The 72,089-nt window shown below is 33.8% G+C and overlaps 4 protein-coding genes across 4 annotated transcripts; 1 reads left to right on the forward strand and 3 right to left on the reverse strand.

The window, feature by feature from the left end:
- Positions 1-26,476: 26,476 nt before the first annotated feature.
- LOC139859068 (mitotic spindle checkpoint protein BUBR1) lies at positions 26,477-29,808 on the reverse strand. Its single transcript, XM_071847887.1, has 11 exons — positions 29,630-29,808; positions 29,470-29,529; positions 29,211-29,355; positions 28,971-29,128; positions 28,012-28,102; positions 27,851-27,917; positions 27,599-27,656; positions 27,351-27,516; positions 27,174-27,256; positions 26,675-26,749; positions 26,477-26,582 (listed from the first exon to the last, which is right to left on the reverse strand). The coding sequence occupies exons 1-11, from the start codon at positions 29,806-29,808 to the stop codon at positions 26,522-26,524; spliced, it is 1,143 nt and encodes a 380-aa protein (XP_071703988.1). The 3' UTR covers positions 26,477-26,521.
- Positions 29,809-31,235: 1,427 nt separating this feature from the next.
- On the reverse strand, positions 31,236-34,508 carry LOC139859074 (protein VACUOLELESS GAMETOPHYTES). The gene is made up of 2 exons (XM_071847892.1): positions 34,121-34,508; positions 31,236-31,815 (listed from the first exon to the last, which is right to left on the reverse strand). Exons 1-2 carry the CDS (start codon positions 34,494-34,496, stop codon positions 31,334-31,336), a joined length of 858 nt encoding a protein of 285 aa, XP_071703993.1. The 5' UTR covers positions 34,497-34,508; the 3' UTR covers positions 31,236-31,333.
- Positions 34,509-34,939: 431 nt separating this feature from the next.
- Positions 34,940-35,863, reverse strand: LOC139860125 (uncharacterized). The gene has a single exon (XM_071848924.1). It carries the CDS (start codon positions 35,861-35,863, stop codon positions 34,940-34,942), a length of 924 nt encoding a protein of 307 aa, XP_071705025.1.
- A 6,014-nt stretch (positions 35,864-41,877) lies between these two features.
- On the forward strand, positions 41,878-46,560 carry LOC139860194 (uncharacterized). The gene is made up of 3 exons (XM_071848986.1): positions 41,878-41,882; positions 42,698-42,770; positions 46,072-46,560. The coding sequence occupies exons 1-3, from the start codon at positions 41,878-41,880 to the stop codon at positions 46,558-46,560; spliced, it is 567 nt and encodes a 188-aa protein (XP_071705087.1).
- Positions 46,561-72,089: the final 25,529 nt, after the last annotated feature.

Genomic DNA, 72,089 nt, shown 5'->3' on the forward strand with positions numbered 1-72,089 from the left:
TTAAAAGTATAACAAGTATATATATGTGACGTTTGTTTAAAAAGAAAAGGTATTGATATATTATATATGGATAGGTTCGTGATATCAACCGGAGACCAAGTCAAATTATATATATATCTTCAAGACGAAAGTGAGTATATAGTCCCACTTTTAAACTCTAAATATTTCGGGATGAGAATACATGTATTTTATGTTTTACGTTATGGACACAAGTAACTGAAAAATATATTCTACGTTGAGTTGTACCACTGGCATACTTCCCTGTAGCTTGGTAACTGTTATTTACAGCGGTATTGTAAACGCGAATCCTGTTGATAGATCTATCGGGCCTGACAACCCCAACCGGACTGGACGACCAGTATTCAACGGTTGCACAGTACTTCGTTTCGTGACTACACTTGGTACGGTGTAGTAAGATTTCATAATAAAGGGAATATGCGACGTGATTAAATGTTAAGTATGGTTACCAAGTGCTCAACCACTTAGAATATTTTTATTAAACTGTTTATATACGAAATCTTGTGGTCTATATATATATATTGCTGCCGGCATTAAACCTATATCTCACCAACTTTATGTTGACCTTTTAAAACATGTCTATTCTCAGGTGATTACTAAAGCTTCCGCTGCATTATGTTGAATTTGAGCAGGATCTTGCGTACGCATATTTGTGTCAAAAATAAAACTGCATACCCAAGGATTTGTGTTGTAAAATATGCTCGAAATCGTGTTGTTATCATTATATGTAAAGTTTGTAAGTCGAAGATTATCGCTAAACGATAATCATCTTTTTATTGTCTAAAGTTTGTAACAAAAATAATGGTTATGGTTTGTAATGTATAATATATGCAGTTTCTCTTTTAAAAATGTCGCATATAGAGGTCAATACCTCGCAATGAAATCATACGTTATCTAACACGTTCTTATGGTTAAGGACGGGTTATGACATGTGGTATCAGAGTGGTGGTCTTAGCGAACCAGGTTTGCATTAGTGTGTCTAACCGATAAGTCGTTAGGATACATTAATAAGTCTGGACTTTGACCGGGTCTGATTTAAAAACCATTGCTTATCATTGTTGGTTAAAATTTATATGTAAATATTATGTAGTACTAATGGGTTAGTTGTTGTATGATAGATGTCGGGCTCAAAACTTGTTATCACATTCAGCGACTCCGAACCAGAATCTTCAGATGGTGTTCCAGTCATTAACCTATCCGATGACGAAAATAATATCTTTGGGGAAGACTCACAAATTCCGGATGAACCGACTATAGAGAACCCGGAAAGTGAACCCGAGGAGGAAAGTGAACCCGAGGAGGAAAGTGAACCCGAGGAGGAAAGTGAACCCGAGGAGGAAAGTGAACCCGAGGAAGAAATACAGGAAATTACAAAAGACGAGTTCGAACTAGGAAAGAAACGAAAGGCTAATGAATTAGAAAATTCAAATCCCGAGTTTAGTAAGGATGATGTGGCACCAACTCCACTAGACACTACCACCCCTATTCCCGCTATTCCTATTCGTGCTGTCCCGGCATCCAGTTCTTCAGCCCCACAGCCAAAATATAGGCAGACAGCTAGGATAAGCGTTAGGCCATTCCTTGAACCTAAACGTCCTAGAAAATAGACCAAACGATGCGCTGCCGTATTAAACCATGGGATCATATAATGTTTTGTATAATATTATTAGTGTGGTTTGCTTAATGTTCGATATAAGATAAGCATATGTAAAATAGTGAAGTGTGAAATGCAATAATTTTCCATGGTTAAGTATTATTTAGATGGTAGTAATTGATTCTGTACTAAGCTATTAAGTATGGACATTAACGGGTAGGTACTACCCTAGATATAATTATAAAACGCTAATAAGAAGAAAAGGCTTTTATAATAATACCTGGTTCATATTATTAATAAGCTATAATGTACTGTAAATATACACTACATCTATAATATTCCATGTGAATAATTATTTTCTTTTCATTCTTATAGAAGAATATGGCGCGATTGAACCGAATGACGGAACAAGAAATCCAGGAACTCATCAATCAACGAGTGAACGACAGAATGTTATGGGTCGAGGCTGCAAGAGGTGCTGCAGTTAACCCAAATCCTCGTGTGGGGTGCACTTACAAAACTTTTCAAGCTTGCAAGCCCTCATCATTCAGTGGAACAGAAGGACCAATCGGTTTAACCCGGTGGATAGAAAAGATGGAGACTGTGTTTAAAATCAGTGGTTGTGTTGAAAAGGACATGACCAAGTATGCATCGTGCACTTTACAAGATAGTGCACTCACGTGGTGGAAAAATTATGTGAAGGCTGTAGGAGGAGATGTAGCTTATGATACTCCGTGGGAAGAATTCAAAACAATGTTAATCAACGAATATTGTCCAAGGAACGAGGTTAGGAAGTTGGAAGATGAGTTACGAAGTCTGAAGGTTATTGGTACTGAAATCACCAACTACAATCAGCGATTCATGGAATTAGTTTTGCTATGTCCTGAATTGGTTCCAACCGAAGAACGGAAGATTGAAATGTACAAAGATGGTTTGCCCAAAAAGGTCAAGGCAAACGTTACAGCATCGAAACCTAAGACAATTCATGAAGCTATAACCATGGCAAACGAGCTAATGGATCAGGTCATCATGGATAAGAAAGCATCCAATACTGATGTGAAGGTATCAGGTAACAAAAGAAAGTGGAATGGAAATTATGATCGAGGTAACCAACAACAATCTTTTAAGAAACAAGAAACCATACAAGGTGCAGGTGGTGGTTCAAGCTTTGGTTACAAAGGACAAAATCCTTTATGCAACCGATGCCACAAACATCACTCTGGCTACTGTAATGTGGTATGCAACAAATGTAATCGAAAGGGTCATCTTGCTGAAGATTGTAGGGCTCTCGTTACAAATACAAATGGTACCAAGACTCCTGCCACCAATGCAAATAGAACTGCTTTGGCTACCATTACTTGTTATGGGTGTGGAAAACAAGGTCACTATAAGAGCCAGTGTCCGAATCCAGAGAAGAATAATGGATCTGCACGTGGAAGAGCATTTGTTATTAATGCTAGAGAGGCGTGTGAAGACCCGGAGCTTGTTACGGGTACGTTTACCATTAATAACTTATCCGCATCTATTATATTTGATACTGGTTCCGATAGAAGCTACGTGAGTAGAGGCTTTTACGCTAAATTGAATTGTTCATCATTACCTCTAGATGCTAAGTACATGATTGAGTTAGCTAATGGTAAACTAATTAAAGCCGATAAAATTTGCCGTGATTGTAAAATAAATTTAGCCGGAGAAACATTTAAAATTGACTTAATACCCGTAGAATTAGGAAGTTTTGATGTAATAGTCGGCATGGACTGGATGTCCAAAGTAGGAGCTGAAGTTGTGTGTGCCAAGAAGGCAATTCGCATTCCTTGTAAGGATAAAATGCCGGTGATGATTTATGGAGAGAAGGGTAACTCAAAGTTAAAACTCATTAGCTATTTGAAAGCCAAGAAGTGTTTAGAAAAGGGATGTTATGCTATTCTAGCACATGTTAATAAAGTCGAAAAGAAAGAAAAAGAGAAGTGCATCAATGACGTGCCTGTGGCAAGAGATTATCCTGAAGTTTTTCCGGAAGAGTTGCCAGGATTACCTCCATTTAGATCTGTAGAATTTCAAATAGATTTAGTACCAGGAGCTGCACCAGTGGCTCGTGCGCCATATAGACTTGCACCGTCCGAATTAAAAGAACTTCAAAGTCAGTTAAAAGAATTACTAGACCGTGGATTCATACGACCAAGTACTTCACCGTGGGGAGCTCCAATTTTGTTCGTCAAGAAGAAAGACGGATCTTTCCGAATGTGTATAGATTATCATGAATTAAATAAGTTAACTATCAAGAATCGGTATCCACTACCGAGAATTGACGACTTATTTGATCAACTCCAAGGATCATGTGTGTACTCGAAAATTGACCTAAGATCGGGCTATCATCAATTACGTGTCAAAGAAGAAGATATACCGAAAACTGCTTTTCGGACACGCTATGGTCATTACGAATTTTTGGTCATGCCGTTTGGATTGACGAATGCGCCAGCTGTATTCATGGACCTCATGAATCGAGTTTGTAGTCCATATTTAGATAAGTTTGTTATCGTTTTCATTGATGATATTCTTATCTATTCCAAGAGTGAGCAAGAGCATGAGCAGCATTTAAGGTTGATATTAGAGTTGTTGAGAAAAGAACAGCTATATGCTAAATTTTCTAAATGTGCTTTCTGGTTGAAAGAAGTGCAATTTCTTGGCCACGTTGTTAGTAGCAAAGGAATTCAGGTTGATCCAGCAAAAATTGAAGCCATTGAAAAATGGGAGACTCCTAAGACACCAATGCAGATACGCCAATTTTTGGGTTTAGCCGGTTATTATAGAAGGTTTATTCAAGATTTTTCCCGAATAGCTAAGCCGTTGACAGCGTTAACGCAAAAATGGAAGAAATATGAATGGACTTCTGAGCAGGAGAGTGCATTTCAATTACTGAAAAAGAAGTTGACTACGGCGCCTATTTTATCGTTACCAGAAGGGAACGATGATTTTGAAATATATTGTGACGCTTCGCGACAAGGTTTTGGTTGCGTTCTTATGCAACGGAAGAAAGTTATTGCATACGCATCCCGACAATTAAAGATTCACGAGCGGAATTATACGACGCATGATCTAGAACTAGGAGCAGTCGTGTTTGCATTGAAGATATGGAGACACTACTTGTATGGGGTTAAATGCACTGTGTTTACTGATCATAAAAGCCTTCAACATATTTTCGATCAAAAACAGCTGAACATGAGGCAACGTAGGTGGGTCGAGTTAATAAACGACTATGATTGTGAAATTCGTTATCATCCCGGGAAAGCGAATGTGGTGGCTGACGCACTAAGCAGAAAGGAACGAGAACCAATTCGAGTACGAGCGATGAACATAAAAATTCGCATGAATCTCAACTCACAAATCAAAGAAGTTCAACGAGAAGCACTTACTAAAGAAAATATAGGAAATGAAATAATGAAGAAGTATGAGAAGCAACTCGTTATACGGGAAGATGGAATTCGATATTTTGCAAACCGTATTTGGGTACCGAAGTTGGGTGGATTAAGGAAGTTGATATTGAACGAGGCACATAAGACAAGATACTCGATACATCCTGGAGTTGGAAAGATGTATCAAGATCTTAAGACACATTATTGGTGGCCTAACTTAAAGACAGACGTTGCAACATATGTTGGGGAGTGTTTAACTTGTTCCAAGGTCAAGGCAGAACACCAGAAACCATCAGGGTTACTTCAACAACCAGAAATCCCAGAATGGAAATGGGATGGTATTACCATGGATTTCATCACGAAGTTACCAAAGACTGCCTGGGGATACGACACCATTTGGGTGATTGTTGATCGTCTTACCAAATCTGTCCATTTCTTGCCTATAAAGGAAACGGATAGAATGGAGAAACTATTACGATTGTATATAAAGGAAATTGTTTCAGGGCATGGAATACCTATTTCCATTATATCCGATCGTGATAGTAGATTTACCTCAAAGTTCTGGCAATCACTGCAGGAGGCACTAGGAACTCGTTTAGATATGAGTACCGCATATCATCCGCAAACCGACGGGCAGAGTGAAAGAACGATTCAGACTCTTGAAGACATGCTCAGGGCATGTGTGATCGATTTTGGAAACGGATGGGATAAGTATCTACCGTTAGCAGAATTTTCGTATAATAATAGTTATCATGCAAGCATTAAAGCTGCACCATTCGAAGCATTGTATGGAAGGAAGTGTAGATCTCCTATCTGTTGGAATGAAGTAGGAGATCGACAATTAACTGGTCCCGAGATCATACACGAAACGACTGAGAAGATAGTACAAATCAAGGAGAGATTGAAAACAGCCCGAAGTCGCCAAAAGAGCTACGCCGATGTCCGAAGGAAACCATTAGAGTTTCAGATTGGGGACATGGTTATGCTAAAGGTGTCACCTTGGAAAGGTGTAATACGTTTCGGTAAAAGAGGTAAACTGAACCCAAGATATGTAGGCCCGTTCAAGATCATCGAACGCATTGGAGCGGTAGCTTATCGACTCGAGTTACCGCAACAACTCGCCGGAGTACACAATACCTTTCACATCTCAAACCTTAAGAAGTGTCTTGCAAAGGAAGACCTCACCAATCCTCTTGAAGAAATCCATGTCGATGAGAAACTACAATTCATCGAAGAACCAATCGAAATCATGGATCGTGAAGTTAAACAGCTCAAGCAGAGCAACATACCAATCGTTAAGGTTCGTTGGAATGCTCGAAGAGGTCCTGAGTTTACTTGAGAACGAGAGGATCAGATGAAACAAAAGTATCCACACTTGTTTCTCGATGACGCAAAATAGGTACAATTTTAAAATTTCGGGACGAAATTTATTTAACGGGTAGGTACTGTAACGACCCGCACTTTTCCGATCGTTCTATACTTATGAGATTAATATTTACATAAATTAAACCTTACCAACATGATAAGCAATCCAAATTGTTGAGACTTATGTTTTTGAAAAGAGTTTTACACAACGTTTGACCGTCTAGTTTGACCGATGATATCACGAACTATACAATATATGATAATTATACATACATATTTAACATGATCTAAGGATGTTTTAATATCTCATTTTGTATTAATAACAAAAAGTCATAAGTATATTTTGAAACTACTAACTTAAGTTTTCAAAACAATAACCTACGTAACGTTATTTGACATAAATACTGATGATTTATAATGTTTATACATATATCGTATAAGTAATGTATTTAATCATTTTTAAAGGGCTTTTATACATAAAACAATATAAGTATATTTACAAAAGATAGTTATATTTGAATTCTCGTTCCGTTTCCTCAATAATCCTATACGTATATCTAGGGTACTATACACAGCTTCTAGAAGTATTTACTATTGGTATATACCAATAGAAATCTTCAATTATTGGAATAATATGTCATTCATGACATAATAAATTTTAACTTATCTTAGATATTTTCACTAAAAACCAAATTTTCAAGCCTATAAATAAGCACCATTTCTAACTCATTTTTACACATTCATTTTCCAAATTTTACTTCCAATTTTCACACACACTTGCAAGAACTCTCTCAACTTTTATTTTACTACTTCTTTCCAGCAACTTTACATTTTAAACTTGAGGTAAAAACTCTACTTCAACTCTTTTTCAATTCATATATTTAAAGCTATATATATAAGAGTTTATAAACTAGAACATAGTTTGAATGATTTCAAACTTGTTCGCAAACTAAATAGATCCTTCTAACTTAACTTTTAAAATACTTCAAGACCTGTAACATATCTTAATTATATGCTAACTTAACAAGGTATAACTTGGTTTTTCAAAGAACACCTTAAAAACTGAATTTACGACGTCAGAGTGCAACCGGGGGCTGTTTTGGGTTGGATAATTAAAAACCATCTTAAACTTTGAATTGGAGGTTTATTTTCTGGAAAAATGATTTTTACTATGAATATGATAACACATAAAAATTTCATGATTTAACTCAAAGTATAAGTATTTTTAGAAAAATAATCATTTGAGGTTGTTTACATGATGGAAAATGATTAACTTCATAAGTTTCACTAAAGTTTGACCTATGCCGTGTGATTTTGAATACAAACTAAGGTATTTACAGTTCATAGTCTTAAAGAGAGACTCGATCCAAGGAGATGGCAAGTTGAATCAACGAAAACGGAGTTGTAACGAAGAAACTATGACCGAAACAAAATCGGATATCCAAGACTAGTTTAGCCACGAAAATAATTGGGAAAAAATTAAATAAATCACATCTTTTTAAGTTAACATGATATTTTATATATATGTACTTATAATTCAATTTTATATGGTTCAGGATCACCCGTAAACAACACGAGAAGATTAATCATAAGATCCCATGATTGTACGCAACACGTCATTTGACAACACCGGTACTTTATGTACGCAACACGTCATTTGACAACACCGGTACCATGGGTCAAGATTAATCTCGACCAATACATATACGATGGGGTTTTATTTATTTCGTTGGGGGTTTTATTTATTTCATTGCGGGTATATTAAACATCTAAAAATGAACCATTAAAATTGAATTACTAACAACGAACTGCTAACTACGGACTAAGGAATTATTCAAAGTATTAAAAGTATAACAAGTATATATATGTGACGTTTGTTTAAAAAGAAAAGGTATTGATATATTATATATGGATAGGTTCGTGATATCAACCGGAGACCAAGTCAAATTATATATATATCTTCAAGACGAAAGTGAGTATATAGTCCCACTTTTAAACTCTAAATATTTCGGGATGAGAATACATGTATTTTATGTTTTACGTTATGGACACAAGTAACTGAAAAATATATTCTACGTTGAGTTGTACCACTGGCATACTTCCCTGTAGCTTGGTAACTGTTATTTACAGCGGTATTGTAAACGCGAATCCTGTTGATAGATCTATCGGGCCTGACAACCCCAACCGGACTGGACGACCAGTATTCAACGGTTGCACAGTACTTCGTTTCGTGACTACACTTGGTACGGTGTAGTAAGATTTCATAATAAAGGGAATATGCGACGTGATTAAATGTTAAGTATGGTTACCAAGTGCTCAACCACTTAGAATATTTTTATTAAACTGTTTATATACGAAATCTTGTGGTCTATATATATATATTGCTGCCGGCATTAAACCTATATCTCACCAACTTTATGTTGACCTTTTAAAACATGTCTATTCTCAGGTGATTACTAAAGCTTCCGCTGCATTATGTTGAATTTGAGCAGGATCTTGCGTACGCATATTTGTGTCAAAAATAAAACTGCATACCCAAGGATTTGTGTTGTAAAATATGCTCGAAATCGTGTTGTTATCATTATATGTAAAGTTTGTAAGTCGAAGATTATCGCTAAACGATAATCATCTTTTTATTGTCTAAAGTTTGTAACAAAAATAATGGTTATGGTTTGTAATGTATAATATATGCAGTTTCTCTTTTAAAAATGTCGCATATAGAGGTCAATACCTCGCAATGAAATCATACGTTATCTAACACGTTCTTATGGTTAAGGACGGGTTATGACAAACAACCAGAAATTCCGCAGTGGAAATGGGAAAGAATAACTATGGATTTCATTACGAAATTGCCAAGGACTGCAAGTAGTCATGATACTATTTGGGTGATAGTTGATCGTCTAACTAAATCAGCTCACTTTCTACCAATAAAGGAGACAGACAGTATGGAGAAATTAGCACGCCTATATTTGAAGGAAGTAGTTTCCAGGCATGGTGTACCCATCTCTATCATATCTGATCGCGACACCCGATTCACATCACGTTTCTGGCAGTCATTACAAAAAGCATTGGGAACTCGATTAGATATGAGCACCGCTTATCACCCACAGACAGATGGTCAAAGTGAAAGAACAATACAAACATTAGAAGACATGTTACGGGCATGCGTGATTGACTTTGGAACCAGTTGGGATCGACACTTACCGTTGGCAGAATTTTCATACAATAACAGCTATCATACGAGCATCAACGCAGCACCATTTGAAGCACTTTACGGTAGAAAGTGTAGATCTCCTATCTGTTGGAGTGAAGTAGGAGAAAGACAACTTACTGGACCAGAAATTATTCACGAAACCACTGAAAAGATCATTCAAATACAACAGCGATTGAAAACGGCCATGAGTCGCCAAAAGAGTTATGCTGATGTAAGAAGAAAACCGCTAGAATTTCAAGTGGATGACAAAGTCATGTTGAAAGTGTCACCCTGGAAAGGCGTTGTACGATTCGGTAAACGAGGAAAGCTAAGTCCTAGGTATGTAGGACCCTTTGAAATCACCGAAAGAATTGGAGCAGTTGCTTATCGATTAAAGCTACCGCAAGAACTTAGTAGTGTTCACAACACATTTCACGTGTCAAATTTGAAGAAATGTTTAGCTGAAGAGGATGTCATAATTCCTCTTGACGAAATACGAATTAATGATAAACTCCATTTTGTCGAAGAACCTGTTGAAATCATGGACCGTGAGGTCAAACAATTAAAACAAAGCATAATACCGATAGTTAGAGTTCGTTGGAACGCAAGACGAGGACCCGAGTTTACTTGGGAACGTGAAGATCAAATGAAGCAAAAGTATCCACATTTGTTCACTGATATCGCTCATGAAACAGGTACTACTCAAAATTTCGGGACGAAATTTTCTTTAACGGGGAGGTACTGTGATGACTCGAAAATTTTTGACTTATTTAAACCAATTCTCTATACGATTTATTATTTTAACACGTTAAACAAAGTCTGTTAGATTGAGTCTCAAAATTTTAGAACTGTTTCATATATACAATTACCTATGACTACTCTCGACGATTCATGAACAATTATATGTATGTATATATATATATACAAGTAAAAACGAATTTCCTACAGTAAAACCCTATTTGCTACAGTAAAACACAATTTGCTACAGTAAAACACTATTTTGCTACAGTGGAACCGTATTTTGCTACAGTGCTACAGTGAAAACGAGTTTGCTACAGTAATTTGCTACAGTAAAACACTATTTGCTACAGTAACACTATTCGCTACAGTAAACACTATTTGATGTCGACGAACTAGCAAACAGAAACAGAAAAGGCGGCCATGCGATCGCATGGCAAAAACACTGAAAACTCATGCGATCGCATGAGCTACAATAAATCGAAAAGTACTATAAAAGGTCAGTTTTGCTCGACGAAATTTTTCATAAATTATATCTGTACGTAAATTTTATAATTATAATTATAATTATAATTTTAATTTTAAGTTTAATAATAATAAAATATATTCGAGGGTATTTTTAATTCGGGTTTCAAACCGTTTTAAAATAAGAAAATATTGTGTATTGTTCGGGGTATTGTTCTTGAATCCAAGACCAACCATACAGTCGTCTACCATCATTACGTCTACGCAATTTGCCTACAATATTGAATCGCAATATTGAACTGTGAGTTATAGTCTCTCTTTTTAAATACTTTAAATATTTTTGGGCTGAGAATACATGCAATTTATTTTAAACGCGATAAGACACAAGTACATACTAAATTCTACACTGAGTTAAACCGAAAATCCCTTAGCTTTGGTAACTAGTAGCTGCCAGTACATAGGATATGGACTGGTGGGCGCGAATAATTGTATATGGATCCATAGGGCTTGACATCCCCGTCCGAGCTAGAGCGCTAGCCTTTTAACGGACGTATGTTATTTGAGTTTAAGACACGTTGGTTTGCGTGTATTAAAACGAATGGGGTAATTATCACTATAGCGTTAAGTTTAGTTACCAGGGTGCTCTGTTACGTAGAATCTATTGATAAACTTTTGATGAAATTTTGTGGTCTATCTTTATATATGTTTATGACTCGAGCAATTAAACCTATAACTCACCAACATTCGTGTTGACTTTTTAGCATGTTTTATTCTCAGGTCCTTAGAATGCTTCCGCTGTGATGTGCTTGTTACCTGCATGGAGTCTCTCATGCTTTGTACAAAGTTTATTGCATTCAAAATAAAACTGCGTTGTGTAATAAATAATTGGACTGTGATGTCAACCTGTAAATTAAAGACTTATGTATTTCGGGGTTTTGCTTATACCTAAGCACTTGCCCACATGTTTATAACTTTCTATGTTTAGAAAGTCACTTATTTTAATGAATGCAATATTTTATCAAAACGTATCATATAGAGGTCAAAACCTCACTGTGGAATCAATGATTAACGTGCCGCGTCAATAGCGATTTTGACGGGTCGTTGCATGCTATCTAGGAATTACTCAAGAAAAATGGTAAATTTCTACACCTAAACACTATTCAATCCGAAATTTGGTGTTCTTGAGTAATTTTTTCTCCAATTTGATTTTGATGTTTTTAGTGTAATTAGGCTTAAATTGTTTATGTATTATGCTTGTATAACCTAGATTGATGCTGTTTAACATGATTAGAAGCCTTAAACTTCAAATTTTGAGTAATCTAGGGTTTGTGTTCTTGAGCAAATTTGGGGCTTTTTGATATAAACAGGTTATGGCCGATTTTTGTCATGAATTGTTGCTAAATTAAGTAGTGTAACATGTCTAGGTAGTTAAATGATCCAAACTTTGAGCCTAAACATGATTTTGAGAATTAAAGTGGACTTTTTCAAGTCTAAAATTCATGAACTTGATTTTTGAAAGATAATACCATTTGAAACTTGTTTAATTGCTAGTAATGATTATTTTGACATGTTATTTGAGTTGAATGCTTATGAACTTGACGAACATTTTCGTATATGCTTATTTGAAAAAGTGTAGATTTGATGAAAATATGAAAATGAGCTTAAGTTTGATATAAATTGATCATGTCATTGTAATTATTTTGATTGATGATTTTGCTGACACTAATGCATATTTGGATGCACAAAAATTGTGTTTGATGTATTTTGCAGACTGAAAGGGGTGAATCTTCATCCCAAGCCCGCAATGCTCCTGCTGAGAATGCGAAACAACAGGAGGTGGATAACTACTACAAGCAGGATATACCTCATCCAGTCATGACCTTTTCTGATATGCACTTGGAAGAGTTGCACCCGAACCTGAGATTTGACAGACTTTGGATAGATTATCCAAAATATCAAAGGGGTTTGCATACTCTTCATTCTAAGGTTGTTGAGGTACCGAGGGTCATAGAATGGGGACCCTTAGAAGCTGTAGAATTGGCCGGGCCAATTAGGGAATTACTTGTACAGAGGTATGGTAATTCTACTTTTAATGACTGGGTACATTTATTCACCATGCGTAGACCTGTATATAAAGTATGGTGTGAAGAATTGTTGTGTAGTATAGAGTTGAATGATCGGGTAGCTAGTTTAACCGATCGTTCTTTTATTAGATTTTTGTTAGGCGGTTCGATGCGCCACATGTCTTTACTAGACATGGCTCAGGCTTTACGTATATATACGTCTGAGGAGTTAGCATCTGCTGATTGTAGAGGGTTGATATTAAACGGTAGAAAGATAGATGAAAATTTTGATACACACGGTGTGTGGAGTCAAATGACAAGCCATCACCGTTTCAAAGGGGGAAATTACTCTTATTTGGATATAGATAGAGCCGAATTAAGAGTGATTCATAGGTTTTTAGCTAATTCGATTACACAAAGGGGTAAGAACAAGGAAAAGCTAAATGAACAGGATTTGTTTTACCATATGTGTATTCGAGACCCACAAAGCACTGTAAGTATACCATATTGTGTGGGTTATTATTTATCAGCTATGGTTAGGGGGATGCGACCGCATAGCATAATAGGAGGTGGTATTTTTATTACTTTGATTGGTGAATATCTCGGTGTGGATATAAGTCGGGGGGATTATTAGTAGAAGAACCAGAACCCCGCGATACTATAGGTTTAAATGTATACCATGGTGCGAAAGTTTTGAAGAAGCGAAATAACGCCGCAGTACCATACCATGGTAGACATCCACAGGTTGAGAGAAACCAACAGCAAGGTAATGTAGGAGGGGGAAATGAGATGCAAGAAATGCAAAGGATTATAGCTTCACAGGAGTACGAAAATGCTAGACAGAGAGCATTTGAAGATTGGCAAGTTCATCAGAACCAAATCATAGCTCATTGCCAACATATAGGTAGAAACTATATTCCTACACCGAAACCCATCTTCCCTCCCTGGTCTATAGAGATGCAACCACCGTATCCTACGTATAACCCTGCCGAAGCATTCTATAGCACCTATGGTTATGCCTGGAACCCCTATTAGTACCAGTATCATCCCTAGTCTACTTAGTTTTATTTATTTTGTAATTTGTAATATTGATACGTTTAATACTTATGTTAATATTGTAATAGTTTTTATAATTTTCTAACTTTTATTCTTACATTTTAATAATTTTTGAATGTGGGGTAATATAGCAAACTTCAAAAATATGTATATATGTTTGCAGTTTATCTTATGTACACAACAGGGTAAAACAACACATTTTCAAAGACTGGCATTAAGTTCAGCAAAAGCAACTAATTTTGACGACAAGATGCAAAATATATGTGAAATAACAACAAGACGGAATGAACAAATGATGTGCACCATTTATCATTCAGCAAACAAACGCCAATATATTTGGAAACTTTGGTAAAAATTTAATCATTTTCACACAAATCACCCTCAATAATTTAAATTGTTACTGATTTCTTGCAAATGAGGGCATTGCAAGATCTTAAGTGTGGGAAGGGGTTAAATTCTTTCGGATTTTAAAATTTTTACTTTAAACACTGGGTTACCATTAAAAGTACTAGTAAAGCAGTAGTTGTATTAGAATCTAGTGCTCTCTGATAATAAAGAACAGCCCTAGTCTTATATACTGACTACCCAATTCTAGTAAAATTTTACTAGATTTTCAATTAAATGAACTCAAAATCATGTTTATACATATTTATGAACAATAAAACTAGGTTATAACACCGAAATTATTGTTACCTCGAAAAGGACATAAATTGAGAAACAAACCAAAATGTTAAAATTCATTTAAAATGGAATAGAGGACGATAAAAAAGGAAAATAAAAGCCAAGTGTGGGAAAAATTTACCAAGATATCTTAAATATATGCCACATATTTTTGTACAAATAACTGAAAATACTTTTGCTTTGGACTAAACTAAAAAGTTTTACCTGATTTACTGTAAGAAAGATGGATCTACACGATGAATCAATTCCATCATTAAAAGGAAGTAAAGTCTTCCGAAAAAGACACGCGCTTCTTGATTTAGGTCAGGAAGTTGTCGTCCAGACCAGCTGTAGGTTGACGAAAAAACTAGAAAAGTCATCACTAAAATCAGCAGGAAATCCACGGACCTCAGCATTAAACAGGGTCGCCAAGTGGTCAGATTTATCCTAACCATGAGAAGGATTTATCTCGTACAATGGGGGGCACCATGCAAATTAGCTGAATAAGACTAATGAATCAGATCTCCAGAAAGGATAATCTCCTTAAAAGATCAAAAATCAGCTTTTAAGACTGATATTACTCAATCCTAGAGATTGACCTTAAAGATTGAGAATTACAAACTCATGGAATTCAATGATATCTAAACTCGAGCTTGAACGAGAAAATATTTTGATCAAAATTATAAACCGATTTGTTTTCTGAAAACCCTATTTTCAATGCGTTCATTACCATTGAACGTAAAATCCTAGGAATTCACCTGGAATTCATTAGGTCACCTGAACTAAATCGGGTGTCAACCGTAAGAACGGTGGTTGCATAGCATGGTCAAAAACAGGACCTTGTGCCAGACCAAAAAATCATAAGGGTGAGCTTTACTATTGCTCCTACCAAGGATAGTAATTGCGTCCGACACGTTATAGACCATAATTAAAAGCATGTCAGGGGATATTGCCTTAACAGTTGCTTGTTCAACGCTTTCCTTTACAACCGGACAGTAGTTTACCGAAAAGTAATATACGAGACAAGTAAACTGGACGTGTTGCTTTCCAAATACAAGGTTAGCAAGTGGGTGACACAAAACCGCAAGTTTTGAGCTAAAATCTAGAAATCTGAAACCCACCAAACCCACAAAAATATTTTGCAAACACCGGTAAAGGGTTATTCCGGAAAACTTATCTAGGGTAAAAACTAGATTTAATTTTCAAAAGATCAAATGTTTTCATAAAGATCCAATTTCCTTAATGGATCTAAATTGTTATAGTCATGTGGGACTGTAAACCATATCGTTACTACCAATGTTTATACCGCTGTATAGAAATCACTGATGTACAAAGTGTGAAGAATAAAGAAGTGATTCTAGTATTTCAAGACGATATTGCTTGAGGATAAGCAACGCTCAAGTGTGGGAATATTTGATAATGCTAAAAACGAACATATATTTCATAGCATTATTCCTCAAGAAAGACAAGCTTTTAGTTGCAATTGTTCTATTTACAAGTGATATTCGTTTAAATAATAAAAGGTGAAGACAAAAGACAGATTCGACGAATTGAAGACGCAAACGACCAAAAAGCTTAAAAGTACAAAATACAATCAAAGAGGTTCCAATTATTGATAAGAAACGTCTCGAAATTACAAGAGTACAAGATTCAAAACGCAAAGTACAAGATATTAAATTGTACGCAAGGACGTTCGAAAATCCGGAACCGGGACCAGAGACAACTCTCAACGCTCGACGCAACGGACTAAAAATTACAAGTCAACTATGCACATAAATAAAATATAATATTTAAATAATTCTTATAATTATTTATATATTATAATAAATAATAAAAACCGTCGGCAAGAAAGACTCCAAACTGGACTGAGCTGTAATTTCAATCTCCGCGACTCGCAGAGTTTGAAGGCCAAAAATGGCGCGAGTCGCGGAGCCCCAAGTTTTGAAAGTCCCTATAAAAGCAACCGAATTCTGAGCATTTTTTATCATCTTTTTCTTCTTCTCTCATAATACTACGTAAATATTTATATTTATATTTATATTTTAATTTTAATTTTAATTATAATTCTAATAATAAGGGTATGTTAGCGAATATTGTAAGGGTGTAAGTCGAAATTCTGTCCGTGTAACGCTACGCTATTTTTAATCATTGTAAGTTATGTTCAACCTTTTTACATTAATGTCTCGTAGCTAAGTTATTATTATGCTTATTTAATCCAAAGTAATCATGATGTTGGGCTAATTACTAAAACTGGGTAATTGGGCTTTGTACCATAATTGGGGTTTGGACAAAAGAACGACACTTGTGGAAATTAGACTATGGGCTATTAATGGGCTTTATATTTGTTTAACTAAATGATAGTTTGTTAATGTTAATATAAAGATTTACAATTGGGCGTCCCTATAAATTACCATATACACTCGATCGGACACGATGGGCAGGGTATTTATATGTACGAATAATCGTTCATTTAACCGGACACGGGAATGGATTAATAGCCACTAGAATAATTAAAACAGGGGTGAAATTATGTACAAGGACACTTGGTATAATTGATAACAAAATATTAAAACCTTGGATTACACTTAGTCAACATCCTGGTGTAATTATTAAACAAAGTATTAAAATCTTGTTACAGTTTAAGTCCCCAATTAGTTGGAATATTTAACTTCGGGTATAAGGATAATTTGACGAGGATACTCGCACTTTATATTTATGACTGATGGACTGTTATGGACAAAAACCAGACGGACATATTAAATTATCCAGGACAAAGGACAATTAACCCATGGACATAAAACTAAAATCAACACGTCAAACATCATGATTACGGAAGTTTAAATAAGCATAATTCTTTTATTTCATATTTAATTTCCTTTATTTTATATTTAATTGCACTTCTAATTATCGCATTTTTATTGTTATTGTATATAATTGCACTTTTAATTATCGTACTTTTTAATTATCGCAAGTTTATTTTATCGCACTTTTATTATTCGCAATTTCATTATCGTTATTTACTTTACGCTTTAATTTAAGCCTTGTATTTATTTTTAACATTTTACATTTAGGTTTTAACTGCGACTAAAGTTTTAAAATCGACAAACCGGTCATTAATCGGTAAAAACCCCCCTTTATAATAATAATATTATTTATATATATATATTTGTATTTTTATAAAAGTAAACTAATATAGCGTTGAGCTTTGTTTAAAAAAGATTCCCTGTGGAACGAACCGGACTTACTAAAAACTACACTACTGTACGATTAGGTACACTGCCTATAAGTGTTGTAGCAAGGTTTAAGTATATCCATTCTATAAATAAATAAATATCTTGTGTAAAATTGTATCGTATTTAATAGTATTTCCTGCTAAAATTTAATAGTATTTTATATACACCTCGCGAAACATCAGTGATTTAATTGTTATTTTATTTAGCTGTTTCATTAATAACCTAATTAATTATATTTATTAATATTTATTATAAAAGTATTAATATAGTTGTGTTATATGTAATAAATATGATTTTATATAACTAATAGTTATTTGATAAAATAATATTGATAATAATAATAAATAAAAACTTGTTTTATTTTTACAATAATAATGATAATAGTTATTATGATGATAATATTGATAATATAAAAATAATAACATTAATGTCAAAATAATAATAATGATAGTAATAATAATAATAATTTTGATAAGAATGATAATTTTTCTAATAATGATAATAATAATAAAGATGATACTTTTAACAAAAATGATAGTCTTCAATAAAAATGATACTAATACTAATAATAATAATAATAATAATAATAATAATAATAATAATAATAATAATAATAATAATAATAATAATAATAATAATAATGATAATAATAATAATAATAATAATAATAATAATAATAATAATAATAATAATAATAATAATAATAATAATAATAATAATAATAATAATAATAATAATAATAATAAAGGTATTAGTAATACTACCTCAAAGAAGTAGTCCTTAAAAAAATGTCCAAGTCCGGGTTTGAACCTGCGACGTTCCGCTAACCCTATAACAACCTAAACCATTCTTCCAATTCCATTTTTCTGATATTATATGGAACTAAATATAATTAATCCGTGTTTCTTTAGTCTCCATTTTCTGCTTCTACTTCATCATTAAATCTGGCCCATATATCATTCATCCCAACATGAACACATAATCTGGATCTCGGCCCAACACAATCGGCAGCCCAATAAATATTTGCACAGCAAGAAAAAAAAATATAGGGATCGGTATATACCTCATTGTTTCTGTTTAAAAAAAATAAATCGAACATCTTTCTTTATTCTAATCCTCGCCTAGTCATTAACTCCATATTCATAATCATAATCCAAATCCTAATCTAATTATTATCATAATCAAATCACTCTCTTAACATGTATCAATATTGAATTCATTAACATCATCAACTAAAACGTCTTCGTGACTCTATCATTATCATCATCGTTTTAACCATCTTTATAACCATCATCAATCATCTTAATCGTATGTCAGTCTATCGTCATTGATATGATCATATCATTATCCTAATTTACGCGTTATAGTAACACTTTCAGTATCATAATTATAATAGATAGATTACTGGCGAATACATAAATGTATTCAAAATACCAATTGCTTGTTTTATGTTTCTAGTCCAATAGCCATCCTAAGCTCGGCCCAATCCTAACTAATTAATTAGAAGTCCAAATATTTAGCCCAAGAATCTTGTAGTCCAAAATAACACCTCGTGGCCTGTTTGTTTTCCACAAACTACTCGATCGAAGGAGGAAAAAAAATACAGTAGCCCTACAGAAATTATATTTGGTGGCCAAACATTCTGTAACAAGTCTTCCTTATCTTATTTTAATAATCATGTGGGTTAGGGGTGTCGGCCATTTAATAAAAGAACAATAAAGCAGCAATTTTTCTTCAATAATTTGTACCATAATTTAATGGTAGTGGGGTTTGATCGAGTAGAACAGAAATAGAGGAAGTAACGAACCAAATATAGCAGTAGTTCGTTGATGTCCGATAAAATGATGAACGTGATGTTTTGATTCGGTTATTGGGAACAGAAATAGAAAGACATTTAATTGAAACAGCTACATCCTTGCAGTAGCTATTCGAAGAAAAGTATTAAAGTTTGTATCAGTTTTAATCGTGATGGTTTGGTGTTTTGTTGTGTGTTTACAAAAAAGAAACAGAAAAACAGCTGCACCAGATGATAATGGCTCGTGTTTGGTGTTTGTCGCTCGTTATCACAAACAAGAAGGTGGTTATGTGGTGGTTTGGATGGTGGGTGTGTGACTTGGTGACGGTTGTAGTAGCAAAAACAAAGAATAATGAGTGGTGATTTTAAGATGGTGATCAAGTATAGAAGGAGGTGGCGAATGTGGTTGTGTTGGTGATCATGTGAAAGTGGCAGTTCTAGATGACGGTGACCGGTGGTGTTGTACTTGCGGAAACAAACTCGAAGGTAGTGATTGATGGTGTTCGAGTTGGCTCATCATAACTCACAAAATAAAAAGATGGTGAGGTATTGGATTAAACACGGGTAATTCTTATATAAAGGCATCCATCCATCCCTTTTATAATTATTTAGGAAAATAACTTTATCATAAAGTTTTGAATGGATCGATATTTACGTAACCATCAATCTGACAAATTTGAATAAAATAAATGGAATGGTCGTTACCTCTTTTGATTTATTATACAAGTGGGTTCCCTGTATATATATGTAAAGTTAGTAAAAATAATAGATGATGTGTGAGTTTTGTTTGACAATAAGTGAAGCAGGTGGGGTTGTGCCAATACATGCATCTATCTAACATCTAATATCTATTATCTATTATTTACATAACATAATATTAATAATAATAATAAAATAATACAATCTATAAACACATGCGGGGATAAATTTGAAAATGAAATAGTGAGCAGCCATAATTTTTGGAATTCAGCTGCCGACAGTTTTATTGGACAGTAAGTCGTACTCCGTTGTTAATCAGTGGCGAATAAAAGTCTTCGGAAAAATTCCAAATTTTTAATTTAACTATATTTATTTATTTTGGTCATTATGGTATAAAATTCAGTCATTAATTTAATAAATAAAAATTACATCAACTGTCCCTCTGATTTATGGGTAAAATATAAAAAGTGTTAAAATTAAATAATTAGATCCTAAATATATACTTTAAATAAGCCTATAACTTATATAACTCATTTTCGTATCACCGTTTATTTTAAAATTACATAAGTTTGAATTTAACTTGCTTAATATCAATCGAAACATCAAACGAGTATTACAATCATTTAATATTTATTTTTAATATGCATTATTTATATAGAGAGATATATTTTAAATAATAATTATTATAATATCCTATTTTTATTTTATTAATTTTTAATAACAACAACATATAATACTTCAAATTATATTTTGAATTATTATTTATATATACATACACACATATCTATTTACAATTAATTGTTCGTGAATCTTCGAGAGCAGTCGAAGGTCAATTGAATATATGAACATCATTTCAAAATTTTCTAGACTCAACATTACATACTTTGCTTATCGTATCGAAATCATATAAAGATTAAGTTTAAATTTTGTCGAAAATTTCCGGATCGTCACACACCACGCCCACTAGCTCTTCCGTCTAATGAACATTCTGGGTGGGGGTGTTAAACCCGGTAGCTACCTTTAGGATTCACGTGAATTAGGGTCATACCCGATTCTAATTCTTAGGTTACCAAGCAATAATAATCAGGGGAAAATATTCACAACAATTAGTGGTAATTATAACGTCCAACTAATTCAATAATAATCCACAGAACTTCTGTCTGCATAATAATTCATTCAAGGAATGTTTTGCTTGTGTCTATCTCGTCAAACATTTATAAAAGCATTTCATGTATTCTCAGTTCAAAATATATTTCAGAAGCATTTAATAAAACAGTTGTAAAAACAGCGCATGTATTCTCAGTCTCAAAAATGTAAAGAGTAAAAGGGAATCAAATGAACTCACAATACGATATTTTGTAGTAAAAATATGCATACGACTGAACTGAACAATGCAAGGTTAGCCTCGGATTCACGAACCTCAAAGGAGTAGTCCTAAAAAAAATGCCCAAGTCCGGGTTTGAACCCGCGACGTCCCGCTAACCCGATAACATCCTTAACCGTTCCTCCGTCTGTTGTTTTTCTGATATAATTCGCGTCTCAACTTAATTAACATATATGGTTTATCTTTTTCATAACATCATCACTATCTACCTAATAATTTCATTAACATCTCATTATCACCATACGATATCATCATAATCACATTTCCATTTAACCACAGTAGCGTCATATAATCTCATTATATCATCATCATCAAATTGAATCAACTATTATTAACATCCTAATCAACTTCATTATCATCTAACAATCGCGTGATCGTCCTTTTTGAATCTACCTATCATCATTACCTCGTTTATCAACTTATTCACCATCATATATTATTATCGTAATCTTCATAATTTATTATTAATGTTATCTTTATTAAAGCATTATCATTTGTTTCATATCAGCAAGTATCATGCTTCCTTATCCCTAACAGTCCAATCGAAAACAAACCAGATCACGGCTCAATACTAAACTGAGTTCTCGGCCCAACTAGTTTAACAATCACAGGGTCACGGCTCAAAACAGAATCAAGCCCAACAATTATATTCTTATATGGCCCAGATTATAAAAACAAATCCGTCCATGTTCCATTATCTCAATTAGGTTCGATGGCATCCCAGGATGTGGTTTTGTTTATTTAAAACAGAAAATGGGAACAGCTTTCGAGCAGTAATCCAATAAATTAAAACAAGTGGTTCATTTGTTAAATGCTTTGTCGGCCACAAGAAAAAGAGAAAAGAAAAGATCAAAACGTGCAGTGGCAGCAACGTTGCTTGAACAGAAAAAAAAAATACTTTAGCAACAGTGATGGGTCACGATATTGTGTGGGTTTCTTGTGGATTGAAAACAGAAAACAATTACAGCAGAAGCTGTCTTCACAGCAGTTTGGGTCTCGATGGTTTTGGTGGTGATTGTTGAGTTCATTGAACAAGAAAAACAAGGGTGTAAGGGTGTGTCTTGGATTTGTTTTTGATGGCCTAAATCAGCAAGTAAACAGCATTCGTAGTAGCTAAACAAATATTGGGTTGGGTTCGATGGTGTTTGTGCTCGCCAAAAGGAGAAAGAAACAGAAAAATCGATGATGGTGGTTCATGGCCTTGAGAGGGAGAGGTGAGAAGATGAGACATGGGTGGTTTGCGTGGTGGTAGTATCCAGTCTGTTTGATAGAAGGCAGAAAGCAAAGCAAAAATTGGGTTTGTGTTTATCAAAGTTTGGTGTGGGTGATGATGATACCTGTCGAGCAGGTTACATTGGTTTTAATCAGGAAGGTAGCAGCAACGTGAATGATTTAATGATGATGATGATGAAGGTGACGGTGGAGTTGTGGTGGTGATGGATATGGTTGTGGGTTGTTCTTGCTTGGTATAAAATACATAAACAAGAGTAGTAAACAGTGGTCGTAAATTAGGGATGAAGTGGGTTATGATGTTAATGGGTTTCGAATTTGAAAGTTTGTGAGGGTGGTTGTATAATGGTGGAGAATGGTGGTCATGGGTGGCTTGATGATGGCGGTCGATGGTTAAACTAGGTGGCTGAAGATGTTGGTGAACCAGAAATGGTGATGGGTGACTTGTTTCACAAAGGTGGTGGATGGTTTTAGTTGATCGAGCTTCTAATATGTATGCCAATATATATAATCATAATCATATGATTTATATTATAAGAATAAACCAAACACAGTAATATTCAATTATTAATAATAATATTATAATATCCTTTAGAATTAGAATTAAAACGTGTGAAAGAATATACTTAGCAGCCATAGTTTTGTTATATTGTGCCGACAGTTTTCACGGACTGCTATATCGCACTCCGTTGTTAATCAGTGGCGGATAAAAGTGTTCAGAAAAATCCCATATTTTTAAATTAACTATATTTATTTATTTTGGTCATTATGGTATAAAATTCGATCTTTAATTTGTTAAATAAAAATTACATCAACTGTCCCTCTCATTTATGGGTAAAATATAAAAAGTGCTAAAATATAATAACTAGATCCCAAATACATTTTTAGTAAGCCTAAAATCTATAGAACTCTTTTTCGGATCACCGTTTATTTTAAAATCACATAAGTTCATTTTTAAGTTGATTAATGACTATCAAGATGACAAACGAGTGCTACGAGTGTTTATTAAATAAATTCTAAATCAAATATATATATATATATATATATATATATATATATATATATATATATATATATATATATATATATATATATATATATATATTTTCAATATACTTTTCATATATATATATATATATATATATATATATATATATATATATATATATATATATATATATATAAATTTATTGTAATATCATATATTATTTTATTTACACAACTGAATTAAATCATATAAGTTTCTATTTCAATTATATATATATATATATATATATATATATATATATATATATATATATATATATATATATATATATATATATATATATATATATATATTTACAGATAATAGTTCGTGAATCGTCGGGAATAGTCGAAGGTCAAATGAATATATGAAACAGTTCAAAATTTTTGAGACTCAACATTACAGACTTTACTTATCGTATCGAAATCATATAAAGATTAAGTTTAAATTTGGTCAAAAATTTTCGGGTCGTCATAAATATCCGTTAACAACTTTAAATGGGACGTCCCAAAATAGTAATGTGGACACTTTAAATGGGATGAAAGGAGTAATATTTATTTGCTTGATATGTGACCATTTCGATACAATTTAAAAATAAAGAACAAGATAATAATTGATAAATATGAAAAGCGAAAAAAATGGAACAGACGGTTATGTACCATTTAGGAAGTTACAGACTATTATTTTCATTACCCACTTCCCTAAATCCCATTTCACCCAATTTGTAGAGGAATGTTTCATTACCTTAAACTCTATAATGAGTATTCCCATTATATCTAACCAACCACCTTTATTGATTACATTTCTCATTCCTTATCTCTTAATACTCCCAACCAAGCACACCCTGATATATTTTATGTGAGTGTAACGATGCGCGTAAACCTAGATTATGTACCACCATTAATATTAATGCTTAATTATTTAAAATACTCCGGATAACGCTAAAGCTAACAATAGTTTTTTTTTTTTTTACTTGTTTACTTTGGGTAATAAATTAAGGTTTCAAAAATGCATATTATGTTTAAACTTAAGTTTAAATATTCTTATAACTTGTATAATTTAGTTTTTTGTGTCACAAACCAAACAACTTTTGATTTTACTCTTATCTATTCTTTTTACTTTAATCGGGTTTTTGAGACACCCAAAATATATATATATATATATATATATATATATATATATATATATATATATATATATATATATATATATATTGAAAAGCAAAGTAGATTTTCATTAATGAAAATATAGTACAACAATCATCACAAGAGTAGCAAACGAACACAGCTACCCACACGAAGAAAACCCGAAATGTACAAGATAGGAGTAAAACACACACCTTCTAAGCTAAGAATAGGAAGAAGATCCGGTTGCAGAGGGAGCAACTAGAACTTGAACTCATTCTACATAGCATAAGAAGATGGATTCAGAAGCCACACATTCCAGTCAAGATTTACCTCCTTAATTCTTCGAGAAATCCAATCGAAAGTAACCGTTTGAACCTCCAAGAATATCATCGAAGCAGCCATAAATTTGTTTTTAAACACCTTTTGATTTCTAATTCTCATTCACATATCCATGTGACCGCTTGCCGAATTCTCTTCCCTTTCCACGAAAATTGATGAGTAGAAGAACCTCGAAATGTATCCATCATATTATTATTTGAACAATCAGAATTCCACCATTTGAAGAGATCGAGTGTGTACATTAGTAATATGTGGATGAGATAATGGGAACGAGACCTAAAGGATTAAAAATGATATTTTAAACTAAAAATTACTCCCTCTGTCCCAAATATATTGTCGCTGGATAAAAACATGCAGTTTTAGGAAATCTCACTAACTTCATTCTCCACCAATAATATATATTCTCTCTTCCACCAATAATATATATTCTCTCTTCAGATTAACATCTTTTGATTGGTTGAAAAAGAATCTGAACAATTAATTTGAGACATCCCAAAATGAAATAATGAACAATAGAGTTGGAACAGAGGGAGTATTTGAATTTCTCTAACGAGAGTTCTTAGACTCTCGTTAAATTGCCTTAAAGTATCTTTTCGTAAAATTCAAATTAGAAAAATTCAAATTATCTTTTCGTTAGTATTAGACGAATGACTTATATGTCCCATAAAACTAAGAATGATATACGTTATTATAAAGTTTACAGAATTACAGACTTAAACCGGTTTTTTTCTTTTACAAAACATAACGAACAACCGCCCTTCAGTCTATTTCCATTTTCTGATACTAATTCAAAATTTATGTTATTCCGACACACGGCATTTGAACGATTTATATAACCTGTAAAGATTTGTGAAGCTAAATTAGCTATAAAGAAGGATGGAACAAAGCGTCAAGGAAAAGAAGAAAACCTTATCTCAACATATTATTGATACAATAAAGGACACAAACAACTTTCTCCACATTAAAAAGAAAAATCAATACAAGATTCAGTTAACAACAATGCAAACAACTTGAATCAAGCTTTATAGACAAAAGCTGACCCATATATCTCATTCAGACTAATATTCAAACAACTAGGAGAAGCATCAATCACAAACACAATTGAATTATCTTATCTGATAATCATCTGAGACTGCTTGGAGGAAAATGGCGCAGCGGGTTTTCCATCAGTAGCTCTGTCTCCCTTTTTCAATTAAAGAAGATACATACAGTTAAACAATATACACACATAAACTTCTCCTTCAAACTAGGATCACAGACTCTGTTATTACTTACTTTTTGAGGTCTTTACCATCTTTGTCCTGTAGAGCAGTAGAGCGTCCGCCCGCATTGCTCACATTCTGAGGTGGTCTGAAATGTGGATGAAAATGAATTTTAAACAGAGAAAACATATAAAATCCATAAATCGAATTGTATTTGTTATTGCATAAAGTGTGCTTTTTGTACATTTATTATAGAGAAATTCAGCTGCAAATAACCGGTGCATCACGCATAAAGTATAGGTTTGGTAAAAGCAGGATCACTGTATACAGTAGTTGTTGTTTAATATATGCAAATGTATAATGATTGGTACTATGAAATTGTAAGCTGATAAACCAATGACTTTCTAAAGCGTCTTACTTTCCTACTTAAATTCTGTGTTTTTTCCTTCATACTTTTACCTACAGTGCTCACTTTTTTTCAAGATATGGCAAAATAATATTCGGTATGATAAATAAAATGCTAGCAATAAAATTACAAGAGTAACTAGTTGTTAATGAATAATGATACTCACTGTGTGCATTCTTCATCTACAAAAACCTCAATGCAGGGAATGGGAGCAGCTCCACCTGGTCTACCAACAGGTCTTTGAGGAATCTGAAAAAATTAAAGGTTCAGCATTTGTCAAGCAGCTACGTATAACAACCTCAACAAAATCAAGGGCTATCAATCAATACATTGAAATGTGTACCTTATTTGAAGTCCACTTGGAAGGGACAGCTTTATTCTCTTTGTTTCTTTCAGCTCGTGGTGCGAGAGTGTGCCACGAGGGTTTCGACGATGACTCTGACTGGTGCGTTGTTCTCCTATCAACGTTGCTTATATCTTTTAAAACCTTGAGTCCACCTACTTGGGACCTAACAACACAAAAACAACTCAGGTTACATTACAAACAAAGCCACGTGTGTCTATAGTAAGAATATAATGACTTTTACTAACCCATCTTGCTTTGGTCTTTTCCTAGCAATGGCAGCAGAACTGGCGTGAGCGTGATTTCCTGGCAGTTTAAGGAAATATGTATGAGTAATGGTACCAAATTAGTTATTGAACTAAAGAGTAGGATGACATCATGCTTACTTCAGCATGATGACATTAAAATTACTATTCACAACCTATGCACTTAGTTTTATGTAGTAATAGTAAATAGTAATGTAGTAATACCGACTTGTATTTTTCCAGATAAAAACTAACCACTGTCTCCTCGGGCTAAGACAGTTCCAAAGCTTCGTACAGGTTGACGTGTTTCTTCTGATTCCTCCTATGGGTTTTGAAATGTAGAAATCAATACAAGCAATTCATTTCATATTTCATATAAAAGCTTAAAGAACAAGAAAAACAGAAGAAATACGTACTTCACAGTCAGCATCGGCCTTTGGTCTACTCATCGAACGACCAAAAAATTTCTGGTAAGCTGATTTCAGCTTCTCGATTGGTTGAGCGTTCCTATTACATACAATAAACAATCCAGTAAGAACTTATGATCTGGTCATCACAGGACACAACCATAGAAATGTACTAATAGTTTATAGATTAGGGCAGCACTGGCATAAGTATATAACTACGCAGCAACATAGTGCATATATACTGCAGTACTTTATATGAAACATAAATATCATGTTCTTAAATTTCTACCATTATATCCAATATACATGTAGTAATTATGCAGATCAATTAAATTGCAACCAATATAACCACTCCCATTTTGTACTAAAACCAGGACTGCATCTTCCTTAGTTTAGACAGTTATTCAGCATATGGTAGAAGTTGCTTTTAACAAGAGTTGCCTCAAATGGTACTAAATAGATATTCAAATTATCTACACGCTGTCAGAGCAAATTTAAAAGATGTATAGTAAAAGAACCCATTTAACAGCTGATATCTACATCTACATATAACATACACAGTTAATTTAGCTTTACCAAACCCAGTATTATTATCAAGCCAAGCAATATCAAGAATAAACAACAAAACCCCCAAAACCCCAGCAAAATATATCCAAGATGTAATCTTTTGCTTCGCTAAATCGAAATTCGCCGAATCCTCACCCACTAAAACATCTTTGGATACACTTGTATCAGATTCACCAAGAACACGTACTCTGCGGCATTTTATCAAACAGTTTGTGGGCAGTAATTGGGTGTTCTTCAAAAAACCACCTTTATTGTAACGACTGGTAATGGGTGTTATTGTACGATTGAATTTAGATAATGAAAATATGAATTTAGGGGTTCCGGGGATTTGAGAAATGCAAGAAAAAGAACTTGAGAGAATCAATAACATATAAGATATTCAGATGGATAAAAAGACAAACCTAGATACTCCACACTCATATATCTCATTCGTAGTTTTGATCTTATTCTTCGACTCCAAGCAGCTAGCATACGATATGTAAAAAATCGAATGTGTTTCCCCAATTTTATTCGTATAAAGAAACTTATAAACAACTTCAGCATCATCACAATGTTCAGCCTGCAATAAATATATACTCAAGTCATCACCTTACACAAATGTCAATAATATAATCATTTGAGGTTTATATATAAGTACTTACATATTCCAACCACACTTTAAGATAACGAAGATCGTTCCTATATCGCTCATCATGCCAAAAAGTTCGCACACATTGTTCATATATAACAACCAACCCTGAACAATCTCCACCTGGTGGAAATGCATCTTGAACCCACTTTATACAACTACATACCAACAACAACAACAAATTCATAACATGAACGTCAATTGAACTTAATTATCATACCAATACCAAGAATCATAATAAAAAAGGTGATTAGTGAAAATCAATCGCTTACTCGAGCCATGGTTTCAAAGGATCATCACCATCGTACTCGTCAATATCCTTAATCAATTTCCTAATTAAATTACACAAATTAATTAATTTGAAATGTGAAATTGAAATAATTATATAATAAAGTAAATAAGAAATCGATTAAGAGATGAGGGGATGGATACCTTCGGGTCTCATTAAGGGAGTTACGGATATGGATATCCGAATTGGATTTGAGTGAATCGTTGAGGAGTTTAACATTACGACCGCGTTTTAAAGGTCTGACGTTTTCTTTGAAGATCTCCCATTCATTGCCGGTTTCTTGTTTAGAAGCTAAGAATGCTGTTTCTGGATCCATAATCATCGTTTGCTGTTCATCATCCATGGCGCAGAAGAAGAAGAAGAAGAAGAAGAGAAGTATTGAAATTGGAAACCCTAGAATTTTCAAACGGTCAATTTGTCAGAGTGTGGCTCAGTGGGAGAGTTTATAATATTTGAATTTTGAATGTAGATCGAACGGTAAGGCTCTGGTGGACCCGGCCCAATCACTACCCACTCTTGAGCAGCCAAAAACAAATACTCCGTATATACAACTAGAAAAAGCTTTGTTACACAAGCTCGTTAATTAATTAATTATTAATTAATTAATTAATTAATAATACTTTATAAAATAGAGTGTACTAAAAAGTAAAAACCATTGAATTTGAATCATCTCAAATCTCAAATTCTCAAATTATACTGTAAAACATGATCGATAATGTTATAAGTTTTGTGAGTAAAAAATGTAGAGGACCATTTATTATATTATATTATTTATTTTATTATTAATATTTTTACTCACGAAAATAATTTGATTGGTCAAGTTACATGAGAGGATCACATCCCTTTCTGGCTTTCTAGCGAATGAAACCAAATTTTAAGGACGAAGTTTAAATTCGTTTGTTGGGTGTCAAAATGCTTAGACTAATCTCATCGCAGCGTTAAAATTCATCCGACACATGAGGTGGATTGGTGGTGACGGAAGGTGACGCCGTTAAAGTCGCGTCAAAAGTTAACGGAAGCCGGCGTTAGTTAGAGAAGTGACGGATCGGTGAAGCCCCAAAGCAGCCAACGAATGATTTTTATAATTTAATATTAATACATTTTTGTAATTAATTTATTTTTTCCCACCTCATTTCCAATCAGATTTTACCACATCATCGTACCAATATTTGACACAAAAACTTGTCCTTTTGGGTTAACGAATGTTAAATACTAACCTTGCCACATCAACACAAAGTACACCGTTTGACTCTGACGTCACAGTCACGATCGTGCTCTTACCGTAATTTGTATGTAGTTGTACTCAATAATCTAGATATTCTTGCCAGATAGTTTTATGAAAGGAAAGATAAAATGAAATAATAAGGAGAAATAAAGCTAAAATACATCTATATGTAATCGCAATGTTTATGTACTGCTCATAAAGCCTTATATAGATACTAACCTTGCCACATCAACACAAAGTACACCGTTTGACTCTGACGTCACAGTCACGATCGTGCTCTTACCGTAATTTGTATGTAGTTGTACTCAATAATCTAGATATTCTTGCCAGATAGTTTTATGAAAGGAAAGATAAAATGAAATAATAAGGAGAAATAAAGCTAAAATACATCTATATGTAATCGCAATGTTTATGTACTGCTCATAAAGCCTTATATAGATATATAGATAGAATAAAGTTTTTCTTTCACTTGATAACAACGTTACAACAAGTACAATACAATCTTTTTATAAGCAAATCCCCTGTTAATTATATTCTTATACAGATATACAGATGGAATACATACAATTGAACATGATAGTAGTTATACAACATTTAGATTCAAATCCCCTGTTAATTATAATTACATTCTTCTAGTAGTATTATTACGGCCACCACTCCTTGTAACATCCTGAACTAGAGCCTGTCCAACACCTTCTCCAATCCCATCAATCAGTCCACCGATAAACTCAGCAACCGCTTGTGAAGCAAATCTGACAGCCGGTCCTAACACACTTGGCTTCTCAGAGTTTTTTATTCCATTCACTTTAAGCCCATTGATCATATCCTTAGCACATATTGCATGAAGATTGTAACCACAAACTCTGCAGCCGTAAAAGCGGCCTGATCTCTTTCTGTTGCACTCTCTGCAGATTACGTTGAGTTGACTGTCTGAGGCTATCGGCGGCAAGAGGTTCAGAGGGTGGTTGTGAATAGACGGGTAGTTAATTTGGTCAGAGAGCATAGCACAACATGGGTGCATTTGGAAATGACAAAAGTTGCATTTGAACATAAACCCTCTGGTTGATTTTCCACATACGTTACACGTTGGCCAGCGAATTCCACCTTCATTAAACATATTAAATTCATTGTTCTAATTAAACTAAATGTTTTATTTCATTTTGAAAAGCAAGACCCTAAAGTTGCAGACTGTGAGAATTGAACTCGACTACTCAAGTCTCTACTAGAGATTTTCAAGCTTGTAAAATAAGTGCGTTGATATTTTCGATTGTGATTTTGATAAATCCACTGTTAGTATGCTTTAGTGTGTACTGTACAACAGGGGCGGATCTACCTTGTATTGACTGGTAGCACGTGACACCAGTCAATCTAAACGACCAAGGGTAAATTTTTCAGAACTCTTTTTAATTATATGAAAGTGCAACCGATGAATTTTAATAATATGACAGCGTGGGTGATGCACGGATCAACAATATATTAGGGCCATCAAACTGAGAGAAAATTTTATATATTTTATGTATATTATTGTTAGAAATAGTTGGATGAACTCATGAACATCAAACAGAGTGAAAATGGCATACAGAGTACTAGGGATGGATGGGTAGATGAGAGAGACGATCAATCTCTCATATCAGACCTTATTTAGTGGTGATGGGCGTGATGAGGTATGATGGGTGTTTTTGTGAGGTATAGTGGTGATTTGGCAAATGTGATGGCGTGATGAAGTTTGTAGTAGGATGGCGTGATGGTGATGGAGTAATTGGTCCCACATTTTTATTTTCTTTTTTATTTTTTAAATAAGTTATATTATTTATTTTTCTTTTATTACTGTAATTAATATTTAAATAATTTATATAAAATATGAGTAAATTTAAATACACAAATATATAAAATTAATAAATTATAAAATTATATACTTACAAAAATAAAACTTTATGGACTAAACTACAAATAAACAATCTATTTATATAAATCAATACATAGTCTAGGGACTAATTTGTAAATATTCTAAATACTTCATCTTCTTTAATTATATTCTGTACTGTATTTGAAATTCACTATCGCACCACTCACCGGATCTTCATTTTTCATTTCAATTTACGTAAAATAGAAAATGAAAATAAAATAGAAGATGCAACCCTTCCTGCACCATGCCCCACGTGTTCATTTCTCATTCGCAACTCCCCACCATCACCCACCGTGAAGCTCGAATCACGCCACCAAAAAAAATAAACGTTCGCGCCCCATAGCGGCGCTATGAGGGCGTGATGGGGCAAAACAAGCTCGATCGCGCTGCGTTAATGGCTACCCTACACTATTTATAACTTTATACTCCGTAGTAGAACTAACTATGTTTTTGTCCCTTATTAAATTATATATTTACATATTAACCCATATTTACATTTACATATTAACCCTTGTTATTTGCAAATTAAAGATTTATTTACTACTCCGTATAAGTAATGCAAACAAGAAAGAATATGTTTACAAATTAACCCTTGTAAACTATACTTTTATTTGGTTTACTTTAGTAAAACGGTTAGACTTTTATCATAAGAGTTTTAGTTTCTATCATATCATAAGTTTTATAATAATACAGAAGACTTTAAGTGCATTTGTGGTTTTTTTATTACTTTTTTAAACCTTTTCCTACCATTTTAAACACGTTTTAACCTAACTTCCACTTATATTTTGTCACATCACTCACAAACGCCCAACAACCTTTGACAAAAGCCCCCCATTACAATTCACCATTTTCCTGCCATAGTCCAGTCACTAACTTGCTTCAAAAAATGCACCTTACCCACTACACGTCATAATCACCATTATTTATGGTCTTATGGATTACAATACTTACTAATTCGATTTGAAAAATTCCGGAGTCCCACGTAATTGATTTAGTAAAGGCATTTTTCAAGGAATCGCCATAAATAAAACTTATCTTAATTTAGAAACAAAAATATAAATATAAAACTTAAATATTTTTAAGAACTTTTTTACTGAAATTCTACTTAAATTTTTGTGTGGTATATATATAATTCTTGGATGCATATAGGTTAGCCTTTTGATTTTGGATAAAAAGATTTTCAAAAAGTTGAAAGTTGGTCATAATTTTTTTTGCTAACAGTGACAAAATGTTCTAGATCCGCCATTGCTGTACAAGTACCTTATGCATAACGGAGAGTGGATTTATCAAAATAATAAGTGATACTACATCACTACCCATAAAATAATAATGGCTACTGCTATCCATCATTGTGTGATGTCACAAAGTAGTGGGTGAATATGTAAATGTAAGGAAGTTTAAGAATTTAAATTGAAATTTTTGTTCTAAATTGTGAGTTTGCAACGGCAGACTTGACCAGTTAATGTTAATGATATGTTTAATTAGAGATTATTTGATGTGTACCTGTTTTGGGCTTAACTTGTAAGACAAGTTGGTGTTGAACATGAAGTGGATGAGCTTTGAGAACAGGAGGTGCTAATGCACAGAAATCATGAAGCTGAAAATCACATTTCTGACATGAAAACCTCTTGCCAGCTCCTTGTTCTTTGCAACCATTGCAGGTGAAAGGATCTTGCTGGCTAATAAGTCCGATAGGGTGGTGCGAGTGAGTGAAATGATGCATTGATTCACTAAAAAGAGACTGATCAGGAGACGTTGGAAACTCGATGGTAAGAGATTTTCTTGGAGGTTGTAAATGATCATTCATTCCCATTAATGGAGTTGAATGATTTGTTGGTTGAAATGTTTGAGATCTTCTGTATGAGTTTTTTTTGTTCATTTTTGTAAAAGATTTGTGTTGGTGAGAGGTGATTATGGATAGGATCTAGTGATGAATATTTATGGTGTTAGAAAGTTGATTACTGTTTGTAAAAAGTATGTCCATTAATATTTTCAAGGGTGAATGACTTTTATTTTATGGAATAAAGCTAAAAGTATAATATATTCCTAATATTCCCAAGGTTACTAAAATGTCCAACAACCACTCCCTAATAATTTTATTCGTTGAAGACTAAATACATTTTTTTTTTTTTTTTTTTGAAGAGCAAGTAGATTAATAATAGTAAGGATTACAAAGTGTAGTTGGGATCAAAAAGATGATACGCCAACTGACCATATACACGAATTACATACAGCTCAAAAAGAAGAAGTTTGCGAGGAAGCAAACAAACCAATCTCTAGCAATGTTACAAAAGATTACAGACCCGAAAGAGAAAACACGAGTTAGACCATGGAGAGATAGCTTTGTGGGTTGCTTAACCAAGTGAGCCAGTCGATCCTCTTTCCTTTTAGCCGATGTGAGATCCATTCGAAAGATCTTAGTTGGATCTCGTTTAGTGCTACCGGGGCGTTCCACATTTTACCGCGAAAAACCATGTTATTCCGATTCTTCCATATGAAGTATACGCAAACCCATTCTACCGCTTGCCATAGCTTTTTTCCAAGACACGACAATGGGACCGAAGCATTACCTTTTAGTATTTCGTGCAAACTAAAGTTCGAAAAATTACCAAGGCCCCACCAACGATATACCCGATTCCAAACCTCGATGGCGTGTTTACAGAAAATCAACGAGTGCTCCAATGATTCCAGGTCATCATCACATAGGGGGCATCTAACACTATGTAAGTCGATGCCCCTTTTGTCGAGTTCGACCCTTACCGGGAGTCGTTTCTTGGTAGCCCGCCACACGAAAATCTCTAATTTTTTTGGGACTAAATTGTTTCTTAAAGTCCCTTGTGAAGAGAAACTGCTCGCAAGTACCTGTTCATCGATGATGTAGGAAAGATCTTTCACAGTGAACTGGCCATTATGCGATAAAGTCCAGCTCCATCCGTCCAATCTGCTACAATCGAACTTGTAACCTGTTAATAATTCGACCAGCTTATTTAACTCTGATTCAGTTTTACCCGAGGGTACTCGTGACCAATCGAAGGTTATTTTGAGGGCTGACTCCGCTGTATCTACTCGATCCCTGACGAGCACCCCTCTGGAATCAAGCCTGTATAACCTTGGGAATTTCTCGCTCAGCTTGCTGTCCCCGATCCATAAATCCTCCCAAAAAGAAGTAAGCGACCCGTCTCGAACTGTTTTGCTGAAAGATGACCAGAAAAGAATGTCTAGAGCCTCCAGAGAGTTACCTGCCATAATAATGTTATGCCACGTACCAAGATTTGAGGAACGAGGATAATTAGTCCCCGAACCCAAACCCCCGTCCGTGCCATGAATGCTACGAATGATTTTAACCCAAAGTGCATTGGTTTCGGTTTTGAACCTCCACCACCATTTTCCCAATAATGCCAAGTTTTTGCTATTTAAGGACCCGAAATTTAACCCCCCAAACCCATAAGGTGATATGATACAATCCCATTTAACCCAAGAGATACTAGACTCCGAATCCGTCCCACCCCAAAAAAAAGAACGCCTCACTCTCTCAAGTAGTTTCAACACACAATGGGGAGCACGAAATAGCGAAAAATTATACAAGGGGAGACTATTAAGAACCGATTTAATAAGAGTTACTCTTCCTCCGAATGACAACGTTCATCTTTTCCAATCCGAGAGTCTTGACTTAAATTTTTCAATCACCACATCCCAATCTTTTAATTTATTCATCCTTGATCCGATGGGAATACCAAGATACGTAAAGGGAAATTTCCCAACTTGACACCCAATACGATTTGCCACATGACTTACCTCTTCAAAATTAACGCCAATGCCGTACAAACAACTCTTGTGGAAATTTACTTTTAACCCCGAAGCGAGTTCGAAACATTTAAGAAGATTTTGAAGATTAAACACATTCTGTCTACTCCATTCCCCCAAAAATATGGTGTCATCCGCATATTGAAGATGCGAGATATTCACTTTATCCCTGCCGATTTCCACCCCCTTGAAAAGTCCTTTTTCAGTAGCCGCTTTAGCAAGGATGTTTAGCCCTTCCGAGGCGAGTATGAATAGAAAAGGAGATAAGGGGTCCCCCTGCCGTATCCCCCTACTTAAGAGAAATTCATTAGTCGGTGAGCCATTCACTAAAACCGAAATAGAAGCCGATTTCAAACAAGTGAAAATCCACCTCCTCCACTTGCAACCAAAACCCATGCACTTCATCACGTCCATTAAAAAATCCCAATTAATGCTATCAAACGCTTTTTCAAAATCCACTTTAAAAAGTAAGCCTAATTCTTTCTTTACTTTCAAAAAGTCAATTGATTCATTGACAATCAACGCACCATCAAGAATAAACCTACCCTTCAAAAAAGCACTCTGTTCAGGGCCTACAAGCAACGGGACTACTTTCCTTAACCGATTAGAAAGTATCTTCGCGATGATCTTGTAGTAGCTTCCTATAAGGCTAATTGGGCGAAAATCACCAAGTCCCGACGGGTTACTCCTTTTCGGGACTAGAGTAACGAAAGACGCATTACAACCTTTTGAAATCTCCGCCTTTTCCCAAAACCAAACAATAGCATCAATTAGCTCGACTTTGATGAGTTCCCAATATTTTTTGAAGAACCGCATATTAAACCTGTCTGGTCCCGGGGCCTTTGTACTCCCGCATTCTAAAATGGCTTCATGAATTTCATTTTCACGAAAAGGCAGCTCAAGATCACGGGCCTGACTATCGGAGAGAGATGGGTAATGTAAGTCCACAAGACTTGGTCTATCAAAAAAAATTTCCTCGTAAACCTGCTTAAAATGCTCAAAGACCGCAGCTTTAATATCATTTGGACTTTCATTCCAGACTCCTCCAATATCCAACCCTCGAATACTACACAAGTTATTCTTTCTTCTAATAACCGAGTGGAAGAATTTTGTGTTTTCATCGCCATCGAGAATCCATCTTACCCTTGATTTTTGTCTAAGCATGTTTGATCTAACGGACTCCTTTTCCAACCACTTCATACGTGTTTCTTTCCATAACAGTTTCTCACTTTCATCCAACATACCACCTTTTGCCTTTAGTTCCAAGATAGTAGCAGCATGTTTCAAGGCTTCAATTTCACCCTCAAGATTCCCAAACTTCTTATTGCTCCACTCCCTTAATGCCCCTTTCACATTTTTCAGCTTATTTCTAAAAATGCAGTCCTTACGATTGATACTTTTGACAGTCTCCTCCCAAGCTTTAACAATGATATGCTCACAGTCTTCATCATCAAGCCACGCGTCAAAAAGCTTAAAGGGTTTCGGCCCAAAATCCCTCACGGTCTCACTTAACATGATTGGGCAATGATCCGAATGTTTCCTATCGAGGGCAGTCGCTAAAAGATTATTCCAAATATCACAAAAATTTTCGGACGCCAAAAACCTATCCAGTTTACTAAACTTGATACCGTCGTCGCTTACACGTGTGAACATTCTACCACCTATTGGAATTTCTATCAGGTTGCAATTTTCAATAAAAAGGTTGAATCTTTTTGCTCTACCTTCAATAAATTCACAATTTAGTCTTTCCGTGTGATCTCTAACCTCATTGAAACCGCCACAAAGTAACCACGCAGCCTTATCATCGGAACCCACCAATTTTGACAAAGAATCCCAAAGTTTCTGTTTATTAATGTCATCATGTGGACCATATATATTGAGAATATTTAATGATTCCCCAGAATGTTTCCATGTACCTCGAACCCCAATAACGGACTCAAAACAGATAACACTATTCGCCTCAAATTTATCCTTATCCCAGATCAAAAGTTGCCCCCCAGACTTGCCTATTTTTTCTTTTTGAACGAAATCACAGCTCGAAAAACCCCACAACGAGTTCACCCAGCCTAAGTTTTTAGTGCCCAGTTTGGTTTCCTGTAGCGCTAAGAAACAAGGCTTCTCTTTGAACAACAAACTTTTAACCCACCCAATTTTACTCTTACCACTCGCGAGTTTAAAACCCCTAATATTGAGAGATAAAATCTTCATCTGTAACAAAAAAAAAGGCGACAGGAGTTGAGAAACTTACTGATGGGAAGGCTTAACCTTCCATTTGAGGCCAAGCTTCTTTCCATATTCATGGATTTCATCTGATTGCAGCGAGTTAAGAGAAGAACCAACACCACCAATTGACGAATCACACTTCTCAGCACATGAAGAACACTTAGATCGCAACGGCTGATTGTCGGGTCTGCCCTTCCTAGAGACACTTTTAATGTTGAGCATCCTTGATGAAGATTTCCATCTACGAATGTTTATCCAACAGCACTCTTTCTTAGCTTGATCGCCCAATTTCATCTTCTTATTAGCACCACTAGATTTGGATTTTACTTTTGTGGAATTAGATTTAGGCTTTGTGGAAATCGTTGGTGCCTTCTTGTGACTTAAATCGTTTCCCCCAATTTTGTCATCAGGAGAAGTTGGGCTATCAACTTGTTGGGCCGAGCTATCAGACATGACTTCCACAATATTATCAACAATTGGAATATTGCGTGAGTGGGCCGAATGGGCCTTGAGCCCATCTATATCAAACGAATTTTCAACAACTTTATTTTCAATGTTATTGTCCACAGGATTAGGGCTCACGCATTCATTTACCAGACTAACTTTTACACACGTATGTTCCGGTGGCAAAGTGGGAGATGGTACGCTGCTTGGGGAATTGGTGTCAGTGACTCTAGGGTTGGGTACCGTATCCGTGGGGCACTCGTCTAACACCACATGCTCGACATTATGATTACTTTTATCTTGGAAATTCCTCTCATCCCCTAGACACCCTGACTCTTCATCTTCAGCCCAATCGATGCACCCCTTTCGATTCCCACCGGAATTTTGACCAGTATCACCGGAAAATTGCACCACCCCATCCAGATTTAGACATGCCTGAACAAACTCACTCCCTTGACATTTTCTATTTTCTTCGATGTCTTCTTCTGGATCTGAATCATACAGAAAGTCATCATCATCATCGTCTGACTTATCAAAGGTATCTTCAACGAAATCATCCATATCAGGTGTGGATTTGGAAGATTTATCATCATCTTCCTCCTCCTGTCTTGTCAGATTCATGTGCACATGCATACTAGGATCTTCCTTAACATACGCCTTGAAGTGGGTGTTCCCAATCTCCACAGTAACATGACCCTCAATGGTACTTAACCTACGAGCATGGATTAAAACGTTACCGCAAATTAGATTTTGATGTTCGTCGTTGAAATCACAGTTCACGGTTTCAAGAACATCTCCCCAACCACCTGCAATACCTTTGAATGTCTTGACGTTCCAACATGTTACCGGGACACCCATAATCTCAACCCATACTAACCTTCTAGGAGCATTTAGAGCCTTGCCTAATAGCCTAGAATGTTTACACCATTTATGGAGTGCATGATCCTTGTCATCCAGAATTTTTTCTGCTTCAAACGATGAATAGAAAACTAACAACATTTCCAAACCTCTCAAGTATTTGAGATCACAATTTGTTAAACCATCAGCCCTACATAGCTCGCTAAATTAATGAACTAATTTCCAGTCATTAAGGACCCCTACAATTGAACGTTTGGCAAGGTGGTTGTAGCAGTCTTTTTCGGACACCACCACCACTCTTCTTGTAGCTTCACGACCCTACTCACGTTTGCTTCCATGAATGTGCGATAATTTCTCTCTCAAGTCTTCCTGACATTTTCCATGTCTGCTTGAAAGTATATTCCTCAAGTCTTTCTTTCCAAGTTTATCCCTTAAATCTCCTTGAAACTGACCAGCAACATCACAATAGTTTCTTTCATCTCTAAAAGCATTATCATTCCTCCAGAAGTTTGTTCCAGATCTTGGGTTTTTGTTTGACTCATGGCTAAACCTATGTTGTAGATTCTTCTTATGCTCCTGCTCACCCCTCTCAAATGCCTTGAATACTCTAATCGGACAACTGTCAAAGTTGATGTTGCTTAGCGATGATAACATGCGGTCAGAATCAACAACAGCCCCAAACCTAGCAAAAGCGAATCGCTGGCCATTCCTTAGTCGCTTCCCAGCCATATAGATGTCTCTGATATCCCCACACCTCTTGAACTTTTTCCATAAATCTTCCACCGTCCAATACTCCGGGAAGTTGAAAAACATGAACGACGTTAATTGGATTCCAAATAACCTTGAAAACCGATCTTGAAGTCCCCCATTGTAGTGTTTTCGCTTCGTGCTATCCCAGTTTCGATTCCTCACCCTCTCACTCTTTGTTCTCTCTCTCCTCTCTTTCTCTCTCAACCCCCCCCCCCCCCCCCCCCCAATTGTTTTTAAATAGTTTAACTAAATACATTTATAAAATTTTAGTCTTCGTACTTTGCTCCTTTAATCATAAATCTTAATAGAATTCGATCAAATTAACTTAACTAAGAACCGAATACTTACTATATTCATGTTTAACTCTAAACCAAAAACAAAAATTAACTACAGAGCATAAACCAGTTTTCCTTATGAGGTGTACGTGTTTAATTACCTCTTATATACTAAAGGAGGTGCCAAAATGTGTCGTTTGGACCTCCTTTAATTTTTCAAACGACATCAACAGTACATTTACAAAAACTGCCTTCTAACCATTATATAATCTACAACTTTTTCAGGGATCTACAACTTTTTCAGGGGTGTAAACTATAAATTTATTATTTTATTAAAAAAAACTTAAATAAACTCCACCCGAATTTTTAACGGTCCGTATCTTCCGTTCGTCGCGCGTTAAATTTTCTGACACCACCGTTAAACTCGAAATAATTTTACGAACAAAACGTAACTAGCTGTGTTCGAAACGAACACCTTTTAAAAAACGCTAAACACGCCGACATCTAAAACGGAGCTTAACACACGGTCAGTTTTTTTTCTTCTGTAAATACATAACCCTACGTTAACTACGAGTACGCAACCCGAAAGACCCCGCCGCAACGCGCGGGCCGATCTGGATCTCGTTCAATTGTCGTTTTTACTATTAAACCGGCTTCAATATTACGAAGTAATATGCAGATATGTTGAAGGGTGTAAGTTACTATTATTAATAGTTAAGGGAGTAAAAAAGACAATTAACATTTATATACATCTTCGAAATTTCAGTCTACGTACTTTGCTCCTATAATCATAAAAGTTAATAGAATTTGATCAAATTAACTCAACCAAGAACCGAATACGAAATTCATGTTTACTTCCAAACCAAAAATAAAAATTAACTACGGCGTGTAAACCAGTCTTATCTTATGAGGTGTGTTTAATTCAATTGTCAGTTGTACTACTAAACTAGTAAACGTGCTTTGATATTAATACACATATATGTTGAAGGATGCAAGTTACTATTATTAATAGTTTTAAGGGAGTAAACAAGACAATTAATTAACCAAGTTTCCAACTATATATATCTTCAAAAGTTGAATGATTAGCTTTTCCATTTCCTTTAACCATTTTTGTTGTGACTAATTAGTCTCTTGAAAGATATTGCTTTGAATCTAATATAATATCAAGCTTGTCATCCCAAAAGTTTCACCACTTTGATATCAAAATGTTGCTTCTAAGAGACTCGAAAGTATATTTTTTATATTTTCAACCGAGAATCAATTTAGGCTTCTATTTTCTTTGGTACGAGTTGTAAAGACATTTTAAGAATATAAATGTGCAACACACAAAGTAGCTAATACTTTTTTAAAAAATTATAGTGTTTTTAAGTATTCACTAAATTTTTTTTTTTTTTTAAAGTGTATGCTTTAATAACAGATGTATATATATGTATTGTATTCACTAATTTTAGTGTTTAAAGTATTCACTTTTGTGTGTGTTTTTTCACGGATTGTGGCCCAACTTTGAAGTGAAGTTGGGACCCAACTTTGCTAGAGAAATTGGGTCCGATTCTTTTAGGTAGAGATGAAATTAGTACGGGTACCGAACCGAACCGTACCGAAATCGAAATTGTCCGAAATCAGCAACCGAATACCGAACCGAATATATAAAACGGTACTATAATACCGATGGTACCAAATTTACATGATTTTAAATATAAATTAATTTTTGTGTGTTATTTGACAGGTCTAATGAGCTTGTTGTTGGATATATTACAGTCTTACTTGTGAATCTCAGCCATCTTTTAAGTACAACATCAGTAATGTTTGTGCGTTGACGCTTATTTTATATACTAACTAGCGAAATGACCCGTGAAATCACTGATTTGTTTAAACGAAACAGTTTAATAATATATTTTAGGTATTAATTGGATGTAAATAATAAAGTCATTAGTGTAATGACCCGTGAGATCGCGAATTTCGGCTAAGAAACTTTTCGTTGTTAACTTGATCATAATAAATGAACTACATTCATTCTCCCACCACCATCTTTCAATTTTCATTACAATTACTATTTTCCTTGTCATAAATGATATTCATTTAAAATTAAAAGAGGGATTGAAAATACCTTGTTCAACCTCGCGAAAATCATGATTATTTACTAATTATTTTATCATACTATATACCTTCATTTTAAATAGCCGCAATATGAATTGACATATTTTATTGGTTTTCAGATTCTTGTTGTTTAACAAACATACAATAATAAAACATTTAAGGCGTGATAAATTTCATCATCAAACAACATATAAACGAAAATAATTCTTTGAAAAAACTATTAACAATGACATGAAGTTCTATACCTGTTTTTTTGGAAACAAAAGGTTATTGGATAATATGGTGAAGATTGTGAAAAAGTGTTGTGAAAGTTTGTACATATTGAGAAAAAAGAGTTGTGATAATATATTATGAAGATGCTTCGAGATATCAAAAAATTATAAAACAGTAATACCGTACTAAATATCAATATTTTTATTAATTATTTTTGCCCAGGCCCGGCGGAGTGTGCAAGATGTACACTTGCACAGGGCCCAACAATTACATAGGCCCATATATTTTTTAAACAATTACAGAAAAATTAATCAGCCCAACCCTTTTAAACAATTACTTAGGCCCATATATTTTTGTATATACAGAAAAATTAATCAGCCCAACCTTTTAAAAGTGCAATGAGAAATCAGGGCCAACTCGTCATCTTTTTAAAATAAATTCAAAGCTGGTAAATATATAGTGTATTTTTGTTAAGAAACCCACCGATGTGGGATGTATAATTAATTGTTCATCTTATCATTTTGCCACTGACTTATCATTTTGCCATCGATGTGGGTATTTTTAATCTTCTTTTACGAATCCACTGACTCACCATTTTGTCTTATCTTTGTTTATATAATTAATTGATCTAATTAGTCTTTATCTTATTCATTTGTTTGTTTGAACGATTTCCAATTAAACTGTAATTTGTTTATATAAATTTAATCTTTAAATGGTGTTGAGAATAATGTTATTTAAAATATGGTGATGACATGAAAACCAAAACGAAAACAATAGAATATTTGTTGAACATAGTTTTTCAAAATTGAAGTTATTAAATTCTTGTTTACGAAGTATTGAGTCAAGAACGGTTAAAGCGATTAACAATTTTAAGTATTGAAAATAGTTTTCTTTATCTAATGTTGATTATGATTAATTATATAATTGAATTTTTTGCATCAAAATATGTACATAGATATCAATTTAGGTGATTCATATGTAGTAAGTTGATTTCATTACTTATTATTTATACAATAAAAATTGGTGTAGAGATGAGTCGCCTAGCATGACCAGGTTTTCAATCCTTGTGTTGTGCCATTTAATTTTTTTCGGGGCATATTTTCGACCATCTCGCACAGGCCATTCATATTCTCAGAACCGGCCCTGTTTTTGCCTATCAAATTGGCATTCATATATTATCGACATTTATCTATTTTTATTTTGTTATTTTTTAAATAAAGTTAATATAAAAATATGACATCATTATTATAAAAATTAAAAGGTAATTAGTGAAATAATGTTATCATTATTTTAGAGCTTTATATATATATATATATATATATATATATATATATATATATATATATATATATATATATATATTGTGTTCTTAACCCAATATTATTAGCAATTTATTCTTACCATGTATTAATCGGAAATATAAAATTAGTAAAAATGCGGGAGTCACCAGAAAATAATATGAGAAAAATGTGTACCTTCAAGAGAGTGTGGGTCTTTATAAAGCCAGATGAAGAGTTATAAAAACTTCATAAGAATAGTATCATCTGACTGATCAAGATTTAATTGTTTATGGGTCTTTATAAAGCAGTAAAGGTGCTAACACACATTTAAGAAAACCATTGAGCCCGTATGTGTAACAATTAATCTTACCAAGTACATTCTCAGTTGAAAGTAGAGTAGTTGTTATTAACCCAAAATATGACAAAATGATTTTTAATGTAGATATTTCAACCCAAAATATGACAAAATGATTTTTAATGTAGATATTTCAACACTGACACTCTATTAGTAGACACATTTTGGGTTTATTTTCTATCTCGTGAGCTTTTTTGCAACTGTATGATTTCATAAGTTCCATAACCATAGCGCGCGCGCGCGCTCTCTCTCTCTCTCTGACTTGCTCCACCCCAAAAAGCAAACAACCACTCCCTTCATTTTTGAACGCATTTTGCTCTTAACTTTGATAGAATTAGAAGTCGTCACCGTCTTCATTAAACTCGCTGCAATTTTCCGAACCTGAGAGTACAACTTTCGCCGACGATCCTCTCCAAACGCGCCGCCACGCGCCGCCTGTCAGGTTGCCGGAATAGTTCTCCGGTCTTTTTTTTTTCGCAGGTAATATAACGGAGCTTGTAGCAAAAGTACTTGCGAACCAGAAACCTAGCTAATCCGTTGTCTGCTGCTACCTTGTGCCGTCGGTAGCCGCTGTTGCCGGAACTCCCTTGTTCTCACAAGGCTGTGTTTGTTTTCTCTTACCCTTTTATTTTTCTTTTCTATAACCTTTCTTTGATGTACATACGGTGCTGTCCTAATTCTATTGGATTTTACATATCTTAATTCTTTTATACCTGGGTCTTTTGTTTTTCCGGCTCTAACCTGCTCTTGGTACCGGGTTCTTTAGTTCATGCATCTATAATCCCCTGGTGCTTTATTAGCTAAATTATTTTTTTTTTACAGTCATAACATATCTATATACCTACTGTTTTTTCTAGCATTATTTATTATCTATTATATAGATTAATTATTTTGAGACTCCACTAGCTTTGTTTTTGTTTATAACTGTTTTAAGGTGCTACTTGCTATTTTTATTTTTAACCTGCTACTTTTGGGTACACTTTTTCTTTTGTAAGTGTTATATAGCCTTGATTTTTACCCTGTATGAGTATTTTTATTTCTATTATTAACTATTAATTGTTTTTTTTTGCACACTTACTTTTGTAATTGTTTTGTTAGCTATTTTTTTTTCCGGTATTTGTAACTCTTTTCTTTCTATTAGTGTGTTGTTTATAGGGTAAGATTCACTCGTCACTATCGCATGGTTACTTGAGGTCATGTCCTGTTAGCTTAGGGGCGGGTAGGTCTAGAGGGAGTAGAGATACTCGTGTTAGGATTAGAGTAGGTAGTTGGAATGTAGGAACTTTGACTAGCAAATCTCGGGAACTTGTAGATACGTTACTTAAGAGTAAAGTGGACATATTGTGTGTTCAAGAGACCAGATGGAGGGGTGAAGAGGCGGTTGACATTGACGACTACAGGTTGTGGTTTTCGGGTTCTAGAGTAGCTAGAAACGGGGTAGGGATCTTTATAGGACCCCTTTATAAGGATAATATTGTGGGTGTGGATAGGTATAGCGATAGGATTATGGCGGTTAGGTTAGTTATCCAGGAGGAGACTTACATGGTCATTTGCGCTTACGCACCTCATGCTGGTTTAGGAGATGAAGAAAAAAAGCCGCTTTTGGGAATCGTTAGACGAAGTTGTGAGGAGTTGCCCCGCTGACCATCGTTTGCTTTTTGGGGGAGACCTTAATGGACATATGGGAACGTTTTCGAAAGGATATACGGGTGTCCATGGGGGCTTTGGGTACGGAGTTCGAAATGAAGAAGGATGCTCTATTCTCGAATTCGCTGTTGCCCACGATTTGGTTGTTGCAAACTCTTTCTTTAGGAAGACGGAAGCACAACTTGCAACTTTCCACAGTGGGGGACATAGTACCCAGATTGACTATTTGCTGCTTCGCAAAGGGGACCTTAGGGCTTGCAGAGACTGTAGAGCCCTGACTACCTGGACCTGTTCCACCCAACACCGATTATTGGTCATGGACTTGGTTGTGCAGAGGCGGGTTACTAGGAGAGTGAGACCCGTCCAACCTAGGATCCTTTGGAAGAAGTTGAATGAAGTGAATGCCGAAACTTTTAAAGCGTCAGTTTTGGAAAGAGTAGAGGCAGGAATGGATACGGTTACTCAAGTGGACGCAGATCAGATGTGGAATAGTTTGGCATCAACTATTAGAGATGTTGCCAAGGAAACATTAGGTGTGGTAGTAGGGACATCGAGAGGACATAAGTCTAGTAGAGAATCATGGTGGATTAGTGATGAGGTTCAAACCAAAGTTGCGCTTAAACAACTGAGGTTTAGGGAGCTCATTAGATGCCGGGACGGGACACATGATGATAGAACTAGGGCAGAGGAGAGGTATAAAGAAGCCAATAGAGAAGCTAAGAAGGCCGTTGCCCGTGCAAAAGATATAGCGTATGAAGATTTGTATAGAAAACTAGACTCTAAAGAAGGAGCAAATGATATTTACAGGATTGCAAAAGCGAGGGAGCGTAGGAGGAGGGATATAGATATCACCAAGTTTATCAAGGATGAATCCGGTCAAACCATAGTGAAGGAAGAAGAAATTAGGAAAAGATGGGAAGGGTATTTCTCATCTCTTTTCGTGGGTGAAGGACTCGGGCACCAAGAGGATCCACAGGACTTGGGAATAGGACAATTCTGGAACAACAACTTCTGTAGGAGAATCAGTCAGGGAGAAGTAAGATCGGCACTACAAAAAATGGGTAGAAACAAAGCTGTAGGACCGGACCAGATTCCAATAGAGGCGTGGCGGTGCCTTGGCGACGATGGTGTCAGGTGGTTGACGTGTCTTTTCAATAAGACGCTTAGAAGTTATAAAATGTCTACGAAATGGAGACTCAGTGAGATTATCCCCATCTACAAAAATAAAGGGGATGCCCAAATCTGCGGTAATTATAGAGGCATAAAATTACTTAGTCATACTATGAAGCTTTGGGAGAGAGTGATTGAGACTAGACTTCGACGCGAAACTACAGTTTCAGAAAACCAATTTGGTTTCATGCCAGGGCGCTCTTCGATGGAGGCAATTCATATTTTAAGAAGCGTTATGGAGAAGTATAGGGAGAAACAAAAGGGTCTAGAGATGGTCTTCTTAGACTTAGAAAAGGCCTATGATAGCGTACCGCGAAAGCTGATTTGGAAGACCCTTAATGTTAGGGGTATCCCAAGTAAGTATATTAGAGCTATTATAGATATGTACGATGGGGCGAAGTCCTGTGTTAGGACGCCTGTGGGAAACACAGGGTATTTCCCGATAGAAGTAGGCTTGCACCAGGGATCAGCCCTTAGTCCTTTCCTTTTCGCTTTGATCCTCGACGAGCTGTCTCAAGGAATACAAGAGAACATCCCTTGGTGTCTGATTTTTGCCGATGATATCGTGCTTGTATCGGAACAAAAGGATGAACTTAATAGAAGACTAGAATGATGGAGGGAGGCCTTAGAACAAAATGGGCTACGGATCAGTAGACAAAAGACGGAATATCTAAGGTGCGAATTCAGTAGGACTGAGGATGAACTAAATGTTGGAGGGAATATCAGCATTGGGGATCAGATCTTGCAACCACAAGAGTCGTTTAGATATCTAGGTTCAGTCCTCCACAAATCAGGGAGGATAGACGAGGACGTGACTCATCGTATTAAGGTAGGTTGGATGAAGTGGAGAGCAGCGAAAGGGGTCTTGTGCGACAAGAATATACCGTTCAAATTGAAAGGGAAATTCTTCAAGGTGGCAATTAGACCTGCCATGTTGTACGGATCGGAATGTTGGCCAATGACGAAGGCCCAAGAGAGAAGGATGGAAGTGGCAGAAATGAGGATGCTTAGGTGGACGTGCGGTAAAGCCATGTTAGATATGATCCCAAATGGGGTGTTTAGGGAAGGCCTTGGGGTCGGTAGCATCATCGACAAGCTAAGAGAAGAACGACTTCGATGGTTTGGGCATGTGATAAGGCGACCAAGTATTGCACCGGTTAGGAGAGTCGAGGCACTCACGGTCGTTGGCGTAAGGAGAAGGGGTAGACCTACTCGTAGGTGGATGGATAGACTAAGGCTCGACATGAGGGAGCTCTCGTTGACCGAGGACATGACTTCTGATAGGGGTGCGTGGAGGGCTAGAATTAGAATAGTCGAGTAGGGTTACTTTCCTTTTATTATTATTATTATTTTATTTTTACTAGTTTTATTATTAGGATTATTATTATTATTAGTATTAGTATTAATATTAGTATTTTTATTATTACTATTTACTATTATTATTATTATTATTATTATTATTACTATTACTTTTTGTATTATTATTATCACTACTACTCTGTACTATTCCTATACTTTTACTAATATTACTATTATTATTATTAGTATTATTATTATTATTATGTTTATTATTATTACTATTAGTATTATTATCATTAGTACTACTACTATACTCTTAGCAATACTATTACTGTACTTTTACTAAAACTATTATTATTATTATTATTATTATTATTATTATTATTATTATTATTACTATTATTATTAGTATTATTATTATTATTTGTATTATTAATTTTTATTATTATTAGTATTATCAATATTAATATTATTACTATTAACTATTATGTACTACTACTTGTACTTGTATTATTATTATAATTATTACTATTATTACTATTATCATTTTCATTACCTTTTTTTTTATTATTTACAACTACTAGTACTAGTAGACGAGTAGGTTTTTGTTTTTGGTGTTTGTATGCACGTTTGTTTGTAGATATGTATGCATGGTTTGTACGTTTGTTTTTGGGAGGTATGTATGTAGGTTTTGTAGTGTAGGTATTTTATGTCTATGTTTGTAGGTTTTCCGTTTTTTTGAAGAATTGTAGGTTTTGATTATGTATTTTTGCTAGGCTGTTTTTTTGCAGGTTTGTATGTATGTTTTTGCTTGTTTTGTTGGTGTTTGTTTGTACGTAGGTACGTGTTCTTGCAGGTATGTAGGTATGTTTATGTACGGCTGTATGCTGGTTTGTATATAGGTTTATGTTTCTATGGGTGTGTGTGTGTGTGTGTATGGGGGTGTGTATAGATGGATGCGTGTGTGTGTGGTGGGTCTGTGGGTGTGTGTGTGTCTCGTATCGTTCGGTGCATCCTGGGGTCATTATGGCTAAGGACGACCTTCTTTGCTCATGAGCTTGAGTGGTTTTCTTTTAGTTGTGTGGCTTCGGGGATGTCTACCGTAAAGGTGCATGAGTGGTGTTTTGGTTTGTTACGGGTGGTTGGCTCTTTGCTTGTGCAACAACTTCCACCCGCATACCTTACGTGTTCTGTTTACAAGGTCCCTTGGCTTTATTTATTGAGGCAACACCAAACGTCGATTAAGTGGCGTCTTGACTGCCGCTTAGAGCCTAAATTGATTTTCAGGCAGGCTTTTAAACCCATGAAAATTTGATTCTACCATTTTCATGGCGTCTCAATTCTTATTTATTTTTTTATTATTTTATTTCACTATTTTTTTTTTAAAAAAAAAGGCCGGAGGTCCACTCGGAAGCAATCTCTTTATCCGCCGAATAAAGAGAGGGATGACTTTCTCTACTTTTCTTGGTGGAGAAATGACTTGTTTTATTCTCGGATAAAGGAAGGATTGTCTACATCTCACCTCCCCATACACCACTCAAGTGTTATTGGGTACTGTTGTAATGATACGGAGTAATAAATAAAAGGCTTCATTAAACTTTCTAGTTTGTTTCATATTTGTGTTATACAATAGTAATAACTTTATTGAAAACTTAATCTTCGAAATTCGGTTTCTCCGTACCGAACCGATACCGATACCGAAACCGAAAATTTCCAAAATCAAGAACCGTAACCGAAATGAATCCCTATCGGTACCGATTTTCGGTACCAGTGTGACGACCCAGAAATTTCCGACCAAATTTAAACTTGATCTTTATATGTTCTGACACGATAAGAAAAGTTTGTAATGTTGAGTCTCGAAAAAAAAATTGAAACTATGTTCAGGTATGCAATTACCCTTCGACTATCCCCAACTATTCACGAACCTTTAAACGGAAATGTATAAATACATATATAATTATATATGTAAATAATTATATATAATAAATTAAATATATTAATGAACTATTATATGATTTAGTTGTTTTGGAAGACAACTTAAAATAACTAAAACTTGTCATTGTGAATATATAGAGTATATTGAACACAAATGATTTCGAAAATAATTTATCAATATTAACAAAGCATTAGAGGTTATACTTTGAGATTATTGTTTCAATACATATAATATACTTATTTACTGTGTATTCAAAACATAATTAAATATGTAACAGTGGATATATATATATATATATATATATATATATATATATATATATATATATATATATATATATGTATATATATATACACACACACACATACCTGATGGGTATACACAATTATTGACTTTGTATCATATTCCAAAATGTAAAAATACAAAGTTATTAGGAATGTTTTACTCAAACTTTCTCCAAAATCTCAAGACTCAATTCGTTATACCGAGCTTTAATTGTCGAGTCAAAGTTCGAGTTCCAAAAAGTCAAACAAAATGTTCTTGGCAAAATTCAAGTTCAATTCAAAGTTTTGGATGCAATTGAGGTTACAGAAAGTTTTTACGTTTGATTTAAAACCTATTTCATGTTATGAAGATTATCCAAAACGAGCTCCAAACTGAAATCAATTTTTTTTTATACAAAGCAGTGTCAACAAGAAGGGCACCGAAAGTCGGAGTACCCCGATCTCCGAAATGATCAAGTTAAGAGGATATAGAAGGCGGCGGAGTCGGTAAGGGGGCATAATTATTTGATGACAAATGATGAAGCTAAGCAATCCAATGAAGTCATCTCAGGTACTTTCATGGTTAACTCTAATCCGGCGAGGATTCTATTTGATAGCGGTGCAAATTTGTCGTTTGTGTCTTCAAAATTTGTGCCTAAACTTAATAAACCATTAGCTAAGTTAAGTCGTCCGGTAGAAGTCGAAATAGCGGATGACAAGACGGCAACAGCATATTTTGGAACTGTTTTTACATTTTTTTTTCTTTTCAAGTGTTTATTAAAATTAATTAACGATTACAAATGTTTATATTTTGTTATGAAATACAAAAAAAAAAAACCATTTCATTATTGTAATTGGGTTCATCCCTGGTCGACTTGTAATTAGTGAAGAAGAAGGAAAAGGAAACATAATAATCGGGTTATATATATATTTAGAGGGAATGGATATCAGAAAGACAGAAGACAGGCGAGTGGTTTGGGTGTTTGTGTGTGTTCGAGAGGTCACTGGTTCGAGTCTCGTATGGGGCACAATTTTTTTGAAAAAAGGCTTTAAAAGGGTATACCTTCTTAATTTCATTTCTATTGTTATTATTATTATTATTATTATTATTATTATTATTATTATTATTATTATTATTATTATTATTATTATTATTATTATTATTATTATTATTATTATTATGATTATTATTAATGTTATTATTATTATAAGTATAATTATTATTGTTATCATTATGATTATTATTATTGTTAGAATTTGTATTATAATTAGTATTATAATTTTAATTATAAGTATCATAATTGTTGTTATTATAATTATAAGTATTATATCTATTATTATTATTATTATTATTATTATTATTATTATTATTATTATTATAAGTATTAATTATGATATTATTATTAAATTTATAACTATAATATTATTATCATGGATAGGTTTATTATTATTATCAGTATGAAAATAATACAAATTATTATTTTCGTAAATATTAGTATTAGTATCTTTTTATAAATAACAGAATTGTTAATATTAACATAAGTATTATTATTTGTATTATCACGAGTAGTATTATTATGTAATTACTAAAATCAGTATCATAACTATCATTAACAGTAAGATTAATATTTTTATAATTATAATTATTAATAACATTATTATTCGTATTAACAATATCATTATTCGTATTTTTATTATTATTATTATTAATAAATCATTATCATTATAAAAACTATCATTTTAAAACAAATAAATATTTTGTACATAAAATACACTTGTTACATATATTGAATTTTTATTAAGATTTCACATTACTATATATATGAAACCTATTAATATTATTTATATAAATACGTACAAATAACAAACTATCGATTTTTAAATATAACATTAAAAAATTTTGTATATAAATATGAATATATTAATCTAACTATATAAATATTAACCATTGTGAATATATACACAAATTAAACATATATAATATATAAATTAAAGATATAATAAATGAATTTGTTCTCTTACGATTATATATTTTAATATATATGCAAATAATATAGGTTCGTGAATCCGAGGCCAACCCTGCATTGTTCAGTTTCATCATATGTATTTTTACTACAAAATACAATATTGTGAGTTTCGTTACTCCCTTTTTAAATGCTTTTGCAATATATATTTTTGGGACTGAGAATACATGCGCTTTTATAAATGTTTTACGAAATAGATACAAGTAATTGAAACTACATTATATGGTTGAATGATCGAAGCCGAATATGCCCCTTTTGCTTGGTAGCCTAAGAATTAGTAAACCGATCTACTAATTGACGCGAATCCTAAAGATAGATATATTGGGCCTAACAAACCCCATCCGTTGTAGCGGATGCTTTAGTACTTCGATGTTGTTTTATCATGTCCGATGGATGTCCCGGAATGATAGGGGATATTCTTATATGCATCTTGTTAATGTTGGTTACCAGGTGTTCAATTCATATGAATGATTTTTATCTCTATGTATGGGATATATGTTTATGAGAAATGGAAATATGAAATCTTGTGGTCTATTAAAATTATGAAATAATTATTTATGATAAACTAATGAACTCACCAACCTTTTGGTTGACACTTTAAAGCATGTTTATTCTCAGGTATGAAAGAAATCTTCCGCTGTGCATTTGCTCATTTTAGAGATATTACTTGGAGTCATTCTTGACATATTTCAAAAAGACGTTGCATTCGAGTCGTTGAGTTCATCAAGATTATTATTAAGTCAATTATAGTTAGATATATTATGAAATGGTATGCATGCGTTAACTTTCAATGAAATGAAAGTTGTTCTTTTATAAACGAATGCAATATTTGTAAAATGTATCATATAGAGGTCAAGTACCTCGCGATAGAATCAACTATTGTGAATCGTTTATAATTGGTATGAACGGGGCATTTCAGTTGGTATCAGAGCGGTGGTCTTAGAGAACCAAGTCTGCATTAGTGTGTCGAAAATTACCTACTTATCATCCTTAGGAAATTACCTGCTTATCATTCTTAAGTCTAGACACATCTTACTGCATTGATGGCATGAATAGTGTATAGACAAAAATTCATATCTTAGTGTACCTGCTAATCCATATCTTAGCGTATATGTTACTGTAGACTTTACCTGACACGTTTCCTTAATTACCTCCGTAATCTACGGGATCTTCTATACTAAATATAGGTATTCTATGTAATTAGAATATCATTCGATATCCAAAGATCATTTCATATCTAAAAATCCTTTATTCAATCGTACAAAATGGAATTCGCTACTAGTTCAAGTCCCTCGAATTCCGATATGGAGTTTCATCTAAGCTTCGAAAGCAGTGCCACCAGAATAAATCAACCAATTAGCCATCCCCAATTCATCTGATGGGTTCATAGCCTCCTCAATCATTGGAGACAAGAAGAAGGCGATCCCTTCCATCCACCACATTGCCCTCTTGGCGAAGAACTTGAAGCAATTACCGGTGAACCTGTTCGAGACACCATTTTCTCTCTCATTTCCAGAGTAGCTCGACATGATTATATTCTATCTACAATTCTAAACCTTATTCATTCGCTCGTTCTGACCGACAATCATTCCGGAATAATAGAAGAAGTCAACGAACTTCACGCTCGAGTAATCAATTTGGAGAATATGGTGCAAAATTTACCAGCTTCAGCAACATCACCGGCACCAACAGTACCACCAATAACAGCACCAGTACCATCAACAATCCACGCCTCAACATCTCATTCTGTACCTCGAGTATAATCATCGTTCTACGTATCGTTCTACATCATTTATCTTCGTTCGACATGACGATTATGTAATCTCTAATGTTTTAGAGATTATATATTCTTGTTTTAACGGCAAATCAAATGAGTTTAATATCATATTGACTCATTAAATCCATGGTTACATCTGAAGAAAATATATATGTATATATGTTTTCATAAAGATTGTAATTAAAAATTCTTTTGTACAGACTGTTAATGGTGAAAATATTTTAACGGGAAGGTAATACCCTAGAAATATTTAGATTTCACATTAATAAGTTACACTGTACATTCTTCCAATTTGATTCAACAGTCATTTACTATCCTACTTACATCCGCAGATATACGAATCCGTTCATCGCAGAATAACCATTTTCATTCAATTTCACATTCGGATTTTGACCTATCAGAATCCAACAAGTGGCATAATGAAGAAAACATTTGACAAAATAAAATTTGTTAGAAAAACAAACAAATTAACTATGAGAAATTTTGTTAAGAATCCACGCTAACAAAATCCTAGCTAACTGTTCCTAGCTAACTGTTAATTCCTTATTACATTTTAATTATCGCAATTTATTTTATCGCAATTTAATTCTAGCAATTTTATTTATTGTCATTTAATTTCTGTTATTTATTTTATGCACTTTAAATATCGGGACACGTATACAAGGTTTTGACATATCATATCGACGTCATCTATATATATTATTTGGAATAACCGTAAGTCACTCTATAAGCTGTAATGTTCGAGTTCGCATATAAAGGATCGAGGTTGATTCTCAAATAATATATATACTTTGAGTTGTGATCGAGTCTGAGACATGTATATAATGGGTCACGATACGTATTAATTAATTCGTATATTATATATTAAACTATATATGAATTTTTGAACTACTAATTGTGGACTACTAACTGTGGACTAATAACATTGGACAATTAAAATGAATTGAAATATTGATTATAACATATAAAACTAAACATTTCTTCAAGTTTGCCACTTGATTTCATCTTAAACCTCATTTGTATCTTGACGATTACAATCTGCTTTCAAATCCTTCATGATTCTTGAAAACACCTGAATCGAGAAGATGAACCAACTGCACTTCATCTACGAAAGAAAATATTTATGCACATAGTTATGCACCCGAAAATACTTGGAACCTGAGTAAACGTTTAACACGTATATGTGCTAGCTCCTTTGGCGTTGTTATTACCGAAAATAACTTTGCAATTCTTTTTCAAATTAGCCAATTTTGTCAACAGCTCCAGCAAATCAATTTCGACTTTCAGTCGGATTAGCCTTATTATAACCTTGATATATATAAGTTTGCCTTTCGACACCGTTACCGGAGAACCGTTTATTATTCCACCACATTAGCAGTAAACTTACCAGTAACTTTATTGATCTTTAACTTTCCAAAAAATCATTATTTTTATCGAAACCCCATCATATACTCATCCGTATCTGGTAACGAGAATTGTCATACCAATTACTGAGAATTAGCAATCAGTATTTTGAATCTCGCAGCATTTCTACATCAACAGTTATATGTATACATATAACATTATCTCTTAAAATTATGATCTTCCATTCTAAAATTCTGAAAAGCACCCAGTCTACGAATCAATACTCGTAATCTTGAAAAAAAAACTGAATGAAGCAGCAAAAACTGTAGACCACTAAAACAGTCAAAAGTTTGATGATAAAGAATAGTGTGTTGGCAAAGCTAAGAAAAAGCTCAAAACTGAAAAACGAATTGAGCAAACTATGAAGGAGTCTCTGAAAAAACCACAAGGACTAGACTTGTACATAAAGAATCCCGATGATTCTGATTCTGATGAAATCTTTAGCGAATACCTTGCTCCTTAATCGCTCTAAATCATCGTGAATGAATTTCTTCATCACAATTTGATTTTAAAATTCTAAGATATTATCGTATTCTCTATTATAAATATCCTCGATATTTTTGAAGATATTTTCATAACTGTTCTTATCTGAAATCATTTATCTCTTCACGATATCATTGTTACATCAGAAAGGAAACTATTGGTTTCTATTTTCTGTAAACCTTTGAGCTTAATATATGAATGTTATTGAAGTAGTGTTGGGAACTGAAGCATGAGTTAGTATAATATAATGACACTTGATCAACGTGATTATATTACAGTAAGTCATGCTGAGTTTCTAATGGAACGTGATGATTCACAGATCTTAACGTCATCATGTGCCATTTACACGACTCTTACATTCTATCTAATATATAATCATATCAAGAACATAATTTTCTGATAGTTCCATCTTTTCTCTTGAATTCTGTTAATTTGGCAAGTCAGATCGTGCTATTACAATCTCTCTCTCTTAGAACATTAGTCATGTTCATTCGAAACTCCATACTTACGAATTCTGGACCGTTACTCGCTTTACTAGAGGTCGAGAAGAGAATAAAAAGGCAAAGAGCTCCAAAATATAAGAGAAAATATAAAGCCCAATAACAACACGGAGGTTACAAACCGCGGATATTAATACGAATAGCAATATAAAGACACGGTAGAATTAAGAATAGTATCACCCCAAGGTAATGGTAGAAGTAAATAGATTTTTCATGTGGAAGATTGAAAAGAAGGATGACAGAAATGATAATTGGGAAAATATCAAGGATTAGAACGGGATTAAGTATTTTCACAATCTTTTGGATGTATGAACTAAGAAAGAAAATATAGGAATTGTGAGAATAATGGAACGAAAGAGTTTAATTTATAATGGGAATATCAGACAGAGTAATCGAGGCAGATCACCGTATTTAATTATAAAGATCTTAATTTCCTTACTCGCCGAAGAATCAAATCTTTTAGATTTCGAAGATGTTCTTTAAATCCCTTGAAGTCCGAAATTAAACCAAGACAACGTCAAAAGTTAAAATGAAACTTTATTCATTCATTTCACTCTTTTGTGATAGTTTCATTCGTGCTCTTCGAATAATCGAATTTATCCATATTACTCAATGATGATAAAACTCTACTTATCAACTTATATTTGTCATGAAAACATTTTTATTGTTAGCCATGACCACCTTACTTAAATTTCGGGACAAAATTTCTTTAACGGGTAGGTACTGTGACGACCCGAAAATTTCCGACTAAATTTAAACTTGATCTTTATAAGTTCTGACACGATAAGCAAAGTTTGTAATGTTGAGTCTCGAATTTTTTTTTTTTTTGAAACTATGTTCATGTATGCAATTACCCTTCGACTATCCCCAACGATTCACGAACCTTTAAATGGAAATGTATAAATATATATATAATTATATATGTAAATAATTATATATAATAAATTAAATATATTAATGAACTATTATATGATTTAGTTGTTATGGAAGACAACTTAAAATAACTAAAAACTTGTCATTGTGAATATATAGAGTATATTGAACATAAATGATTTCGAAAATAATTTATCAATATTAACAAAGCATTAGAGGTTATACTTTGAGATTATTGTTTCAATACATATAATATACTTATTTACTGTGTATTCAAAACATAATTAAATATGTAACAGTGGAATATATATATATATATATATATATATATATATATATATATATATATATATATATATATATACATATATATATATATATATATATATATATATATATATATATATATATATATATACACACATACATATACACATCTGATGGGTATACACAATTATTGACTTTGTACATTATAATATATAAAATAAATAGATATTAAATATTCAAAATATGTTATTATATATATATCATGTAATTATTAAGATTTATAAATTGTAATAATAATATATGCAAATACAAGTTAAAGTTATAGTTATTATAATACTATGATTTCTTTCATTAATATTTAAATCTGTAATAATAATTAATATATTTTCAATATATATATATATATATATATATATATATATATATATATATATATATATATATATATATATATATGAATTGTGATAAATATAAATTGTTATAATATTATTATTACTAATATCATTACTAATAATAATATTAGTATTATTATAATTAATATTATTATTAAAATTAATACTATTGTGATAAATCTTATAGATATTATTATCATCAATAATATTATTATCATTATAAATATTAGTTATTATTGCTTATAATATTAAGTGTATTATTATTAATATAGTATATTTATTAAGTATTAAGATTAATAATAAGTTATAATTAGAGATGTATAAATACAGATATATTTATATAAGTTATATAAATACATATAATTCATATACATTTAAATACAGTTATATTTACGCATTTTTTATCTGTTTCTTAATTATTATTTTTCTTTCTCTGTTGTCCTGTGATAACTTGTCGACCACTCTTAGCTACAAAACAATTTTTTGTGAATTATTACTGCTTTATCAATTGATCACAAGCTCAATACATATTATCAAATTATTAATAGCTGTGAAGAAAAACAAAACACACAGATAAAGCTCGATACACGCTGCTCTTGTTTTTTTTTTTCAAAACTCGAATTTGAATCATATTCAAAAATGTAAAAATACAAAGTTATTAGGAATGTTTTACTCAAACTTTCTTCAAAATCTCAAGACTCAATTCGTTATATCGAGCTTTAATTGTCGAGTCAAAGTTCGAGTTCCAAAAAGTCAAACAAAGTGTTCTTGGCAAAATTCAAGTTCAATTTAAAGTTTTGGATGCAATTGAGGTTACAAAAAGTTTTTACGTTTGATTTAAAACCTATTTTATGTTATGAAGATTATCCAAAACGAGCTCCAAACTGAAATCAATTTTTTTATACAAAGCAGTGACGGCAGCAGCATATTTTGGAACTGTTTTTACATTTTTTTTTCTTTTCAAGTGTTTATTAAAATTAATTAATGATTACAAATGTTTATATTTTGTTATGAAATACAAAAAAAAAACCAATTCATTATTGTAATTGGGTTCATCCCTGGTCGACTTGTAATTAGTGAAGAAGAAGGAAAAGGAAACATAATAATCGGGTTATATATATATTTAGAGGGAATGGATATCAGAAATACAGAAGACAGGCGAGTGGTTTGGGTGTTTGTGTGTGTTCGAGAGGTCACGGGTTCGAGTCTCGTATGGGGCACAATTTTTTTGAAAAAAGGCTTTAAAAGGGTATATGTAACGACCCGCACTTTTTCGATCGTTCTATACTTATAAGATTAATATTTACATAAATTAAACCTTACCAACATGATACGCAATCCAAATTGTCGAGACTTATGTTTTTCGAAAAGAGTTTTACACAACGTTTGACCGTCTAGTTTGACCGATGATATCACGAACTATACAATATATGATAATTATACGTTTGTGTATATATATGTATATATACATATTTAACATGACCTAAGAATGTTTTAATATCTCATTTTGTATTAATAACAATAAGTTATAAGTATATTTTGAAACTACTAACTTAAGTTTTCAAAACGATAACCATACGTAACGTTATTTGACTTAAATACTTATGACATATAATGTTTATACATATATCGTATAAGTAATGTATTTAATCACTTTTAAAGACTTAAATACATAAAACAATATAAGTATATTTACAAAAGATAACTATATTTGAATCCTCGTTCCGTTTTCTCAAAGATTTCTATACGTATACCTAGGGTATATGTACCCGTATCATACGCAGCTTCTAGATGTATTTACTATTGGTATATACCAATAAAAATCTGCTCCTTAGCAGCCTTAAATGATTAAGAAACATGTGGAACCAACCATTTGTCAAGTAGCATGAATTATTTAGCAAGAAAACAAAGTTAGGTATCTTTTTTTTTCCTTTATAACCTAAAAACGTTTTTATGCATGCACACCATTTCTTCACCCCATTTTCTCATACTTACACTTCCATTTCTCTCTCAAAATACTCTTAACTTCATACTTGATCATCTCCAAGCATTTTCCCCATCATTTAGCTTCAAAAACAACACTTAAACCTCATAAGAAAACCTTACAAAAACACTTCAAGAAATCCTTCCAAGAACACCAACTTACTTCCAATCTTTCATCCACTTCCATCACCCTTTTGGTTCTAGGTTCTTACTCCTCTTTTACAACAACCTTGTCCAAGGAACTTGAGGTAGAATCTATGTTCATAACCTTATTCGATTCATATATATATAGCTATCTTATTTTGTGGTATAAAATTTTAACAACAAGAACATAGTTTGAATGTTTTCAAACTTGTTTGCAAACTAAATAGATCCTTCTAACTTAACTTTTAAAATACTCCAAGACCTGTAATATAACTTAAATATATGCTAATTTAACAAGGTATAACTTGGTTTTTCAAAGATTATCTTAAAAACTGTTTTTACGACGTCAGAGTGCCACCGGGGGCTGTTTTGGGTTGGATAATTAAAAACCATCTTAAACTTTGAATTGGAGGTTTATTTTCTGGAAAAATGATTTTTACTATGAATATGATAACACATAAAAATTTCATGATTTAACTCAAAGTATAAGTATTTTTAGAAAAATAATCATTTAAGGTTGTTTACATGATGGAAAATGATTAACTTCATAAGTTTCACTAAAGTTTGACCTATGCCGTGTGATTTTGAATACAAACTAAGGTATTTACAGTTCATAGTCTTAAAGAGGGACTCGATCCAAGGAGATGGCAAGTTGAATCAACGAAAACGGAGTTGTAACGAAGAAACTATGACCGAAACAAAATCGGATATCCAAGACTAGTTTAGCCACGAAAATAATTGGGAAAAATTAAATAAATCACATCTTTTTAAGTTAACATGATATTTTATATATATGTACTTATAATTCAATTTTATATGGTTCAGGATCACCCGTAAACAACACGAGAAGATTAATCATAAGATCCCATGATTGTACGCAACACGTCATTTGACAACACCGGTACTTTATGTACGCAACACGTCATTTGACAACACCGGTACCGTGGGTCAAGATTAATCTCGACCAATACATATACGATGGGGTTTTATTTATTTCGTTGGGGGTTTTATTTATTTCATTGCGGGTATATTAAACATCTAAAAATGAACCATTAAAATTGAATTACTAACAACGAACTGCTAACTACGGACTAAGGAATTATTCAAAGTATTAAAAGTATAACAAGTATATATATGTGACGTTTGTTTAAAAAGAAAAGGTATTGATATATTATATATGGATAGGTTCGTGATATCAACCGGAGACCAAGTCAAATTATATATATATCTTCAAGACGAAAGTGAGTATATAGTCCCACTTTTAAACTCTAAATATTTCGGGATGAGAATACATGTATTTTATGTTTTACGTTATGGACACAAGTAACTGAAAAATATATTCTACGTTGAGTTGTACCACTGGCATACTTCCCTGTAGCTTGGTAACTGTTATTTACAGCGGTATTGTAAACGCGAATCCTGTTGATAGATCTATCGGGCCTGACAACCCCAACCGGACTGGACGACCAGTATTCAACGGTTGCACAGTACTTTGTTTCGTGACTACACTTGGTACGGTGTAGTAAGATTTCATAATAAAGGGAATATGCGACGTGATTAAATGTTAAGTATGGTTACCAAGTGCTCAACCACTTAGAATATTTTTATTAAACTGTTTATATACGAAATCTTGTGGTCTATATATATATATTGCTGCCGGCATTAAACCTATATCTCACCAACTTTTTGTTGACCTTTTAAAACATGTCTATTCTCAGGTGATTACTAAAGCTTCCGCTGCATTATGTTGAATTTGAGCAGGATCTTGCGTACGCATATTTGTGTCAAAAATAAAACTGCATACCCAAGGATTTGTGTTGTAAAATATGCTCGAAATCGTGTTGTTATCATTATATGTAAAGTTTGTAAGTCGAAGATTATCGCTAAATGATAATCATCTTTTTATTGTCTAAAGCTTGTAACAAAAATAATGGTTATGGTTTGTAATGTATAATATATGCAGTTTCTCTTTTAAAAATGTCGCATATAGAGGTCAATACCTCGCAATGAAATCATACGTTATCTAACACGTTCTTATGGTTAAGGACGGGTTATGACATGTGGTATCAGAGCGGTGGTCTTAGCGAACCAGGTTTGCATTAGTGTGTCTAACTGATAAGTCGTTAGGATACATTAGTAAGTCTGGACTTTGACCGGGTCTGATTTAAAAACCATTGCTTATCATTGTTGGTTAAAATTTATATGTAAATATTATGTAGTACTAATGGGTTAGTTGTTGTGTGATAGATGTCGGGCTCAAAACTTGTCATCACGTTCAGCGACTCCGAACCAGAATCTTCAGATGGTGTTCCAGTCATTAACCTATCCGATGACGAAAATAATATCTTTGGGGAAGACTCACAAATTCCGGATGAACCGACTATAGAGAACCCGGAAAGTGAACCCGAGGAGGAAAGTGAACCCGAGGAGGAAAGTGAACCCGAGGAGGAAAGTGAACCCGAGGAAGAAATACAGGAAATTACAAAAGACGAGTTCGAACTAGGAAAGAAACGAAAGGCTAATGAATTAGAAAATTCAAATCCCGAGTTTAGTAAGGATGATGTGGCACCAACTCCACTAGACACTACCACCCCTATTCCCGCTATTCCTATTCGTTCTATCCCGGCATCCAGTTCTTCAGTCCCACAGCCAAAATGTAGGCAGACAGCCAGGATAAGCGTTAAGCGATTCTTTGAACCTAAACGTCCTAGAAAATAGACCAAACGATGCGCTGCCGTATTAAACCATGGGATCATATAATGTTTTGTGTAATATTATTAGTGTGGTTTGCTTAATGTTCGATGTAAGATAAGCATATGTAAAATAGTGAAGTGTGAAATGCAATAATTTTCCATGGTTAAGTATTATTTAGATGGTAGTAATTGATTCTGTACTAAGCTATTAAGTATGGACATTAACGGGTAGGTACTACCCTAGATATAATTATAAAACGCTAATAAGAAGAAAATGCTTTTATAATAATACCTGGTTCATATTATTAACAAGCTATAATGTACTATAAATACACACTACATCTATAATAATCCATGTGAATAATTATTTTCTTTCATTAGGAAATGGCGCGATTGAATCGAATGACGGAACAAGAAATCCAGGAACTCATCAATCAGCGAGTGAATGACAGAATGTTATGGGTCGAGGCTGCAAGAGGTGCTGCAGTTAACCCAAATCCTCGTGTGGGGTGCACTTACAAAACTTTTCAAGCTTGCAAGCCCTCATCATTCAGTGGAACAGAAGGACCAATCGGTTTAACCCGGTGGATAGAAAAGATGGAGACTGTGTTTAAAATCAGTGGTTGTGTTGAAAAGGACATGACCAAGTATGCATCGTGCACTTTACAAGATAGTGCACTCACGTGGTGGAAAAATTATGTGAAGGCTGTAGGAGGAGATGTAGCTTATGATACTCCGTGGGAAGAATTCAAAACAATGTTAATCAACGAATATTGTCCAAGGAACGAGGTTAGGAAGTTGGAAGATGAGTTACGAAGTCTGAAGGTTATTGGTACTGAAATCACCAACTACAATCAGCGATTCATGGAATTAGTTTTGGTATGTCTTGAATTGGTTCCAACCGAAGAACGGAAGATTGAAATGTACAAAGATGGTTTGCCCAAAAAGGTCAAGGCAAATGTTACAGCATCGAAACCTAAGACAATTCATGAAGCTATAACCATGGCAAACGAGCTAATGGATCAGGTCATCATGGATAAGAAAGTATCCAATACTGATGTGAAGGTATCAGGTAACAAAAGAAAGTGGAATGGAAATTATGATCGAGGTAACCAACAACAATCTTTTAAGAAACAAGAAAACACGCAAGGTGCGGGTAGTGGTTTAAGCTTTGGTTATAAAGGACAAAATCCTTTATGCAACCGATGCCACAAACATCACTCTGGTTACTGTAATGTGGTATGCAACAAATGTAATCGAAAGGGTCATCTTGCTGAAGATTGTAGGGCTCTCGTTACAAATACAAATGGTACCAAGACTCTTGCCACCAATGCAAATAGAACTGCTTTGGCTACCATTACTTGTTTTGGGTGTGGAAAACAAGGTCACTATAAGAGCCAGTGCCCGAATCCAGAGAAGAATATCGGACCTGCACGTGGGAGAGCATTTGTTATTAATGCTAGAGAGGCATGTGAAGACCCGGAGCTTGTTACGGGTACGTTTACCATTAATAACTTATCCGCATCTATTATATTTGATACTGGTGCTGATAGAAGTTACGTGTGTAGAGACTTTCACGCTAAATTGAATTGTTCATCATTACCTCTAGATGCTAAGTACATGATTGAGTTAGCTAATGGTAAACTAATTAAAGCCGATAAAATTTGCCGTGATTGTAAAATAAATTTAGCCGGAGAAACATTTAAGATTGATTTGATACCCGTAGAATTAGGAAGTTTTGATGTAATAGTCGGCATGGACTGGATGTCCAAAATAGGAGCCGAAGTTGTGTGCGCCAAGAAGGCAATTCGCATTCCTCGTAAGAATAAAACGCCAGTAATGATTTATGGAGAGAAGGGTAACTCAAAGCTAAAACTCATTAGTTATTTGAAAGCTCAAAAGTGCTTGAAGAAAGGGTGCTATGCTATCTTAGCACATGTTAATAAAGTCGAAAAGAAAGAAAAAGAGAAGTGCATCAATGACGTGCCTGTGGCAAGAGATTTTCCTGAAGTATTTCCGGAAGAGTTGCCAGGATTACCTCCATTTAGATCTGTAGAATTTCAAATAGATCTTGTACCAGGAGCTGCACCGGTTGCCCGTGCTCCATATAGACTTGCACCGTCCGAGTTAAAAGAACTTCAGAGTCAGTTAAAAGAATTACTGGATCGTGGATTCATACGACCAAGTACTTCACCGTGGGGAGCTCCAATTTTATTCGTCAAGAAGAAAGACGGATCTTTCCGAATGTGTATAGATTATCGTGAATTAAATAAGTTAACTATCAAGAATCGGTATCCACTACCGAGAATTGACGACTTATTTTATCAACTCCAAGGATCATGTGTGTACTCGAAAATTGACCTAAGATCGGGCTATCATCAATTACGTGTCAAAGAAGAAGATATACCGAAAACTGCTTTTCGGACACGTTATGGTCATTACGAATTTTTGGTCATGCCGTTTGGGTTGACAAATGCGCCAGCTGTATTCATGGACCTCATGAATCGAGTTTGTAGTCCATATTTAGATAAGTTTGTTATCGTTTTCATTGATGATATTCTTATCTATTCCAAGAGTGAGCAAGAGCATGAGCAGCATTTAAGGTTGATATTAGAGTTGTTAAGAAAAGAACAGCTATATGCTAAATTTTCTAAATGTGCTTTCTGGTTGAAAGAAGTGCAATTTCTTGGCCACGTTGTTAGTAGCAAAGGAATTCAGGTTGATCCAGCAAAAATTGAAGCCATTGAAAAATGGGAGACTCCTAAGACACCAACGCAGATACGCCAATTTTTGGGTTTAGCCGGTTATTATAGAAGGTTTATTCAAGATTTTTCTCGAATAGCTAAGCCGTTGACAGCGTTAATGCAAAAAGGGAAGAAATATGAATGGACCTCTGAGCAGGAGAACGCATTTCAAATACTAAAGAAGGAGTTAACTACGGCGCCTATTTTATCGTTACCAGAAGGGAACGATGATTTTGAAATATATTGTGACGCTTCACGACAAGGTTTTGGTTGCGTTCTTATGCAACGGAAGAGAGTTATTGCATACGCATCCCGACAATTGAAGATTCACGAGCGGAATTATACGACGCATGATCTAGAATTGGGAGCAGTTGTGTTTGCATTGAAGATGTGGAGACACTACTTGTATGGGGTTAAATTCACTGTGTTTACTGATCATAAAAGCCTTCAACATATTTTTGATCAGAAACAATTGAACATGAGGCAACGTAGGTGGGTCGAGTTAATAAACGACTATGATTGTGAAATTCGCTATCATCCCGGGAAAGCGAACGTAGTGGCCGATGCTCTAAGCAGAAAGGAACGAGAACCAATCCGAGTTCGAGCAATGAACATAAAAATTTGCATGAATCTCAACTCACAAATCAAAGAGGTTCAACAAGAAGCACTCAATAAAGAAAACATAAGAAATGAAATAATGAAGAAGTATGAGAAGCAACTCGTTATACGGGAAGACGGAATTCGATATTTTGCAAATCGTATTTGGGTACCGAAGTTGGGTGGATTAAGGAAGTTGATATTGAACGAGGCACATAAGACAAGATACTCGATACATCCTGGAGTTGGAAAGATGTATCAAGATCTTAAGACACGTTATTGGTGGCCTAATTTAAAGACAGACGTAGCAACATATGTTGGGGAGTGTTTAACTTGTTCCAAGGTCAAAGCAGAACACCAGAAGCCGTCAGGGTTACTTCAACAACCAAAAATCCCAGAATGGAAATGGGATGGTATTACCATGGATTTCATCACGAAGTTACCAAAGACTGCCTGGGGTTACGACACCATTTGGGTGATTGTTGATCGTCTCACCAAGTCTGCACATTTCTTGCCTATAAAGGAAACGGATAGAATGGAGAAACTATTACGATTGTATATAAAGGAAGTTGTTTCAAGGCATGGAATACCTATTTCCATTATATCTGATCGTGATAGTAGATTTACCTCAAAGTTCTGGCAATCACTACAGGAGGCACTAGGAACTCGTCTGGATATGAGTACCGCATATCATCCGCAAACCGATGGGCAGAGTGAAAGAACAATTCAGACTCTTGAAGACATGCTCAGGGCATGTGTGATCGATTTTGGAAACGGATGGGATAAGTATTTACCGTTAGCAGAATTCTCGTATAATAATAGTTATCATGCGAGCATTAAAGCTGCACCATTCGAAGCATTGTATGGAAGGAAGTGTAGATCTCCTATCTGTTGGAATGAAGTAGGAGATCGACATTTAACTGGTCCCGAGATCATACACGAAATGACTGAGAAGATAGTACAAATCAAGGAGAGATTGAAAACAGCCCGTAGTCGTCAAAAGAGCTACGCCGATGTCCGAAGGAAACCATTAGAGTTTCAGATCGGTGACATGGTTATGCTAAAGGTGTCACCTTGGAAAGGTGTGATACGTTTTGGAAAAAGGGGTAAACTGAACCCAAGATATGTAGGCCCGTTCAAGATCATCGAACGCATTGGACCGGTAGCTTATCGACTCGAGTTACCGCAACAACTCGCCGGAGTACATAATACCTTTCACGTCTCGAACCTTAAGAAGTGTCTTGCAAAGGAAGACCTCACCATTCCTCTTGAAGAAATCCATGTCGACGAGAAACTACAATTCGTCGAAGAACCAATCGAAATCATGGACCGTGAAGTTAAACAGCTCAAGCAGAGAAACATACCGATCGTTAAGGTTCGTTGGAATGCTCGAAGAGGTCCCGAGTTTACGTGGGAACGGGAGGATCAGATGAAACAAAAGTATCCACACTTGTTTCTCGATGACGCAAAATAGGTACAATTTTAAAATTTCGGGACGAAATTTATTTAACGGGGAGGTAATGTAACGACCCGCACTTTTTCGATCGTTCTATACTTATAAGATTAATATTTACATAAATTAAACCTTACCAACATGATAAGCAATCCAAATTGTCGAGACTTATGTTTTTCGAAAAGAGTTTTACACAACGTTTGACCGTCTAGTTTGACCGATGATATCACGAACTATACAATATATGATAATTATACGTTTGTGTATATATATGTATATATACATATTTAACATGACCTAAGAATGTTTTAATATCTCATTTTGTATTAATAACAATAAGTTATAAGTATATTTTGAAACTACTAACTTAAGTTTTCAAAACGATAACCATACGTAACGTTATTTGACTTAAATACTTATGACCTATAATGTTTATACATATATCGTATAAGTAATGTATTTAATCACTTTTAAAGACTTAAATACATAAAACAATATAAGTATATTTACAAAAGATAACTATATTTGAATCCTCGTTCCGTTTTCTCAAAGATTTCTATACGTATACCTAGGGTATATGTACCCGTATCATACGCAGCTTCTAGATGTATTTACTATTGGTATATACCAATAAAAATCTGCTCCTTAGCAGCCTTAAATGATTAAGAAACATGTGGAACCAACCATTTGTCAAGTAGCATGAATTATTTAGCAAGAAAACAAAGTTAGGTATCTTTTTTTTCCTTTATAACCTAAAAACGTTTTTATGCATGCACACCATTTCTTCACCCCATTTTCTCATACTTACACTTCCATTTCTCTCTCAAAATACTCTTAACTTCATACTTGATCATCTCCAAGCATTTTCCCCATCATTTAGCTTCAAAAACAACACTTAAACCTCATAAGAAAACCTTACAAAAACACTTCAAGAAATCCTTCCAAGAACACCAACTTACTTCCAATCTTTCATCCACTTCCATCACCCTTTTGGTTCTAGGTTCTTACTCCTCTTTTACAACAACCTTGTCCAAGGAACTTGAGGTAGAATCTATGTTCATAACCTTATTCGATTCATATATATATAGCTATCTTATTTTGTGGTATAAAATTTTAACAACAAGAACATAGTTTGAATGTTTTCAAACTTGTTTGCAAACTAAATAGATCCTTCTAACTTAACTTTTAAAATACTCCAAGACCTGTAATATAACTTAAATATATGCTAATTTAACAAGGTATAACTTGGTTTTTCAAAGATTATCTTAAAAACTGTTTTTACGACGTCGGAGTGCCACCGGGGGCTGTTTTGGGTTGGATAATTAAAAACCATCTTAAACTTTGAATTGGAGGTTTATTTTCTGGAAAAATGATTTTTACTATGAATATGATAACACATAAAAATTTCATGATTTAACTCAAAGTATAAGTATTTTTAGAAAAATAATCATTTAAGGTTGTTTACATGATGGAAAATGATTAACTTCATAAGTTTAACTAAAGTTTGACCTATGCCGTGTGATTTTGAATACAAACTAAGGTATTTACAGTTCATAGTCTTAAAGAGGGACTCGATCCAAGGAGATGGCAAGTTGAATCAACGAAAACGGAGTTGTAACGAAGAAACTATGACCGAAACAAAATCGGATATCCAAGACTAGTTTAGCCACGAAAATAATTGGGAAAAATTAAATAAATCACATCTTTTTAAGTTAACATGATATTTTATATATATGTACTTATAATTCAATTTTATATGGTTCAGGATCACCCGTAAACAACACGAGAAGATTAATCATAAGATCCCATGATTGTACGCAACACGTCATTTGACAACACCGGTACTTTATGTACGCAACACGTCATTTGACAACACCGGTACCGTGGGTCAAGATTAATCTCGACCAATACATATACGATGGGGTTTTATTTATTTCGTTGGGGGGTTTTATTTATTTCATTGCGGGTATATTAAACATCTAAAAATGAACCATTAAAATTGAATTACTAACAACGAACTGCTAACTACGGACTAAGGAATTATTCAAAGTATTAAAAGTATAACAAGTATATATATGTGACGTTTGTTTAAAAAGAAAAGGTATTGATATATTATATATGGATAGGTTCGTGATATCAACCGGAGACCAAGTCAAATTATATATATATCTTCAAGACGAAAGTGAGTATATAGTCCCACTTTTAAACTCTAAATATTTCGGGATGAGAATACATGTATTTTATGTTTTACGTTATGGACACAAGTAACTGAAAAATATATTCTACGTTGAGTTGTACCACTGGCATACTTCCCTGTAGCTTGGTAACTGTTATTTACAGCGGTATTGTAAACGCGAATCCTGTTGATAGATCTATTGGGCCTGACAACCCCAACCGGATTGGACGACCAGTATTCAACGGTTGCACAGTACTTCGTTTCGTGACTGCACTTGGTACGGTGTAGTAAGATTTCATAATAAAGGGAATATGCGACGTGATTAAATGTTAAGTATGGTTACCAAGTGCTCAACCACTTAGAATATTTTTATTAAACTGTTTATATACGAAATCTTGTGGTCTATATATATATATTGCTGCCGGCATTAAACCTATATCTCACCAACTTTATGTTGACCTTTTAAAACATGTCTATTCTCAGGTGATTACTAAAGCTTCCGCTGCATTATGTTGAATTTGAGCAGGATCTTGCGTACGCATATTTGTGTCAAAAATAAAACTGCATACCCAAGGATTTGTGTTGTAAAATATGCTCGAAATCGTGTTGTTATCATTATATGTAAAGTTTGTAAGTCGAAGATTATCGCTAAACGATAATCATCTTTTTATTGTCTAAAGCTTGTAACAAAAATAATGGTTATGGTTTGTAATGTATAATATATGCAGTTTCTCTTTTAAAAATGTCGCATATAGAGGTCAATACCTCGCAATGAAATCATACGTTATCTAACACGTTCTTATGGTTAAGGACGGGTTATGACAGTATACCTTCTTAATTTTATTTCTATTGTTATTATTATTATTATTGTTATTATTATTATTATTATTATTATTATTTATATTATTATTATTATTATTATTATTATTATTGTTATTAGTAATTATTAGGATTATTATTAATGTTATTATTATTATAAGTATAATTATTATTGTTATCATTATGATTATTATTATTGTTAGAATTAGTATTATAATTAGTATTATAATTTTTATTATAAGTATCATAATTGTTGTTATTATAATTATAAGTATTATATCTATTATTATAATTATTATTATTATTATCATTATTATTATGAGTATTAAATATGATATTATTATTAAATTTAAAACTATAATATTATTATCATGGATAGGTTTATTATTATTATTAGTATGAAAATAATACAAATTATTATTTTCGTAAATATTAGTATTAGTATCTTTTTTATAAATAACAGAATTATTAATATTAATATAAGTATTATTATTTGTATTATCACGAGTATTATTATTATGTAATTACT

The sequence above is a fragment of the Rutidosis leptorrhynchoides genome, chromosome 1 (assembly GCF_046630445.1).
Source record: "Rutidosis leptorrhynchoides isolate AG116_Rl617_1_P2 chromosome 1, CSIRO_AGI_Rlap_v1, whole genome shotgun sequence".
NCBI classification, from domain to species: Eukaryota; Viridiplantae; Streptophyta; class Magnoliopsida; order Asterales; family Asteraceae; genus Rutidosis; species Rutidosis leptorrhynchoides.

Coding starts and splice junctions, on each gene's coding strand:
- LOC139859068 (XM_071847887.1), bottom strand. CDS start 29,808: ATGATTATGGATCCAGAAACAGCATTCTTAGCTTCTAAACAAGAAACC. Junction 29,129..29,210: donor TTAAAGTGTGGTTGGAATAT/GTAAGTACTTAT, acceptor TATTTATTGCAG/GCTGAACATTGTGATGATGC. Junction 27,517..27,598: donor AAAAGACCAAAGCAAGATGG/GTTAGTAAAAGT, acceptor TTGTGTTGTTAG/GTCCCAAGTAGGTGGACTCA.
- LOC139859074 (XM_071847892.1), bottom strand. CDS start 34,496: ATGAACAAAAAAAACTCATACAGAAGATCTCAAACATTTCAACCAACA. Junction 31,816..34,120: donor ACAAGTTAAGCCCAAAACAG/GTACACATCAAA, acceptor TGTTTAATGAAG/GTGGAATTCGCTGGCCAACG.
- LOC139860125 (XM_071848924.1), bottom strand. CDS start 35,863: ATGGCAGGTAACTCTCTGGAGGCTCTAGACATTCTTTTCTGGTCATCT.
- LOC139860194 (XM_071848986.1), top strand. Junction 42,771..46,071: donor ATCTTTTAAGTACAACATCA/GTAATGTTTGTG, acceptor TGTTGTTTATAG/GGTAAGATTCACTCGTCACT.